General features: G+C 34.7%; 1 protein-coding gene across 3 annotated transcripts; it reads left to right on the top strand.

Annotated features, from left to right (window-relative positions):
• The first annotated feature begins 30,062 nt into the window (after window positions 1-30,062).
• Window positions 30,063-62,839, top strand: LOC131628728 (uncharacterized). Of its 3 annotated transcripts, XM_058899555.1 has the most exons (14): window positions 30,063-30,399; window positions 30,475-30,549; window positions 45,843-45,895; window positions 47,870-50,713; window positions 50,986-51,237; window positions 51,325-52,053; window positions 52,346-53,155; window positions 53,386-53,620; window positions 53,702-54,108; window positions 58,588-59,412; window positions 59,551-59,802; window positions 59,890-60,618; window positions 60,899-61,708; window positions 62,041-62,839. In XM_058899555.1, exons 4-14 carry the CDS (start codon window positions 47,891-47,893, stop codon window positions 62,083-62,085), a joined length of 7,917 nt encoding a protein of 2,638 aa, XP_058755538.1. In that variant the 5' UTR covers window positions 30,063-30,399; window positions 30,475-30,549; window positions 45,843-45,895; window positions 47,870-47,890; the 3' UTR covers window positions 62,086-62,839. The 3 variants fall into 3 exon arrangements, with proteins under 3 accessions (XP_058755538.1, XP_058755536.1, XP_058755537.1); XM_058899553.1 differs by having other exon boundaries at window positions 53,386-54,108; XM_058899554.1 differs by lacking the exons at window positions 30,063-30,399; window positions 30,475-30,549 and adding an exon at window positions 44,491-44,766 and having other exon boundaries at window positions 53,386-54,108.
• The last annotated feature ends 9,250 nt before the right edge of the window (window positions 62,840-72,089 follow it).

Here is a 72,089-nt window from a genome sequence, read left to right as displayed (position 1 = left end):
AGACTTTTTCTAGAGTCTACTGATCAACACGATCACTCTAGGCTTAGTTCACTCCTAAGACTTTCTGCTCAGCCAACTGCTAAGACTTCCTCTAGAGTATTCTGATCAACCTGATCACTCTAGTTACAAACTGCTCAGCCAACTGCCAAGACTTCCTAGAGTATACTGATCAACCGATCACTCTAGTTCCTTACAACTTAATGTAATCAATTCAAGAGTTTACAAATGCTTCTTAAAAGCGATAATCACAACTGTGATATTTCTCTTACAGTTTAAGCTTAATCTCACTAAGATATTACAACAGCAATGTAGTGAGCTTTGATGAAGATGAAGATTCTGAGTTTTGATTTGAACAGCGTTTCAGCAAGTTTGATATAAGTTGATTTTGTGCAGAATCGTTAACCTTGCTTCTCATCAGAACTTCATATTTATAGGCGTTGAGAAGATGACCGTTGAATGCATTTAATGCTTTGCGTGTTCCGTACAGCTTTGCATTTAATGTTATACGCTTTTGTCAACTACCTCGAGCCTTGTTCACGCTGTGTCTACTGACGTAGCCTTTAGTAGCTTTAACGTTCCTTTTGTCAGTCAGCGTAGTCTGCCACGTGTACTTCCTTCTGATCTGATGTTTGTGAATACGACGTTTGAATATCATCAGAGTCAAACAGCTTGGTGCACAGCATCTTCTGATCTTCTGACCTTGAAGTGCTTCTGAGCGTGATACCATCTTCTGATTTTCAGTGCTTCTGATCTCATGTTCTTCTGATGCTTCCATAGACCCATGTTCTGATTCTGCTTCGACCATCTTCTGATGTCTTGCCAGACCATGTTCTGATGTTGCATGCTGAACCATTTGAGACACATCTTCTGAGCGCTGAATTATGCGTACTCTTTATATATTTCCTGAAAGGGAAATTGCATTGGATTAGAGTACCATATTATCTTAAGCAAAATTCATATTATTGTTATCATCAAAACTAAGATAATTGATAAGAACAAATCTTGTTCTAACACTTACAACTTAATGTAAACAAATTCTAAGAGTATTACAATGCTTCTGAAAAGCTATAATCACAACAGTGATATTTCTCTTAAAGTTTAAGCTTAATCTCACTAATATATTTCAACAGCAATGTAGTGAGCTTGATGATGATGAAGTTGAGAGCTTTTGATTAGAACAGAGTTTGAGCAAGTTTGTACTTGAGTTCGTCAGAATTCGTAACCTTGCTTCTCATCAGAACTTCATATATATAGGCACTTGAGAAGATGGCCGTTGGGAGCATTTAATGCTTTGCGTAATCCGTACAGCATTGCATTTAATGTTTCACTCTTTTGTCAACTACCTCGAGCCTTGTTTACGCTGTGTCTACTGACGTTGCCTTTAATAGCTTCTAACGTTCCTTTTGTTAGTCAGCGTAGCCTGCCATCTAGTACTTGCTTCTGATTTGATGTTTGTGTAAACAGCGTTTGAATATCATCAGAGTCAAACAGCTTGGTGCAGAGCATCTTCTTGTCTTCTGACCTTGAAGTTCTTCTGAGCGTGATACCATGAGAACTTCAGTGATTCTGCTTCTAATCTCAAGTTCTTCTGATGCTTCCATAGACCCATGTTCTGATTCTGCTTGACAATCGTCTGATGTCTTGCCAGACCATGTTCTGATGTTGCATGCTGAACCTTCTGAGTCAAAGCTTCTGAGCGCTGATTTGTGCATACTCTTTATATATTTCCTGAAAGGGAAATTGCATAGTATTAGAGTACCATATTATCTCATACAAAATTCATATCCTTGTTATCATCAAAACTAAGAATATTGATCAGAACAAATCTTGTTCTAACAGATATCACCCTCATAGCCAATGTCAATCCTCTTGTTTCCAGAAACTCCATATATCATAGAAGCAAGGTGACTTCTGCCAATACTTCTAGATAGAAACTTTCTGAAGCTCGAGTCATATTCTTTCAGAATATGATTGAGACTAGGAATGGATTTTTCTGATTCAGAAGAAGATCCACTATCTTTGGATAATTTTGAAACTTTTTTCTTCAGTTCAAAATTTTCCAACTCCAGCTTCTCAGTTTCAAATTCAAATTGCTTTTTCAGCTTTTTGTATTTGATACTGAGATGAGCCTTGATTTCCAGAAGTTCAGTGGAACTGGAAAATAACTCTTCTCTAGATAGTTCAGAAAATACCTCTTCAGAATCTGATCCATCATCCATTGTGGCCATCAGTGCAAAGTTAGCTTGCTCGCCTTCAGAGTCTGATTCTGATTCTGATTCAGAATCATCCCATGTTTCCATAAGACCTTTCTTCTTATGAAACTTCTTCTTGGGATTCTCCTTTTGAAGTTTTGGACATTCATTCTTGAAGTGTCCAGGCTCATTGCACTCATAACAGATGACCTTCTTCTTATCTAATCTTCTGCCACCAGAAGATTCTCCTCTTTCAGGCTTCTTTGAACTTCTGAAGTTCTTGAACCTTCTTTGCTTGTTTTTCCAGAGTTGATTAACCCTTCTGGAGATCATGGACAGTTCATCTTCTTCTTCTGATTCTGATTCTTCAGAATCTTCTTCTTCAGCCTGAAAATCGTTAGTGCATTTTTAATTAGATTTTAATGCAATAGACTTACCTTTCTTCTGCGGTTCATTTGCATCCAGCTCTATCTCATGGCTTCTCAAGGCACTGATTAGCTCTTCCAAAGAAACCTCATTCAGATTCTTTGCAATCTTGAATGCAGTCACCATTGGACCCCATCTTCTGGGCAAGCTTCTGAGGATCTTCTTTACATGATCAGCCTTGGTGTAGCCTTTGTCCAGAACTCTTAATCCACCAGTTAGCATTTGAAATCTTGAGAACATTTTCTCAATGTTTTCATCATCCTCCATCGTGAGGGCTTCATATTTCTGGATTAGAGCAAGATCTTTGGTCTCCTTGACTTGAGCATTTCCTTCATGGGTCATCTTCAATGACTCATATATATCATAGGCAGTTTCCCTATTAGATATCTTCTCATACTCAGCATGAGAGATAGCATTCAGCAAAACAGTCATACATTTATGATGATTTTTGAATAACTTCTTTTGATCATCATTCATCTCTTGTCTTGTAAGCCTTACGCCAGTAGCTTTCACTGGATGTTTGTAACCATCCATCAGAAGATCCCATAAGTTACCATCTAGACCAAGAAAGTAACTTTCAAGTTTATCTTTCTAGTATTCAAAGTTTTCACAATCAAATACTGATGGTCTAGTATAACCATTGTTACCATTTCCATTATGTTGCTTAGCAGAGCCAGATGTAGATGTAGGTGTTGGATCTTCACCAGCCATCTTGTACTGAAGCGTTTTTCTCTTCCTGAATCTTTTCTAAACACGGTTAAGTGCTTGCACCTTAGAACCGGCGCTCTGATGCCAATTGAAGGATAGAAAAACACTTAGAAAGGGGGGTTTGAATAAGTGTAGCTTTAAAACTTGTAAGATAAAAACTATTTGCACAATGATTTTTATCCTAGTTCGTTGTTAACTAAACTACTCCAGTCCACCCCCTTAGAGTGATTTACCTCACTTGAGGATTTAATCCACTAATCACACAAGATTACAATGGTTTTCCACTTAGAAAACTGCTAAGTCTTCTAGAGTATACTGATCACAACCTGATCACTCTAGGAACAATCTGCTTAGATACCCTAAGACTTTCTAGAGTTTACTGATCAACAACCTGATCACTCTAGTCCTTACAACTTAATATAAACAAATTCTTTTAAGAGTTACAATGCTTCTTATAAAGCTATTATCACAACTGTGATTTTTTCTTAAGTTTAAGCTTAATCTCACTAATATATTACAACAGCAATGTAGTGAGTTTGACGATGATGAAGTTTGAGAGCTTTTGAATTTGACAGCGTATGTGCAAGTTGGTTCAAAGATCGTCACTTAGCTTCTCATCAGAACTTCATATTTATAGGCGCTTGAGAAGATGACCGTTGGGAGCATTTAATGCTTTGCGTAATCCGTACAGCATTGCATTTAATGTTTCACTCTTTTGTCAACTACCTCAAGCCTTGCTTTCGTTGTGTCTACTGACGTTGCCTTTAATAGCTTCTAACGTTCCTTTTGTCAGTCACCGTAGCCTGCCATCTTGTACTTGCTTCTGATCTGATGTTTGTGTAAACAACGTTTGAATATCATCAGAGTCAAACTGCTTGGTGCAGAGCATCTTCTTATCTTATGACATTGAAGTGCTTCTCAGCGTGATACCATGAGAACTTCAGTGCTTCTGCTTCTGATCTCAAGTTCTTTTGATGCTTCCATAGACCCATGTTCTGATTCTGCTCGACCATCTTCTGATGCCTTGCCACACCATGTTCTGATGTTGCATGCTGAACCTTCTGAGTCAGTTCTTCTTGCGTTGATTTTGTGCATACTCTTTATATAATTCCTGAAATGGAAATTGCATAGTATTAGAGTACCACATTATCTCATACAAAATTTATATGCTTGTTATCATCAAAACTAAGAATATTGATCAGAACAAATCTTGTTCTAGCAATACCATCTACGATAATCTTACTCCAACTACGATAGCAAGTAGGTATGGCTAACTGCGATGACTTACCGGAGCTATAGTAAGTGGGCCACACCATCTGCGATAAACTTGCTAAAACTACGATAGTAAGGAGGTATAGCTATCTGCGACGACTTACTAGAACTATAGTAAGTGGTTCATACCATCTACGATAATCTTACTCCAACTACGATAGCAAGTAGGTATGGCTAACTGCGACGACTTACCGGAGCTATAGTAAGTGGGCCACACCATCTGCGATAAACTTGCTGAAACTACGATAGTAAGCAGGTATGGCTAATTGCGACGACTTATTAGAACTATAGTAAGTGGGTCATACCATCTACGATAAGCTTACTCCAACTACAATAGCAAGTAGGTATGGCTAACTGCGACGACTTACTAGAGCTAGTAAATGGGCCACACATAAACTTGTTTCCCAACTCCTATTCCCAATTTTGATGACAAGGAAGTGGTCCTCACCACAAAACTTGTTTCCCAACTGCTATTCCAAAATTGATGACAAGGAAGTGGTCTTTACCACAAAACTTGTTTCCCAACTGCTATTCCAATTTTGATGATAAGAGCGTGGCCGCACCACAAACTTGTTTCCCAACTACGACTTATTACGTTAGTCCCCGAGCAGTAATAGGTTATGTCTTATCACATTAGTCCCCTGGCGGTGATATGAAGCTACGTCTCTTTGGTACGTTAGTCCCCTGGCAGTAACCAAGATCTATTTATATCATGTTAGTCCCCTGGCAATGATACACAACTACGACTTATTACGTTAGTCCCCGAGCAGTAATAAGTTATGTCTTACCACGTTAGTCCCTTGGCAGTGATCTCCTTCAAGTCTTCTCGCTGATTAATATCACATTAGTCCCTTGGCAGTGATCTCCTTCAAATCATCTCGCTGATTACTATCATGTTAGTCCCCTGACAGTGATATAAAGCTATGTCTCTTTGCAAATAGGGATTTATTTTCCCTAATCACAAGGTTTCTCAAACAATTCTTCAATTGGGTTTATCACGTTAGTCCCTTGGCAATGATCTCCTTCAAATCATCTTGCTAATTAATATCACGTTAGTCCCCTGGCAATGATATAAAGCTATGTCTCTTTGTAAATAGGGATTTATTTTCCCAAATCACAAGGTTTCTCAAACAGTTCTTCAATTGGGTTTATCACGTTAGTCCCTTGGCAGTGATCCCCTTCAAAAAATCTTGCTGATTAATATCACGTTAGTCCCCTAGCAGTGATATAAAGCTACGTCTCTTTACAAAGAGGGATTTATTTTCCCTGATCACAAGGTTTCTCAAACAGTTCTTCAATTGGGTTTATCACATTAGTCCCTCGGCAGTGATCTTCTTCAAAACTTCACCAACAAACAAGGTTCTATTTTTCTTTTCCAAAGATACTAACTTCAACTAACATAACTAACAATCATGCATCATTCAATCAACATACCTCATTCATACATAATACATATACATACATCGCTCTCATTTATTTTGAGAAGCTCACTGCATCATACATTACATGCATCATAACATTGCATAAAATTCAGGTTGCCTTTTTAGGCTATGCTACAATCAAAGCATCTGGTTCCTTCCAGAAAGTATTTGCTTCATATGCAAAAAAATGGCATTTACCTTGGGTGGCATCTTTCAGGGCATTTCAGTGTTCAATCATCTTCTACCTTTAAACCACGATAGGCAGACGTGCCTATCTGATTCTTCAGGTTTAAGAAGATTGAACAGAGGCAGATGTCATACCCCAAAATTTTCCCTCCTCTATGCATTTTCAATGGCTCGAGGTTCAAAGGCTTATTCAAGTCACTCTCTCCTAATCAAAGATCTCCAAAACTAGGGTTTTCATTTTATCAAAGGATTGTGAATATTCAAGGCCTCAAATGGATCTCAAGGTCTCTCATATGCCTCAAGGAACCTCCATGTCAAAAGTCAAGCTTATACTCCAAGGGCTATGGTAGCTTCAACTAAGATGAAACCAAAAGGGTGATTTAGAGGAATCTTTTAGTCTTCCAAAAAGTCCTATAACACTTCCATATCATAAAAACTGAAGGAGTTATGGTAGTTGCAAGTTGGGCAAAATTAAGAAAATGCATGAAGTACAAAAGTGAATAAACTTGATCTTTCAAACCAATGGGCCAAATTTTTGGATCTAAAACACATCTATGGATAATGGCAAGACTTAAAATCTATTATCTTATTTTTATGACATTTATTTTATTTATTTGAATTTTATTCATTTGCATATTAAATAAGTTAAATAAAACATAAAATAAATAGATTAAATCAAAAGATCGGTTTTTTAATTAGTTTCAATAATCAAATATATCAAATATGTAATCCAAATTCGTTCATGAGATGATGGGAGAAATTTGATACTAATTTAGCAAGTTTTCAATCAAAATTCAATGAAAAATATATCAATCTCAATCATTAAAAATACATGATCTCTCTCCAAATATTATTGACCTAATTAGATGTCCTATATATACATAAGAAGACTGAAGCCCAAGAGGGGGGGAAAGGGGACAAGGATTAGGGTTCCAAGTTTCCAAAATTTCTAAGAAAGGGGAGGGGTTCGTTTTCGCGGTTCTAGTCTCCTCCAGGTCCGAACAACCATCCTAATCCCTCCTACAGGTAACATAGGGTAAGAATGACGTATTGATCGTGTCCCATGCTGCCCAAAACGTGAGTCTCACGTTCATCACATTATTCATGTTCATTTTTTCGTTTTTGATTATGTAACGTGTTTTAATGCAAAGTAAGGTTACTAACGAGTTACTGGTGATGTTTAGAAAAGGTTTGAACCCTTGGACAGGGACGTTAACGCATGGATCGCATATTGCCATGGCTAGGGCTCGAGGGAGAATGCAATCGGGTCTCCCTTTATAGGGAGATTCAAGCGAAGACACTACCATAATTGAACTCATAGCTCATCAATTAACCGATATGGGCTGCTTTATTTGTTTGATAATTCGTTTTGCAGCGTTTTTCAGGTTGGTAGCGTTAGCTACGAAAAATTGCAGCCAGATTCGTCGCAAAAATAGCATCTGATTCGTAGCAAAGGAAATATGGAAGATGATGAATAGTATTGTAGAATTATTGACTCACGCGTGGCACTGTCTCGCACTCCAATTTGCTGGTCAAACAACCGAACCCTCTCTTTCTTCATGATTGGCCATTCCAAGAACGATTGGGCCCCACGCACTGGCTGGTTTGACTTTCCCAATGATTAAACGCGTTATTTTATTTATTTTATTTGTTTGGTTAATATGACAGCATAACGAGATAGCTTAATTGGTGGGGAAAGCATATTGTGTCTAACAGGTCCTGGGTTCGATTCCAGGGTCTCCCAAATTATTTTTCTTCTTTGTTATCTATAGATCTGATGTAGCATGCCCAAACACACACGCGGTTCACCTCATCCATAGACCATTGGATTCAACATAGGATCAGATCCAACACCCAGGGACTGGAGGCTCATCATGGACATCCAGAAACGCAACAACGCGTGATCCTGCCCAGGTTTTATACATTTTTGTTATTTATTTTATTATGTGAATATTTAGATTAAATATTAGGTAATTAGGTTAGTTAATTTATTCTATTAGAATTAGGGTAATAAAATTAGGATTAGGCTTAGGATCATTTTCCCGATTTTTTGACTTAATTATTTAATTTATTTTAATTACCAAAATCGCCAAAACCCTATAAAAGTTATCAGTACATTAGGGTTTGCTCAATTCCACTAGCCACTTGGCCAAAGTTTTAGGATTTAATTTGTTGTTTGTTCCGACTAAACCTATTGGTCTCAATGATTAACAATCGATTAATTTAATTAATCAAATCCAACAATTCAAACATTTATTGTGCTAAATGGTTTTAACCAAAGCTATTGGTTACGATAATTAGCATTTCCCCTTTATAAAAATTCGTTATTATTTTTTATCAAAGCCATTGATTATGAGGGGTAACGATAAAAAATAAATAATTAATTATTAAAACACATTCATTTGCTATTCGTGATAATCGAATCTATCGATTATAGTGGTTAGCAATCCTCCCTTCAATCCTTTAGCCATGGTAATCAATCCTATTGATTATCACAACTAATGGTAACAAATTAAAATCAGGGTTGTACGCCAAACACTAAAACGTTCAAAACACACTAAACCACGATACTACGGATTTTCATCCCTTCAATACTGCGATTTTCAAATCTACGAAAAGGTAATTCAAAATACCTTCGGACTTCTCATTTCAAAACTACGATAGGCCATTCAAAAAGCCTTCAAACAACCTCATACTAATTCAAAGGCGTACAACCATGTGCCCGAACTACGTAGACTCTGATCCTCCATAAGGAGGTACGTAGACACTTGGCAACAAGGCGAGTCCCCTCCCCCTTAAATCTCATTTTGTCCCGATTATGTTCCTTAATCATAAACCTTTAATTTTGATGATTTTTTCCATTTACCCTATTAACTTTCTCTCACACTTCTTTATATTAACCTTATAATGCAAACCATAGGAAAGGGTTGAGGGTGCCTAACACCTTCCCTCGACCTGAATATAGTATCTTACTCTGATCTCTCAACTGCGCGAGGTTTCCTATTCGCCTTGGTAAAATAGGTGGCGATTCTAATCTTTAATTTTTAGGGCAGGTTGCTACAGATGGAAGCTGCAGTATTCACTAGTTCTATGTCCATATTGGTGAATGGTAGTCCCACAAAAGATTTTCAAGTTACAAGAGGACTAAGACTGGGCGATCCTCTGTCCTCTTTCTTATTCACAATCTCTTGTGGGTATGTATAAAAGTTTCAAATTAAATAGTGAGGTGGAATATAGTCTTCTTCATTTTATGGACAATACAATTTTGTTTGGAGAAGACTCTTGGTCTAACTTGCGGGCGATGAAGGCTTTACTCAGGGGTTTCGAAAAGGTGTCCGACCTAAGAATTAATTTGAGCAAAAGTAAAATTAATGGTATTAGTTGTTCTCCTTATTTCTTGGAAGTTGCTTCATTATTTCTAGGATGCAAGGTTGATAAATTTCCTTTTAAATTCCTGGGTTTTTTTGTGGGGGAAAATCATAGGATTGTTAGCTTTTAGAAACCAATGATTAATTCTTTAAAATCAAAATTTTCTGTTTGGAAGGGTAGATTTTTATCCATGGGAGGTAGAGTCATTTTTCTTAATATTATTTTGTCAAATATGCCTAGCTATCAATTGTCTTTCTATAAAGTTTCGTCTAAAGTAGTTAAGGAGATTAGAGCAATCCAAAGGAAGTTTTTGTGGCAAGGCGTGGAGGAGAAGCAAGGTATGGCGTGGGTTAGGTGGGATATGATTTGTAAATAAAGAAAACAGGATGGGTTAGGAGTCAAAGATATAGGTAATTTCAATCAAGCTTTGTAATCTAAATGGATATGGAGATTTTTGTTAGAGGAGGATGCTATTTGGTATGGGGTGATGAAGGTGAGATATGGTGATTTGAGGACAACTTTATGGAATAGAGATGTTGGTAAATCTAGCTCTAAAGAGTCATTATGATGGAGGGACTTAATGTTCTTTGGTGCTAAATTTCAAGGAATCGTGGATAAATTGTCAATAAAGTTAGGAAATGGTAAAATAGTTATGTTTTGGAAATCTCGCTGGCCGGGCATGAACAACTTGGCTGATATCTTTCCAAGTTTATACAAGGAAGTATTTGTCATACCCCAAAATTTGCCCTCCTCATTTCATCTTCAATGACTCAAGGCTCAGGGTTCTAGACAAAGCTCCTCCTAATCCAAGATCTCCAAAACTAGGGTTTTCATTTTATCAAAGGAGTTTGAATCTCTAAGGCCTCAAATGGACCTCAAGGTATCTCATATGTCTCAGAGCATCTCCAGGCAAATTTTCAAGCTTTGGATCACAAGATTGTTCAGTCAATGGTTCAAATGATCAATAATCAGCTATGTTGACCTCAAAGTCAACTATAGTCAAAATATAGTCAAACTTCAATACTTTTGGTAAATATCAAGTATTTGAGGTTATATCCATCATTTGATCAAAGGTTGATCATGATTCATTAATAAAAACTCAGAAATAAACAAAGTCAAAAGTTAAAATTAGGGTTTTTTAACTAAGAAAGTCAACTCAACTTTGACTGGCCGTAACTTTCACATGGAGTATCAAAATTTTCCCAACCAAAGCCTATTCTGAAGGAAATTGGATTCTCTACAACTTTGTCTCTCACATGCCAAGGCCAGAAATGCTTCATTCAAGAGATATGGCCCAATACATTACAGGTCCTCCAAAAAGGTCATAAAAAGGTCATTTTTTTCAAAAGCCCATAACATGAGCATGGAAACTTCAATTGAGATGAAACCAAAAGTAGGTTTTATAGGACTCTTTAAGATTTCTAAAAAGTCCTAGAATGCATTCATATGATTAAAATTGAGGGAGATACGATGTGCACAAGTTGGTCGAATTCCAAGAAATGCATGAAACCCTAATGGGAAATTTTCACAATTTTGAATGGGTGGGCCTAAATTTTGAACTTTAAACATGATTATGAGCTCATATAGGACCTATAAATTTATTCACATATTTTTTGGACTATTATTTAATTTATTTGTATTTTTATTCATTTAAAAAGCAAATTAATTAAGCAAAAATCCAAAAATTGTGAAACAAATTAAAAGGGTTCAATTTAAATCATCCAAGGGCCCAAAGATGAATTCACAAAGGTCCAAATTCGTGGCTCATGGTTAGGGAGAGAGATTATCCAAAAATAGAAAGAAAATAATATAATTTTCAATCAAATTGTATCTCTCCCATAACATAGTATCCAAGCCCATCTCTTGCCCTAATTTCAAGTCATATATATTCTTAACAAAGTCAAAAGGAAAGGGGGACAAAATTTTGGGCACAAAAACCCTAGCCTAAGCTTCCAAAAATCAGAATTCTATGGCACGAGGATTTGTGAACTTCCAACAAGTTTCAGACCCAAACATCAATCCAAATTGTCTCCTGAGCGCCTATATAGTAAATCCAGGTAGTTAACAGCAATTGATTACGTGTGGGATCACCAGGTTCATCTTCTTTGTCTCATACTTTGAATTTCGTGTTTTATGTATTCTTTCATTTTTAACATGATTTGTTGGTATGTATGAGTTCGTGTTGATCAATGGAGAAGTTCTGAACATTTATAGCAAAGCTTTGGCGCATGAATCATAGGACACCATGGTTAGGGCATAGCCATGTTTAAGCTTCGGGTTCCAAGATGAAGGACGTTTTAGAGGAAACAAACCCCACCAATGGATTCAAAGGATAATATTTAGTAGATCTAGGCACTCATGTTATTCGTATAATACCGTTTTGTAGGTTTTTGAGTTCTTGCAGGATTCAAAGGAAAAGTCGCAGGTGAAAACGTAAATAATTCCCCAAGTAAATCTGCAGGTATCTGCGGAGAAGACAATGAACAATGCAGGGAATTTGGACTCGCACGCGTGGCACCGTTGGATTAGGCAGTCAGCGCGTTTTCCATTGCCATCACGCGTGTGATCATGCTACTGGCTGGTCATCAGAAAGCAGGTCAATGGTGCCTAACACCTTCCCTTGACCTGAATATAATATCTTACCCCGAATCTCTTAACTACATAGGGTTTCCTATTCCCTTGGTAGAATAGGTGGCGACTCTAAAAACCTTTATTTTTTAGGACAGGTTGCTACAGTATTCTATAAAGATGACTTTGTTGATAACATGGGGTATTGGTGTGGATATGTTTGGTGTTGGACTATCATTTGTGCGGAAGAGGTTTTAGGACTGTATGCGTCCATGGAATTTGAAGAACAGAAAGTTCTACTATATGCCTATTCATACGACTGATAATTCTGCATATGTGATCATTTGATCGTCAATAAATTTAAGATTTTTACGGTTAAGTCATGCTATGAAATGTTGATGTAGGACCAAGGTGTTATAGTTTTGGAGGATGGGAGGAAACAGAGGCTGAGTTCGATCTGAGGGGCCCTTGTTCCTTCGAAATTGAAGATATTTGGTTGGAGGCTGCTGCAGGACTAATTGTCGACAAGGAAACAATTACTTCGTAGAGGAATCATTGAGTCGAATCAAGATGCTTCGTGTGTCTTTTCTCATTTATAGGTGGAAGACCTATCACACTTGTTTCTGCACTGTACAAAGCTTAATAGACTATGGCGAAGAATCTATACTTGGTTGGATTTAGATTTTCTAATAGTTGAATATTGTTGCAGCCACCTTCCTTTATGTGTAAATTTACTGTCGAGGAAGATGCCAAGTAAGAGAGTAAGAGCTATATGGTTGACTATATGTTATTGTATCTGGAAGCTTAGAAATTATGTGATTTTTAATAATGCAGATTTTGATAGTGAGGAACTTTTTTACTTGATTCTATGGCACACTTTGTGGTAGCTTGCATTAGTAGCTAAGGATAGAATTACATGTAACTTTTAGGAGTGGTTTAAGAATCCTTTTTTGTGCATTTGAGTTTTGTTGGCTAGTTTTACTTCTTTCCTGTTTTCTCTTGTAAGGGTTTGAGTACCCCTAGTACTCAATTTCTAATACAATAGTTCCTTATATATATATATATATATATATATATATATATATATATATATATATATATATATATATATATATATATATCAAGTGAGAGCATTTTATAAAATTAGAGATGAGAGAAACAAATATCAACGATTGAATTCATTAAGAGAGAGCATTTTATAATGAGAGATGAGAGGAACAAATATCAACGATTAAATTCATCAAGAGAGAGAATGTTAATACATTAATGTGACTATTAATTACTCTCGCTTCATGAATCCAATAGTTGATATTTGTACCTCTTATCTCTCATTATAAAATTTTCTCTCATGTTGAATCAATATTTTTAGTTTTCACTCAGACCCCACCACATATTTTATCTCTCTGCAAACACAATATTTTTACTTAACTTGTTTCTTTACTTAACCTGTTTCTTTGGTTCCATGCCTCTCTTTTCCTATCACTCCTCCTTGTTAGATTTCACCCTCTTGCTTCTTTAATATTCTTCCCTTTTTCCTCTGGGATTATAACAGAATCCAGAAAAATGTTCGATAAAATTGCGATATAACATAGAAGATAATGTCCCATCCATTGTATAATTTGACGCAGTCTCACTAAGTGGGTTCCACAACCAGAACATCATAAAGTTTTGCTAGCAAACCATAATTTCTCCAATTGCAATCACGGTAAAAAATAACACTTTAATATGGCAAACACTTAGCTCTAGATATAAGAATTTGTTAGAGAAATAACACTTTAATATTCCAATCATAAAGTGATGCTCTCGTAGTTACTATGGTTGAGCAGCTTCACTAGCTCATGACCATAAGTATTTGTTGGAGTTAATCAAGTTAGTTTCACCAATATCTCTGTTGTGATGAAGATGACAGAGGATGGATGTTTTGATGGTTTTGTTTGGATCCCCTTCTGCTATTTGTCCCATGTTTCCATTCAGCTCCAATCTCAACCATTCATTCATTATATTTTAATTTCTTTTTTTGTTTTTACCTTTTTTTTATAACCAATCAACCATTAGATTGAAAAAGGAGAGATGACATTTTCAAAATCGCAGGAGAGAATCCATTTTCATATTAAAAGTGTTTATAAAACTCATTTATATATTACCAATTGTCAATAGGGTATTGGACTGATAGTGAAATAAAATGGGCTTATGCCCATAAACTTCTTTTCAATATTTTAATTATCCTAATCATCCTTGTCAACTAATTAAAAATAATTTTTTATTCTAGCTATCTATATCACGTATGCAAAATTGAATTTTGTAATAGGGGAACTAAACTGTTAAAAACATTTAAATAGAAGACTAAAAGTGCATTTAAACCTATAATTTTATTAGAGTAATGCAACGAGAAGTCTAAAATTTTTCTTTTACTCCCTCCATCTATAATTTTTTTTAGATCGACCTGTTTAAAATTTTTAAGATATATTTATTTCTTTTTTATATAAATATATCTCTTATTAATACTAATAAAATTAAAAGTTAAACTAAACATATTTATAAATAAATGTCTGTATTTCTCTTCGATATGTCTCTAGGGCTTTGTGGTCTCTAACTTGTCGGAGATAACGACGTCGAAGCAAAGGTCATCTTCATAACTGTTTTTAAGGGTGTGTAAGAAAGGCTACCGCACATAGTTCAAAATTTAATATGTTTCAACATGATCAACCCATCATGTCATTGAAATCATTCGCTCAAGCTCTAAACAATTCCTTTGATTTTTCTGAATTCATCTTTGCCTCAACCATGTTTAAAGGGTGATTTGATCTCTTCTCCATCAAATTGTGAACAAGAATATCCTAAAATAGTGGAAGAGTGGAAAATTAACTTACATGAGATGTTAATTTTAAAAAAATGTAAGAAGAAGCCTACCACCAAAGAGTTCCAAAAGACTCTAAAGTCATTTTGAAAGTCAATTTCTCAATAGAAGTTAATTTGAATAGAAAATAAATTCCTTAAATATTTTTTCTTGTTGGTGTTAGAAGTAATTCAAATTCAGTTACATTTTAGATTTGCATTTCAATTTAATTTGAGTTTCATTTAAGCTTTGTAGTATAAATACTAAACTTAAGATTGAGTGTGTAAGAAGAATAATTCATTTTTGTAATCGATTTTTATTTTGATAAAGTTTGTTAGAAAAATTAGTTACACTCTCTCTCTCTCTCTCTCTCTCTCTCTCTCTCTCTCTCTCTCTCTCTCTTCTTTTCCATCTTCAACCTTGGGCACCAACAATTGGTATCTAGAGCTCATATTAGATTTACAAGGAATCACTAATGTACGTGAGGCATATGTGATTGATTTCATTTCATGAATTCTCATTGAATTTACTAACAAAATTGAAGCAAAATCACATTTCTTGATTATGCAGGATTGGGAAACACGAATGTTGGTGAGGATCTGAGTGAATTTGCACAAGAACAAAGATGAACAATGAAAACGTTAGCTTGAACACAAAGCATCCAGTATTTGATGGAATGAACTGCAACCGGTGCATGATTAAGATGTGGGTATTGTTCGGAGCTCAAGATGTTCGTGATCTCGTCAATGACAGTGTAGTGAATGCAATGGAAGCGCAATAAATATGCAAAGAGAACCGAGGAAGAAGGATCTGAAGGCGTCGTTCTATATCCATTAGTGTGTGGATACAATTGTGTTTGAGAATATCACTTATTCAACGACGATGAAGGCTGTGTGGGACACACTGATATAGTGTTATGGCGGTGACGTATCATTGAAGAAGGTGAAGCTTCAAAGTCTACATAAGCAGTATGAGAATCTCAACATGAAGAACAATGAGAAAGTATCATATTACATCGCCAGAGTGATTGTAGTCACCAATGAGATGAAGGCTTATGGAGAAATGCTTTCTGAATAGTTATTATTGAAAACGTAGTCAGATCCCTTACACCTCAGTTTGATTACATTTTTGTAACAATTGAACATTCTAAGAACCTGAGCACCATCAGAATTGAAATGTTATAGAGTAGTTAAAGGCACAAGATTTGCGTTTGACTGGGAGAAACTTCCAAAGAGAGGTAAAGCAGGCTCTGAAGGCGTCCTTTGATAAGAAGAATCGAAGTAGTCTTGGTCAGAAGCCAACAAGAGACATGGTGGTTCTCAAAACTGAGAAGCCTCCAACTCTGATGAGAAGAAAGATCAAAAGGGAAAGGAGAAGCTTGACAAGAGAAAGGTTCAGTGTTACAACTGTAATAGGTTTGGTCATTTTGCGAATAACTGTTGATCAAACATGGAAAGGAAGTCGGAAGAAGCAAACATAGTCAGAGGAGATTTAGATGATGAACATGTGATACTGATGACTTCTGAATCTGATGGTAGATATTTGGTAGACTAGTGGTATATCGACACTGGCTGCTCAAATCTCCCAACTAATTCAAATGCTTTTATAAATTCCTTGAACACTTGATCCAACGTCAAGTTGTTCCTTTGCAAAAGCTTTTCACAATAAATTAGAAGGAAAAAGAGAGTAATTATGCGTATGCCTCTTTCTTTCCCAAGTACTTGGACATTGTCGTATGGCTCACTATTAGAGTACTTATCTTCTAAATCAAAACACATTAATTATAACGAGTATAGTTCATTTTTTCGCAGATTAAAAAGGGAGTGGTTGGGCGTAGGCCTCTTCCTTCTTCGAGTATTGGGATATTATCGTAGGCTCACTTCTCGAATACTTGTCTTTCGCTAATGATTCATGACTCTACTCACCTCACATTTTTTCAATAAAATTTGGGTGAGAGATGGATTAATTAGGCGTGAGCCTCTTTCTTCCTCGAATATTTGGACATTGACATATGACTCACTATTCGAATATTTTTCATCTACATAATAACAACACAACTCATCAAATTCTTTTTTCGCCCTAGCGCGACTCTGAAAACCATTTTAGAAACGAGTAAGCTTAATCCATTTCGACGCGAACTAAATTAACGCTTCAATCTACAAGAGTGAGCAATAAGTAATGTTTAACTATTCAATGTGATTCAAGCATCACTCATTAAAATCAACAAACAAATTTGTGGTTCTACCATGAGGTATGAAGCCTTGATTTTCCCACTGCGCCTAGAAATATGTAGGCACATGACTTTGAAATTTTTGCGAGCACAATAATAAAAAACCTAAAAAATATTTTCCCTTTCTTTCTCCTCGCATAATAATTAGAAGATCACAAACTAACATTCACGCTAACACTCATTCGCAAAACTAACTAAATGAATCTTGTTGAGTACAATGGATGTGAGGGTGCTTATGCATTCCCATTGCATAACCGACTCCTGAACCCACTCTTGGTTGTCGCAATTATGTTTATTTTCTTCAGTGGGTTTTATCGATATTTTCCCTTTCCTTTTGGAACAAATAAAGTTTGCTGGCGACTCTGTTGTATTTGGAGCGTTCCTTACGCTCAAATGTTTTTTGCGCTGCGAGAGAAACGTAACGACAATTACCTTTGCCAAGAAGTACTTATTAAGGATGTCTTTATCAATGCTTCTACCTAAATTTATCAAAAGGCTAATGCCGCCTTTCTCCTGGCTGCCCCTTTCTTATCAACAAAGTTATATTTTTTGCTCCGTATGGGCGAGTTGCCAAATCGTTGAAGGAAATTGGATCTCTACCATAGTATGCATTTAAAGCTGATTGGTGGAGATTTAATTGCTCAATCGTGTTAGGGCAGAATTTTTTTATGTGAAATCCGCCCTTTTGAGGGATCTTGCGTAAGTTCCTTCCGCAATGGTGATAAAAAAAAAACTAAAGGCAATTTTGAGCTCGACGCTCCATTTACATTTTCGCGATCTAGACATCTTAACGTCACTCAACCCTTCTTTTGTGGTCTAGTATCAATCACTATTTGAAAAAGATGCTCCAATGGCGGATCAACACTGGATTTTGCAGCGTTGCGGATCTTACTGACGTGGATTAATTGAGGCCGAACGGGACTAGAAGATTTAACGAAGTTCTTTGGTGCGACGTATGGAGTGATTGTATTCATATCTCGGTGATTCCAATAGATATATGATTTTGGATTAATGATGATCTATATGTGGAATTCCGCAGGAATTAGGAGTCAATTCTCACAAACGGCATCACTGTTCCATTCTGGAACCAGCATTAGTGCTAATCGATGACAAATGACCCTGGATAGGTGGTGATAATCTTCGATGCGGTGGTGCAGGGTGGACTGACAAGGTTAACACTCCAATGCCCAAGTTGGTTTAGAGTCCAAGATAGGTATAATAAAAAATATAGACATGCAAAGTATATCTTAAATCTCACATGTGTTGACTTTATACATTGAATTATTCTGATTGGACTTGCATCTGGTTGGGCCTTCGGCCAACCAGGAACATATATCGATAAATAGTCTATAAATAGTTTGAGGACCTTCCCTTAAAGTGTTGATCCATGTAGACAAATAATCCAAAATATGGTATTATTTCAAGGATTATCTTCTTATATTAGTAATAGAGGCATATTTTTGTCACAAGTTCTCTCTATTTAGTGACAAAGTTTGAGTTTCAATTATAAGTCTTCACTTTTTTATAATTTAATTGTCGAAATTTCACTCGTTAAAAATAAATAAGTGAAATGTCACATGTTCGAACTAACACTTTTACAGTCGAATATTCATGAGCAATTAACAATTGGATTGTTTTAATGAGTTCACATTTCGTCCATCATGTTTATCTCAATATTTTTATATGTTTACTAATTCGCTTACTAATTATTTGTGAGGCCCGGTTTTATTAAAAATTTATGTTCGTCACTAAAATCACGTGGCTTACAATATAAACTTAATGAAAATTTTTCATTGCACCCTTATACATTATTCCAGGTCATGTGCGAAATGTCTAAGATGTCTTTTGTTTTCGGAGATACATCTTCGGACGCATAAATACCATGTTTTTCATAATAAAATTCGGAGATACATATTCGTAGTTTGTTTAAAGGTGTGTTCGGAGATGTATCTTCGAACATAACTTGGTTCTATAAATCAGAAACATGACAACATTAATGAAAATAAAAATAAAAACCAACACCAACATCAACATGGCATTAAATAAAAACATTCATTAGATAGATAGTCAGGAAAATAAATTCAACTATTTCATCGGGTCATTGCAACATAATGATTATATCCTCGACTAATTTTTGAATCTTCGCATCCACTTCATTCAGACCCTTTGATTCATAATGGAGAAAAATACTCCATATAACCTTTAAATCCTCATCCATCTTTAGTTCAAGGTTGGTGAAATGGACCTTCCCTTCGCTGTCAAACGAGGGTGATCGATACTCGAGCTTGACAACTTTGTGACTTTTTGGAAAGCGTAATAGAGTATTCAGTTTGGATATCAGATCTGTGAGGGATGTTTCCTCAATGACCCTAAACGGAAGTGGTGGTCTCTCGTCATTGAAATACACAAATGCATGAGGGGGATATGAGCTCATTCTCTAGTTTTAGTATGTTGTGCAGCAAATAAAGGTTGAGACACACCCTATTTATATAAATATTGGGTCACTTTGGACCTAATATTAAATTTGATATTTGGTCTTGATGAACATTTATTGTCTATACTTGCACATGATTTCATGAAGATCAAATATAACAAAAAAGTATCTTTGAAAATGTATTTCTAAATTTATTTTTGGGTATATTTGGAAATGCATCTACGAACTAAATCTTATCAAAATAATTTATTTAATACATTTAAAAATATATCTTCAAATTCATCCAAAAACTTTTTTGAATTTTCAGATGTGCACTCCATAGTGTAAAGGTGCAAGATCTTTTTAAAATAGTTGTTATTAAATCATAATTATAATAACATGATACGTGACACCTGGGAGAAATATTTTTGACAAATAGTTATTTTTTAATTCGTACTATTTGTTGACTTATATCTAGATAAAATATAGTTATACACATATCTTGAGTATACTATTATTATGATGGTAACTTTGGGGTGTGTTTGCTATTTTTTGAACTCTTTAATGAAAAGGGTTGGCATAATTTTTTGTTAGAGTTTGATTCGATGGCGGTGGTTCACGCGTTCAAGACGACTATTTTAGTACCTTGACAAATTCGCAATAGATAGTTTAATTGTGTTAATATAATTTCGAAGATGTCGTTTATAGTCTTTCATATATTTAGAGAAGAGAATAACTGTGCAGATTCCCTTGCTAACTTATGTCTTATTATTAAATACTTGATTAGTTTTAACTCTATTCCCTTTTTTTGAGGCAGATTTTATGAAGTCTATTTTGAGGCAGATTTTATGAAGAATAGACTATGATTGCTTTTCTTCCGATTCTTTTATTGTTGAGAGGATTTTGGCCTAATCCCCATCTCTTTTTATAACTTTTCTTATATATATATATATATATATATTGTAAGTATCAGATATGCCTAAGAGGGGAGGTGAATTAGGTTTTCAAAAATTAATCGGTTTTATGAGAATATCTTTACTAACTTTTTGGTTAAGTGTTTGAAGGATTTTGATGGTTTTTATCTTTTTCTTGGTAATGGTGATGAAAGCGGTAAAAGCAGAAAGATAAAGAACACAACGATATATACTGGTTCCCCTCACAATCCGAGAGTACTCCAATCCCCTTTTAAACACGAAAGAGATCTCACTATAGTTAGAATTATTGTACAAGCCTATGCTTTACTATCTAACTTATAGGGTGATCAAAGATTCTTAACACCTTTAAGATCAAACAACACTAATGTGAATGAAGAGCAATCCTCTTCAAACACAACACTTACTTCCAACAATCCTGGATAGTAAGGAAACAATACAATCTTATTTTCAACAATCCTGAAAAATAAGATATAATTTCTAAGTATGATTTGAGTAGAAGCTTGTAGAGCAATATCAATCTTGGATTGATCTTCTTCTTCAAATAAACAATTCTCAAAATGAATATAAGTGATCACAATGTATGCATGAAAACTTTGAATGAATTTTTAATGAAAATGTGTATAGAAAGTTTCACTTGAAAATAAGTATTTGATGAACACTTGGAAATATTGAAATTTATGAGTATGAATTGTTAATGAAGAAGGTGTTTAATGATTATGAAAGATGTAGAATATATAATATGTTAAACACCTCTTTGTATGGTTATTTTTCCATAAAACAATGCAATGATTAGGTGGTAAGAAAACAAATTCGTTTGAATGAAATCTTGCAATGGAAAAACACACTGGTTCAGTAGGAACCGGTTCCTGCCTGAGACAACCCGGTTCCTGCTGAACATTACAGCAGAAATATTTGAAAGTTGAACTGAGGAACCGGTTCCCACCTAGGGACAACCCGGTTCCTAGTAGTAAAACATAGAGGTGATGAAACTGAGAATGTTGGGAACCGGTTCCCCCATAGGGACAACCCGGTTCCTAAAACCTTTATTTTGAATTTTACATATGAAAAAGGTTTTAAATGAATTCTTTAAAATATGAGACTTGTAGATGATTATGATATGCATGGAAATATATTTGTTAACAATTATATGTCAAAGTGAGTATTGTTTATACCTTTGACGTTTTAGTTCGATTCTTGAATCTTCACAATTTCTTCAAGACTTTGAAATGATGTATTTTTGCTTAATACTTGAAATTCTTTTTGCACATCCTTTATGAAAGCTTGATGTCCATATTGTCTTCATCAAAACCAATTATGCTTGAGAAGCTTGCAATTACATTCTCCCCCTTTTTGATGATGACAACCAAGTCTTGAAATGTTTTTGAAAAAGTTGTTTTGTGCTTTGAAAATATGTTGAATAATGCAAGGCTCCCCCTATGTTAGTGACTCCCCCTAAATCCATGATTTCTTTGATTTATGGTGATGAGTTCATTTGATAGCTTTATAACTATGGCCTGCATTTCTCTTTTAAAACAAAACAACAACAAAACACATGCATATTTCTTCTCCCCCTTTGTTATTATCAAAAAGGATGGGGAAAAAGAAAGAATATATATGAAATATAAACATAATCACAATTTGAAATAACATAAACATAACACACATAAATGTTAGAAATGTGTACCTTTGATTTATGATAATGAAGAACACATTTAAACATCACCTTCATCTAAAATTCCAAGCTCTCGTCGAATTTTGTAAAACGATTCTTTTGGGAGAGGCTTGGTGAAGATATCTGCAAGTTAATTATGAGTATCTACAAAAGTGACTTCAACATCTCCTTTAAGCACATGATCGCGAAGAAAATGATGTCGAATGTCTATGTGTTTGGTTCTTGAATGCATGATCGGATTCTTTGTAATATTTATAGCACTTGTATTCTCGCATCGAAGAGGAATGCATCCGAGATCAAGTCCGTAGTCACGAAGTTATTGCTTAAGCCAAAGAATTTGTGCACAACAACTACCTGCTGCTATGTATTCTGCTTCGGTCGTACTAAGGGCAACACATGCTTGCTTTTTACAAGCCCATGATACTAATGCATTTCCAAGAATGTGACAAGTACCACTTGTGCTTTTACGATCAGTTTTACATCCTTCATAATCCGCGTCAGAATAACCAATTAAATTGCACATACTACATTTTGGATACCATAAGCCAACATTGGTTGTTCCTTTGAGATACTTCATGATCCTTTTAACCGCCATAAGATGTGATTCCTTTGGATTTGCTTGAAAGCGAGCACAAAGACAAACACTAAACGTTATGTCAGGACGGCTTGCTGTCAAATACAATAAAGAACCAATCATACCTCGATACTTGGTAATATCAATTGGAGTACCGGATTCATCTTGATCAACGTATGTACCGGAGCCCATTGGAGTATTCATTGCTTTACAATTATCCATATCAAACTTCTTCATTAATTCTTTACAATATTTGGATTGATTGATAAAGATTTCATCTTTGAGTTGCTTAATTTGTAGTCCAAGAAAGTAGTTCATCTTTCCCATCATAGACATCTCGAATTCTCCTTGCATCATCAATGAAAATTCCTCACACATTTCTTTGTTAGTCGATCCAAAAATGATATCATCAACATAGACTTGAACCAATAAAGTGTTACTCTTGATTTTCTTAATGAACAAATTTTTATCAACCTTACCCTTTTCGAAACCCTTTTCACACAAAAAATTGCTAAGTCTATCATACCATGCTCTTGGTGCTTGCTTTAAGCCATAAAGAGCCTTTCTCAACTTAAAGACATGTGTAGGATTCTTGAAGTCTTCAAATCCCGGGGGTTGTTTGACATAGACTTCTTCATGGATGTAGCCATTCAAGAATGCGCTCTTGACGTCCATTTGATAAAGCTGAAAATTTAAAGAACATGCATAAGCAAGTAAAAGACGAATAGCTTCTAACCTTGCAACCGGGGCAAATGTTTCTTCAAAGTTGATTTCTTCTTCTTGATTGTAACCTTGGGCCACCAATCTTACTTTGTTTTGAACAATTATACCATTCTCATCAAGTTTGTTCTTAAACACCCATCGAGTACCTATGATGTGTTTATTACTTGGTCTAGGAACAAGTTCCCAAACTTGATTTCTCTCAAATTGATTTAATTCTTCTTGCATTGCATTTATCCATTGATCGTCTCCTAAGGCTTCATCAACTTTGGAAGGTTCAATTTGAGAAACAAAAGCCATGTGTAAGCAAGCATCTTTGAGATTTAATCTTGTTGCAACTCCTTGGCTAATATCACCAATAACTTTATCAATAGGATGATCTCTATGAGTTCTCAATTCTTTTGGTAGATCATTGGTGTTTGATTCTTGTTGTACACTTTCTTGTTGAACACTTTCTTGTTGAACACTTTCTTGTTGAACTTCCGGTGCCTTTACAATTGTATCATTTGAAAGTTCTTCCAGGGGTAGATCTAAAGGATCATCATCATCACAAACAACTATTTCCTCTTTGGAGGTGTTAGTCTCATCAAAAGATACATGCATGGATTCGTCAATAGTTAAAGTTCTTTTATTATAGATTCTATATACTTTACTAGAGAGAGAGTAACCAAGAAATATACCTTCGTCGGATTTCTCATCAAACTTACCAAGATTGTCTTTGTCATTGTTGAGAACAAAGCACTTGCATCCAAAAATGTGAAAGTGAGCAATGTTTGGCTTTCTTCCTTTGAAGAGTTCATATGGAGTCTTCTTTAGGATAGGTCTAATGATTACTCGATTTCCAACATAACATGCCGTACTAACCGCATCCGCCCAAAAGTATTTAAGAAGATTTGCATCACTAAGCATTGTTATTGCAAGTTCCACTAGAAACCTATTTTTCCTTTCAACTACTCCATTTTTTGTGGAGTTCTTGGTGCTGAAAAATTATGAGAGATACCATGTTCTTCAAAAAATTCTTCAAATGATGCATTTTGAAACTCTCCACCATGATCACTTCTTATGGTTGCAATCTTTAATGATTTTTCATTTTGGATTTGTTTTGCATACTTCTTAAAGGCTTTAAAAGCATCACTTTTCTGCACAAGAAATAAAGTCCAAGAATATCTAGAATAATCATCAACAATAACTAAAGCGTATACATTACCTCCGAAGCTTCTTGTCCTTGATGGACCAAATAGATCCATATGCAACAAATGAAGTGGTCTTGTTGTAGTCACCACATTCTTTGGTTTGAAAGATGATTTGGTTTGCTTTCCCTTTTGACATGCATCACATAATTTATCTTTGACAAACTTTATCTTAGGTAAGTCAATAACAAGATCATGTTTGGTTAACTTATTTAAATGGTCCATTTGAATATGGGCTGCTCTTTTATGCCATAACCATGATTCATTATTGTTTACCAAAAGACATTTTACTTTCAAAGATAAATCATTTAAAGAAATCATAAAAATGTTATTAATTCTCGTACCTTTGAGTTTTACCTCATTGGTGACTTCATCGATGATCAAGCATTCCTCCTTAGTGAATTTGATCTTGAAGCCTTTGTCACAAAATTGGCTAATGCTTAGAACATTATGCTTTAGTCCTTCAACATAAAGAACATCTTCAATGGATGTGAAAGGTGGTGCACCAACTTTGCCTTTGCCAAGAATTCTTCCCTTATTGTTGTCTCCATAAGTGACAAAACCCTTGGCCTTTAACCTTAGATCTGAAAATTGGTTTAGGTCTCCCGTCATATGCTTTGAACAACCACTATCTAGATACCATAGGTTTGAAGTGGTTTTCAAGCATGCCTGCAAAACAAATTAAGTTTTGTTAGGTACCCAAGTGGCTTTGGGTCCTTCATAGATAGTTCATTTCTTCACCCATACATAATGTCCACTAGGAACAGTAAAGTTCCTTACATAACAAGCATTGGGTGTGTGACCAATAATACCACAATAAAAACAAGTAGGTTCAAAGTTACTTCTATATCTAGAAGGATGAGATTTCTTTTTAACAACATTCTTCTTTTTAGGATAATGTTGCATTACTTTAGGCTTGATCACTTTCTCTTGAATTGGTTGATTACTAGCCTTGACAAAGATAGTCTTGTTGGATCTTGGTTTATCAAATTTAGAAAAACCAAGTCCACTCTTATAATTGGAGTATCTTTGTGTGCTAAGAACATTTTCCAATCCAATTTTCCCTTTTTCATATCTTTCTAAAACACGTTTTAATTGGACAATTTGGAAGGAAAGTGATTCACAATTCTTGCATGCAACATTATCTTCCTGAACACTAATCATTTTTCCTTTGTCATCTTTATATTCTTCTTCAATTATCTTAACCTTCTCTTCTAAAGATGATATTATTTTCTTTTGAGATGAGATAGTTTTATAGAGAATTTTGCATTCTTTTAATAATTCATCTATTGCACCTCGTGCACCATTATCAAAAAGAGAATCATCATAATTAACCTCGCCTTCTTCATTGTCGGAGTGGTGTGATGCCATTAGTGCTAGGTTTGCACTTTCGTCACTATCGGAATCCGATGAGGAATTTACTTCATTATCTTCCCATGCTATGTAGGCCTTTTTATTTTTAAACTCCCTTTTGCCTTTGAATCCATTTTTCTTTGAAAGCTTTGGGCATTCCGACTTTATGTGTCCTTGTTTCCCACATTCATAGCATGTAACTTCTTGTGATGAAGTGGATGCTTCTTTATCCTTATGCTTTGAAAATTTCTTTCTCTTGACATAGTTAGCATTATCAATTATTTTTATTACCAAAAAATTTGCCTAACCTTTTTACAAGAAGCAAGAAGTTTTCATCTTCATCCGATGCATCTTTATTTTGGCTTTATTTAGAATCTACCTTTAATGCAATGCCTTTGGATTTCTTCTCAAAGTTCTCATGCTTTTCCAATCTTCCAAGTTCTGTCTCATATTCTTGAAGCTTTCCAAACTACGTTGCGGAAGTCAATTTTGACAGATTTTTCTTTTCGGATATCGCCGTCACTTTTGGTTGCCACTCCCTGGTCAAAGATCTGAGCACTTTAAGATTAAGTTCTTCGGTAATAAGGGTCTTACCAAGTGCCTTCAAGTGATTTGTCAAATGTACGAATCATTTTTGCAAATCAAGAATAGTTTCTCCGGGCTTCATTCTAAACAGTTCGTACTCTTGGCTTAAGGTATTCAATCTTGATCTTTTAACTTCAGTGGTACCTTCATGAGTTTCTACAAGAGTATCCCATATTTCCTTTGATGTTGTACATGCCGATACTCGGAAAAATTCATCCATACTAAGAGCACCTTGAAGAAGGTTGATCGCCTTTTTATCAGCAAGAACCCTCTTTCTATCATTATCATCCCATGACGCTTTAGGTTTTTCCGATGCAACACTATTAACGACCGTTATAGGGACATGAGGACCTTGTTGGACAGCCTCCCAAACTTCTTCTCCTTGTGCTTCTAGATGAGCCTTCACTCGGATTTTCCAAAAATCAAAATATTCACCACAAAACAATGGAGGCTTGTTGTTAGAACCACCATCTTTGAAAACCGGATTTGCGGAAGCCATTCTGGATCTTTAGGAACAAGTTACCTATAACTTGCTCTGATACCAAATGTAAGTATCAGATATGCCTAAGAGGGGAGGTGAATTAGGTTTTCAAAAATTAATCGGTTTTATGAGAATATCTTTACTAACTTTTTGGTTAAGTGTTTGAAGGCTTTTGATGGTTTTTATCCTTTTCTTGGTAATGGTGATGAAAGCGGTAAAAGTGGAAAGAAAAAGAACACAACGATATATACTGGTTCCCCTCACAATCCGAGAGTACTCCAGTCCCCTTTCAAACACGAAAGAGATTTCACTATAGTGAGAATTATTGTACAAGCCTATGCTTTACTATCTAACCTATAGGGTGATCAAAGGTTCTTAACACCTTTAAGATCAAACAACACTAATGTGAATGAAGAACAATCCTCTTCAAACACAACACTTACTTCCAACAATCCTGGATAGTAAGGAAACAATACAATCTTATTTTCAACAATCATGAAAAATAAGATATAATTTCTAAGTATGATTTGAGTAGAAGTTTGTAGAGCAATATCAATCTTGGATTGATCTTCTTCTTCAAATAAACAGTTCTCAAAATGAATATAAGTGTTCACAATGTATGCATGAAACTTTGAATGAATTTTTAATGAAAATGTGTATAGAAAGTTTCACTTGAAAATAAGTATTTGATGAACACTTGGAAATATTGAAATTTATGAGTATGAATTGTTAATGAAGAAGGTGTTTAATGATTATGAAAGATGTAGTATATATAATGTGTTAAACACCTCTTTGAATGATTATTTTTCCATGAAACAATGCAATGATTAGGTGGTAAGAAAACAAATTCGTTTGAATGAAATCATGCAATGGAAAAACACATTGGTTCAGTAGGAACCGGTTCCTGCCTGGGACAACCCGGTTCCTGCTGAACGTTACAGCAGAAATATTTGAAATTTGAACTGAGGAACCGGTTCCCACCTAGGGACAACCCGGTTCCAAGTAGTAAAACACAGAGGTGATGAAACTGAGAATGCTGGGAACCGGTTCCCCCATAGGGACAACCCGGTTCCTAAAACCTTTATTTTGAATTTTACATATGAAAAAGGTTTTAAATGAATTCTTTAAAATATGAAACTTGTAGATGATTATGATATGCATGGAAATATATTTGGGAACAATTATATGTCAAAGTGAGTATTGTTTATACCTTTAACGTTTTAGTTCGATTCTTGAATCTTCACAATTTCTTCAAGACTTTGAAATGATGTATTTTTGCTTAATACTTGAAATTCTTTTTGCACATCCTTTATGAAAGATTGATGTCCATATTGTCTTCATCAAAACCAATTTTATATATATATATATATATATATATATATATATATATATGGGAGCATATCAAGTGAGAGCATTTTTTAAAGAGAGAAAAGAGGAAGAAATATCTATCATTGGATTCATCAAGAGAGAGAATGTTAATACGTTAATGAGGCTATTAATTTATCTCTCTTAATGAATCCAATGGTTAATATTTCTTCCTCTCATCTCTCATTAAAAAATGCTCTCACTTGATATGCTCATATATATATATATATATATATATATATATATATATATATATATATATATATATATATAGGACGACTCAAGTGAGAATACTTGGTTAATATGAGAAATGAGAATAATGAATCACGACGATTAAATTTTGATTTTGTTGATTTTAATGGACCGAATTGGTTTCTATTTCTATGTTGATTTAAAATAAATACAAAGATCATAGAAAGATAAACTAATCCATTAAAATCAACAAAATCAAAATTTAATGGTCACGATTCATTGTTCTCATTTCTCATAATAATCAAGTGTTCTCATTTGATTCGTCCTCATATATATATATATATATATATATATATATATATATATATATATATATATATATATATATATATATATATATATATATGGGTTAATACTATTTTTCACCCCTGTAATATAGGCGAAATTCGCTTTACCCCCCTGGTATAATTTTTTTTTTCGTTTCCCCCCTATAATATTTTTTTGTTTGGATTATCCCCTAAGCGTGTATTTTAAACACCAAATCTAGGGGAGAAAATCAAACAAAAAAATATTACAGGGGGTAAACTTTACACTTAGGGGGCAAAAGACCTAGTATTTTTATATTTCAAGGGGGTGTTCGAAAAAAAAAATTTACAGGGGAAAAGCGAATTTCGCCTATATTACAGAGGGTTTTGTATATTTAACCCTATATATATATATATATATATATATATATATATATATATATATATATATATATATATATATATATATATATATATATATATATATAACCAAACGGTGATGAGAATGAGATAGCAACATTAATCAAAGAAAAAAAAATGAGATAGCAACCCCTATTAATGACTCTTTAAAAATAATAAAAAATCTGTACTATAATTAATAATTGGTACGGAATCCATAAATCTTACGTTGGACTTTGTAAATATTAGCTAAATGTTAAATATGAGATAACGACACAACCAATAATACTCCTCTGATAAATTATAAATATTTCTTGTTGATTACTTCATGTCGTATGTATTTATTATTTTCTTGTATTTACACAATAAATAAAAAATAATTTTATAAAAATGTAAAAATAATTAATTTTCTTAATTTATTATGTAAAAATAATTAGTTTTCTTAATTTATTATGTAAAAATAATTAATTTATTATCTAAAAACTAATTATTTGAAAATTCAAAATTATGAATAATTAGATAAAATAGATAGCTATGTCACATTTATTCATTATCTATTTAACTATATAATAGATAATTAACTTTATATTTAAAATATGTTGAAATTATTGTTGAGAAATGTTTCTCAATTATTATCTATAAATGTACATCTCTTGTATCACGTACTCAAGCCTTTTCAACATTCTTCATTATTTCTTGCTTTTGGATTGAAAGAGCTTTTCTAGATTGCTTCTCCTTTGATTTCAGTTTGAGTCTTTCATTCACTCTGTTTTTTTCTTTTACTTCCTTCTCCATTTTAAAGTTTTTATTTTATTTTATTTTTTAGCTTATATAACCCCCAAAAAAAAAAAAAAAAAAAAACTTTGCCAATTGTTTGTCTTTTAAGTTAAGTTTTTTCGTTTTCATTTTTGAGTCTTCCTTCATCTTCATATTCTCCTTTAGATTTCATCAGCTCTTCAACTCATTTCAATAAAAAAAAAGAAAAAAAACAAAAAACAAAATTATTGGTAAGTGTTTCTCTAATAGTTTGCCTCTTGAAATTCCTTCTTTAATTTTCTAATTACTACTTTATTGTGTTTTAGGTCATAAAAACTGAAAAAAGAAATTGATTCACTCATTCACATCGTCGGAATTTTGGGAAACCAAGAACTAGAGAGGTACGTATTTGTTGTCAATTTTTTTTTATATATTTTTAATTTCATTTGAAGTTAGTTTAAGATCTCTTTTTAATTATTTTTATATAATAATAATAATATTAAGAATTAAATATATAAAATCTTCCTACAATAGAGACGGAATTCGTTTTTTCAAATTTCGCCTATATTAAAAAGGTAAAAATTGGTTTTTGATTTATTGATTTATACTAATAAATAATTTAGATCACCCAACAAACCATTGACAAGAAATTTTTATCATATTTAATTTCTACATATTTATGTTTACTAAAAGTTCACAACTCCTAATTTCAATAATATATACCATTCATAATTATAACTTAATTTAAATTTGTATTTCAATCACAACATATATTCTTTAAACCATTATCTCTTTGTGCAAGATTTAGATTACTTGTTTATTTTATATTTGAATTTGAAAATAAGATTTGAGTGATGTAATATATTCAAGGTTTTTTATAAGCTTTTAGAAAAGATTTTTTTTAGAACCTCTACTTTTAGATTTTGTAGGAGAAGGGGAAAGAGATTTTTTTTTTTAAAAAAAAAAATTAAATGAAAAGCATAGAAGAATTTAGATGAGAATTTTAATTTTTGAATAGAAAATTCTTTAAATTTGAAAAACTAAAAATTTATATTAGAAAACGAGTTTAACTAAAAAACTTTTGAGGAAGTGTGCTTGTGTGTGGCCTAGTGATAAAATCTTGAATTTTGAGGGTGTGTTTCCTTCAAAGTCTCAGGTTCGGTTGTTCAAATATAATATTTATTCTAGTCAAATGGTGGGACGATCATGTATTGATTTAACAATTTTCTAGTGAATTTATTACAGTTTTATATTGATTTTTCTATAACTTTTTATATCAATTCATATAATTTTGGGAATTATTTAATTTAAAAAGAGATTAATTACTATATATTCTTAGTGTGAAAATTTTTACACTCTCAATTCATTACCATCATTTATTTGTATTGTTTTATAGGTGATTAAAATATATTTTTTTTAATATTTAACATTTATGATTAATTGCTGGTATAAAATTATTTTACACTTTAAATATATTTTAATTAAATTCTTTTTAAAAAACCAATGTATTAAAAGACTATCCTGATATAAAAAAGTGTTAAGAATATAAAAAAAATTAGTGCACAACTTTTGAAAAATAACCACTCAAAGAAGTACATCCATTACCATAATTTGTGAAAGATCGTCCAATAGATTTAAAAATAGAGCGATGAATTCATTCCATGACCACAATGTTATTCATAATCCAAAGAGATTATAGAGGATCATTCATAGAGGGATTCAGAAGAATACCATTGCTAAACTTGTATTTGTTCTTGGAAATCTACGCAACATGCATCGATCTCGTCCAAATGTGGTAATTCTTGTGATTCAAAAGTGGAGTAACTAGTATAAAGTGAACCTTCGTGCAAATGCAAGTAGAAAGGGTTTGCGGGATTCGTCGAGTAAATAAAATTGAATTGCCTGCAGTCAACAATTTGTTGTTGTCACGCAGTCCCAACAATGACCATTGGATTTCAATCAAGCAGTCCAAATTTAATACAGAGTTAATTTTGTAACTAATGTAAAATTTTGAATTAAAAATATATACCATCTGATTTTAATCTAACGATAGTAAAGCAATAACAGCGTGAATCCATGATTGAAAAAAGAAAAAAAAAAAAAGAGAAGAGAAGAGAGCAACAAAATTTCAAAGAAAATCATAAAGAAGATGCAAAAGTTTGCGAAGAATGACAAATAATTGCAGAGAACTGGGTGGTAGAAACTAAACTTGAGAGAGTAAGTGGACAACCAATCATAATTGGTTGAAAAAAGTTCAATCTTAGAATCAAGTCCAATATATGAATCATAGAAGTGTAAGATATGTATAAATATTTCTAAATCTCCTTAGATACTTTTAAATATTTTCCAAATTTTAAAAACACAATCATAAAATTTCTACCTGTTTGTGCACAATGAATAAAGATGGTGACAAAGAGAATAATAGAATAACGGCGCAAAAGAGATGAGAGAATAAATGTTGTATTCTACTATTAATAATAGCTATTACAAGGCTATTTATAACAAAAGAAAAATCTTGCCACATAAGCCCTAAAACAGTAAACTTAGTGAACAAGTCTAAAGGTACACATAGTACAAAGCTAACAGATACTAAAATACCCTTTAATAAACAGCTAAGCTAATGGGACCCAGATAACATCTTCTGGTCAATACTATCTTCTGAGTAACCATCATAAGATCAGCCTATCTTCTGAATATTGAATTACTCTTCAATACCATCCCTTAATTCATATTCTTCAATCAAAGCTGACAACGCCAATTCCATCCCTCAAGAGCAGAAATTGATCCGTCTTGATCGCCTTCGTCAGAACATCTGCCATCTGCTTCTGAGTGCTACAGTGCACAACTTCTAATGTTCCATTCTGGACTTGGCTTCTCAAGAAATGATACTTAGTCTCAATATGCTTGCTTCTTCCGTGTAACACCAGATTCTTGGCAAGATTGATTGCAGACTTGTTATCAATCATCAGCTTCAGAGGCTTCTTCATCTTAATCTTCAGATCTTCTAATAAGTTCAGAAGCCACACAGCTTGACATGCAGCTACAGCGCCTGCGATGTACTCATACTTCAACTGATGCAGAATGATACCATCTTCTGTGTACATAATCTCCATCCCTAGAAAATATGACATTTTCCCAAGGTCTGTAATCTCAAACTCATTCATCAGCACCTTTTTGAACTTCATCAGATCTTCTGGACAACTCCCCGTAAGCAATATGTCATCAACATAAAGACACAACAAAATCATATTGCTTCCAGAATGTTGCACATAAACTCCATATTCCATCTCACACTTCAGAAACCCTTGCTTCTTGAAAAATGAATCAATTTTCAAATTCCAAGCTCTGGCCGCTTGCTTCAATCCATACAGAGCTTTGTGTAATTTGTACACCATCCCTTCCTTATTCTTTTTCACAAAGCTAGGGGGTTGTGAAACGTATACCTCCTCTTGTAATGGACCGTTCAGAAATGCAGACTTTACATCCAGATGCATCAAGGACCAACCTCTGTTCGCAGCTAACGCAATCACCAGTCTGATTGTTTCATGTCTAGCTACAAGAGCAAACACCTCAAAGTAATCTAGTCCAGGTTTCTAAAGAAAACCTCTAGCCACTAGCCTTGCTTTGTGTTTACCAACTGATCCATCTGGCTTCAGCTTTACTTTGAAAACCCATCTGACGCTGATGGCTTTTTTCTTCTTTGAAAGTTCTGTCAGCTTCCAAGTTTTGTTTCTTTCTATAGCCTCAAGTTCTTCTTTCATGGCATTCAGCCAGACATTCTTCTTGAGCGCTTCTTCTATACTCACTGGTTTAGAATCTACTATCATGGCACAATGAATGACCTCTCCTTCGGAGTCAACTTCTGTGTCTTGCAACATGTCAAAATCTGCAAACCTTCTTGGTATAGTTCTGACTCTTTGTGGTCGCTGAGCTACTTCAGAGTCAGCTACTCCAGAGTCACCACCTCCATGATCATCTCCAGAAGCTTGTCCTCCAGACCCTATGTCTTCAGAGTTTTCCCTTCCAGAATCATGACTACCACCAGACTCTGGATCATCATCAGAATCTGGATCAGAATCAGATTCTCCATCTGACTCATCTTCAAAAGATGCTTCATCTTCTGACTCTAACTTTTCTTCAAAAGTTATCTCTACATCAGAAGTTGGTTGAGACTTTCTCCAATCCCAAACTTCTGATTCCTTCACAATGACGTCTCTGCTGACTTCAACTTTGTTAGTCTCTGGACAATAGTGCTTGTATGCACCTGTACTGTGGTACCCCACCAATAACATCACTTTGCTCCTATCATCCAGCTTTTTCCTTCTAGCTTCTGGAACGTGTTTGTAGCACACAGAACCAAAAACCTTCAGATGACTAACACTCTGCTTCTCCTTAGTCCACTTCTCTAAAGGAACAATTTCCTTCAGCCTCTTTGTTGGACACCTGTTGAGCACATATGCTGCAGTAGCAACAGCTTCTCCCCACAGATTATGAGGAAGCTTCTTCTCTTTTAGCATAATTCTCGTCATATCAAGCAAAGTACGGTTTCTACGTTCAGCAAGACCATTGTGTTGAGGAGTATAAGGAGCAGTAACCTCATGCTCAATTCCATTATCATCACAGAACTTCTGGAATTCTCTAGAGTTATATTCACCTCCACCATCCGTTCTGAGAATCTTTATCTTCTGACCACTCTGCTTCTCAGCCTTCACCTTGAACTTCTGGAATTCTGTGAACACCTCAGTCTTAAACTTGATAAGTGTTACCCACGTCATTCTTGTGAACTCATCCACAAAAGAAACAAAATACCTATTTCCTCCAAGTGAAGGTTCTGGAAATGGTCCACACACATCAGAGTGCACTACTCCCAGAGCATGCTTTGCTCTTGGAGCAACTTCTGATACAAATGGCAATCTGGGTTGTTTGCCTTTCATGCATACCTCACATGACTTCTCAGGCTTTACAATCTTAGGAATGCCACGTACGAGCTTCTTAGAACTTAGATGCCCCAGACCTCTATAGTTCAAGTGCCCCCAACCTCTTGTGCCATAGCTTACTATCACCTTCTGAGCCTTCAGCACTCAGACACTCTGTTTCAGCTGTTTCTACATTCACCTTGAATGTTCTGTTGATTCCCTGTTCAGATTGCATAATCAACTTCTGATTGGAATCATACAACTTCAAGAGGTTGTTCTTCATAACAACTGAGAAACCTTTCTCAATGAGCTGGCCCACACTCATCAGATTGCTTCTGATTCCAGGAACATACCAAACATCCTTGATCAGAACAGTCTTTCCATTCTTTACTTTGACTTTGACATTTCCCATACCTTCTGCATAAAGATACTTATCATCAGCACATCTGATCTTTGTCCTCCTTTCAGAGTCAAAGTCTATCAGCCATTGTTTGTTTCCAGTCAAGTGATTTGAACACCCAGTGTCCATATACCACCATTCTGACGAACATCTTTTGTCCGACTCTAAAGCCATCAATAGCACAGGTTCATCATCTGATCCTCCTCTGGCTATATTTGCTTCTTCTGATCTCCTTCCTTTATTTGCCAAACAGTCTCTAGCAAAATGGCCAAACTGTTTGCAACAGTAACATTGAACTTTCTTCTTATCCTTTCCCTTCTGATATCTCTTCTCATCAGAAGTTGAGGCTTCCTTCTGGAATCTATCACCACGTCTATGCTTCTGGTCCTTCTTGACAAAAGAAGCCTTCAGAGCTTGCTCAACTTCTCTCTCAGAAGTTCTCTCAGTCAGACGCAACTCTTGTGCTTCTAAACTGCTTTGCAACTCTTCTATTCTCATGGTTTCCAGATCTTTAGAATGTTCAATGGATACAACAATATAATCAAATTGAGGAGTAAGTGACCTCAATATCTTCTCTATGATTACTTGTTCAAAAAGAGTTTCTCCACAAGCCTTCATCTCATTAGTAATCACAATCACTCTAGAGATATACTCAGAGACTTTCTCATTGTTCTTCATGTTGAGATTCTCATATTTCTTTCTCAGGGATTGAAGCTTCACCTTCTTCACTGATACGTCACCACCGTAACACCTGACCAGTATATCCCACGCCTCCTTTGACGTCATAGAATCAGCAATCTTCTCAAACACATTCACATCCACACACTGATGGATGAAGAACAACGCCTTTTGGTCTCTCTTCTTCATCTCTCTCTGCGCTTTCTTTGTTCTTCCGTTGCATCCGCTGCAACCAGAATATATCCTCCAGTGACAAGATCTAGAACATCTTGAGCACCAAATAATACACGCATTTGAATCATCCATCTATTCCAGTTTTTACCATCAAGAACTGGAAGTTTGGTATTCAAGTTGCTTCCACTCATCTTTAAACTTGTGCAGACAAAAACATATTTCTCTCACACTCACACAGTGTTTCCCAACCCACAAACAATCAAGAAAAAAAATGTGATTCAACACAACTTTGTTTCCCAGAAACAAAATCAATCACACAGTCACACAAACTCACGTTCACTCGTGTTTCCCTGTGTTTGGAACCAGAGCTCTAGATACCAATTGTTGGTGCACAATGAATAAAGATGGTGACAAAGAGAATAATAGAATAACGGCGCAAAAGAGATGAGAGAATAAATGTTGTATTCTACTATTAATAATAGCTATTACAAGGCTATTTATAACAAAAGAAAAATCTTGCCACATAAGCCCTAAAACAGTAAACTTAGTGAACAAGTCTAAAGGTACACATAGTACAAAGCTAGCAGATACTAAAATACCCTTTAATAAACAGCTAAGCTAATGGGACCCAGATAACATCTTCTGGTCAATACTATCTTCTGAGTAACCATCAGAAGATCAGCCTATCTTCTGAATATTGAATTACTCTTCAATACTACCCTCACTAAAGTTCTTTAGGATTGTCATATCCTTCCCCTGTCTTTCAAATTACATACCAGAGGTTTTTTCGTGAAAGAATGATAAAGAAATGTATTTATAACTAATCTAACATATTTATAATTGACATAACCGTCTTTAAGGGCGTGCAAGACTGATTACCACACATGGTCCAAAATTGCCACTATTTAATCATGGATAAATAAGACATCATAAAATATTTGTGACGATTTAACTTTGAAAAAACAAGGTTTTTAAAAACTTAAGACGACTCCAAAACACGATCTATTAACAAACTGATCGATGAACTAAAATGACAAAACCATGTACACGTAAATGACTCGAACTATGCAAAGTGATTGACAAACCTGACATGTCTCCGTCAAGACCCGACCCGCCGCTACATGGTCGGGTCGTTTTCCACCACCACCATCGACTACCAAATCGCTGTCGACTTCTGGTCAAACGCTAGAACACCAACAGAGCGGCTCTCAGTTTCGCCATCAGCTTTCACCCATCAGATTGCCTCCCACGACTCCAACATAATTCGTCTATTTTCCTGCTGCCTTTTGACTTTCTAATTTTTTATAGTCTCAAAATATATTTTCTTTCTCTTTATCACATGAGGTTTTAAGACACACTTCTAGAATTTTACACTTTGACTTTAAACCGTAGTGATGCTAACTTACTCAACAATCATTTTGCTGCTCGCTCCGATTTGAATCATCATTCAACAATTTTGATCATGTTCAAGCCATATAGCCTTGAACTTGCTACTTATGTCCACTTTACTTCAACCACATTTTCTTTCTTAGGTAATCTAACAAGTCTAAAAGTATGATTCTTCAACCATATCTGACTCCATTGGCTTTCAAGTTCCTCCCTTAAGGTTTCTCTTTCTGAGTTTTGCAACCTTTCAACCACATTCAAAGCATAACTACCAATGCCAACATGATCGTATATTTGAAATGACATAATATCCATCCTTGCCTTATCATGAGTCAAATGACGACCGTTCTCTCACTACTATTAGTATCTGTAGCAGGAATCTCAACCACATTCTAAGTCTTCTCTGCTATAGTTTCTAGTATCTTCATCTCTAGGTCTTTTCTCTTCCCCTCTTTTGGGACTCACTAAAAGTAATACATTTGGGAATGGTAAAATTTGATCATCTATATTCCATTTCCCATAACTTATAACACTTCCTACCTCTTGGATAGACATTGAAGACACAATTCACAATCTTACCATCAAGCTGAAATAACTTAATTTGATCAATATACAAAACTTTGTCGAGCTTCAAAATAAAGTAGTCTTGAGATATCCTACTACAAACCTCATTAAGTGTCTGAACATTTATTCCCATGAATGGATATTTGTCGATTAGGCAAGATGCTTTAGCACCAACCTTACCCCAAGAAACCATTATAAACTCAATGATCAAATGCATTTTTATGCTTTGTCTCGTGCAAAACTTATTAACATGTTTTAAACAACCTTTAGGTATCTACTATGCATCGACCTCAAATCTCATAACTTTTTCTTGTCATAAAAGTATTCGCTAGTTGATAATGAATGAAAAACAACATTAGAACTTTCTAAAATATATAACTCAAATATTTTAGACCCTTTAGCCATGATCATTTCACCATACAAATTTTTTAACATTCCATGTTCAATTCTAGTGCAATAATTAATATATATATATATATATATATATATATATATATATATATATATATATATATATATATATATATATTACTTTATTATTATTTTGTATCTATTATCTTTATTAGTAGTATCAATTAGGATATTATTGTATCAAATCTTTCTGTAATTAGTGGGATTGCTTAGGAAGCTGAGACCTATACAAATGTGTATATTTCTCCTCATTAAAATATAAGAAATACAGTTTCAACATAGTATCTAGAGCATGGTTTTAAACCCTACTTTTTTCAATTTTTCTCTTTTCCGGCGGTTCTTGTTGCACCTGACTCGGTTTTCCCTTCTAATTTCAGTGGGACCACTTTCAATTCGTGGGTCCCACCTTTAAAGCATGTTTTGGACCGTTATTTTCCTTAAAAGTATTGGTGCATTGTTATTTCTTTGATTGCGTGTTGTTTCTGCAATCCAGAGTTAATTATTTATTGGTGTTAAAATCATGACTGAAGTTGTTAAGGAGAATCCTCCTAAAAAGGGTCTTATTTCGTTTGCGTTTCAAGGAACAATTGTTATTACCACGAAGAAATTAATGGTAATAAGAATTATTTTAATTGGTATGCTTCCGTTGAGTTATGGTTTTTAGGATAACGTCTGTCAGACCATCTTACTAAAAAAGTTTCAGAGATTGATAAAGAGATCAAAGATGATTGGGAAGCCGCTGATTGTCAATTTGTATTATTGTTGTGGAATTCTATAAAACCAAATCTGATGGCACACTTTCGTGCGTATAGGTCATGTTATGAGGTTTGGAAGAAGGCTAAAAACCTTTATGTGAGCGATATTCAAAGAATGTATGCGTCAGTCCGCAACTTGGCTACTCTTCAGATGAATGATCAAGACTTATCAGAATATCTCTCCCGTGCTCAGTCTACTATTGATGGCCTCAAACTTATGTTGGTTAGTGATGATATTACGAAGATCCTGGACAAGCTTGACAATATGTTCATGGTGTTTGTTCTTTACGGCCTCTCTAAAGAATATAGTTCTGTAAAAGACTACGCATCAACAAATACTACCATTCCTACAGTAGAAGAACTAATAAATCATCTCATCAGAGTATCTATACCAAGTGATGACACTCAATCTTCTCCAAAGTCATATACTTTTGTTTCAAACTTTAGTTATGGAGGACGTGGTCGTGGTCGAGGACGTGGCATAGTAGGTAGAGGTAACTTCCATTGCACCCATTGTAAGAAAGATGGGCACACTGAAGATTAGTGCTTTGACTTACATGGCTACCCGAACAAAATTGATAATGTTGCTCAAATCACTACAAACCGTGATTCAAAGAGTGAACTCGAAACTACTTTCTTTGCCAATGAGTATAAAGTGTATTTACAATTAAAGGAAGCACAACAAGCGACCTCCTCAACTACTATTTCTCATATTGGTAATTCTATGGTTTGTCTTTCTCATGCCACTCCTATTGGATGGGTTATGGATTCAGGTGCTTCAAACCATGTGATCGATAATGACTCACTTTTCTCTGAATTATCACCACCTAAATACCCACATTATATTACTGTTGCGGATGGATCAAAAGTTGAGGCAACTGGTGTTGGACGAGTATCATCTATCCCCTCACTCTCTTTGAGTTATGTCTTATTGATTCCTAATTGTCCTTTCAATTGGATTTCTATAAGAAAATTAACCAGTTCTTTAAATTGTGTCATAACATTTAATTCTGATTCCTTTTTGATACAGGACCGGAGTATGGGACAAACGATTGGAGTCGGAAATGAATCTAGTGGTCTTTATTATCTTCAACCATCCACTTCCGCTATATGTGCTACTACTAAATCTCCAGCTACTATACATCGTCGCTTAGGTCATCCGAGCTTATCAAAATTGAAGAAAATGGTGTATAGTCTTTGATCCGCTGTCGCGCGCGGATCAAAAACGAGTATTTTGAAAACGTAATATAGCGACAATGACTCGAGTCGTATCACAAGGATTCTTGTTTTGTTATTAACTAATATAAGTAAAATTGGGGGTTATGGTTTTAGATCGATTTATGAACAATAGAGCAAATAAGAGATTAAAATAAGTGATTATAAAATAAGCTAAAACGACAATTTGCTGATTCGGTTCCTATCTATCATTGATTATTGTAATTCCAACCTCCTAAGCGGATTATCTATTCCTATTCGATCATAATATCCATTGACAAGCGCAATTGATAGTATAAGTTATGTGTTCCTATTATCCGAATTAAGCAAACGGGATTAAGTTTCATGAATTAAGCAAACATGAATTAAACGGACACGATAACGAATTAAGCAAACGATAACGTGACTATAGTTAGGATCATACAACCAATCGAATTAAATCAATATAGTCTATGCAAATCGAATTAAGCAAACAAAATACATAGATTAATATTGAAAGGAATAGAATTGAATTATAATTATAATAACCTCAAGGTCGGAACCTGAATACAACAAATTGTCTCAAAGGAATTAGTTCTCAATGGAATTCGTACAAGCTTGACTCATAATTTCTTGAATAATAAAAATGTAACAACGAGCATTAGCGGCCAGACCTAGGTAAATGGGAGAAACAATAATTCGGGTCATAACCCAACTGGGTCAAACAAACATAACCCAGGCCCAAAACTAACGATCCGAAACTAAATAAAACTAATGTTCCAGCTTCAAACGAAATTATGGAAAATATGCGTCCCGAATCTGACTTTGACTCCAACACGAAAGTTGTAGCTCTTTCTCTTAGCTTTCCGGCGATTATTAGAACGCCTCAATCGGATTCTCGGAGCTCCGCTTATGATCATTTTAGTGCAGACTGCTAATGCTGAAAATTAAGTGCGAAAATCAAATAAAGGCAAAAATAAACTAAATTATAAAAACACATTAAAATAGAAAAATAATCAAGGTAAAGTAAGGAAATGCCTAAGTAAAAATATAGGAGAATGTGCATAAATATGCACCGATCAAATTCCCCCACACTTGAACTTTTGCACTCCGAGCAAAATGAAAAACAAAACAAAGAAAGCACAAATACATCAACAGTTACTCGTCCTAGGCTACAAATCTTCTTCGGGTAAGTTTGCATCGACAAGTACTAATCTTGCATATTAAGGACATCGTAAGAACACTAACCATAGTTATGCAGACATAAGCCTCCTAAATACACAAACCAATTCAAATCATGTTATTATACCATAGCCTAACTTACTCATCCTTTTTGCTCTTTTTTCATTCAAGCGCAATCACGTTAAGCCCGTTATCTCCACACACTTATAGCAGGACAACCGGTTAGTAACTCTGATCCTTTTGCACGGGGTTCCGGTGCTTGCGTGGCATAACCCTTTACTTACTCAGATGTAGTTGCGGGGGATCGGACCGTAATCCTCCCTACCAAGTTCAGCACCAGAAACCGCTGAACCAACTAACAAAGAGTTTTGAAAACTTTTTTTTTTGAAGATTACACAACCGTTGGGTTATGTGACCGGGTGAAGATCACCAAACTTAGAAGGTGTATTACCTTTTTCTTTTCTCTTTTTTTCTTTTCTTTTCTTTGTCTCTTTGACGTTGTCCATTCTGATGTGTGGGGTCCTAGTCGGATTCCTTCTATACCAGGGTATAGGTATTATGTTACTTTTATTGATGATTTTTCAAGATGTATTTGGATGTTTTTAATGAAAGATCGTTCGGAGTTCAATATTTTTAAGAATTTTTGTTCTAAAATCTTGACATAGTTTGGCAAAACAATTCTCATTTTATGTACTAGCAATGCAAAAGAATATTTTTCTGATCGTTTCAACTCTTTCATGCACTCCAAAGGCATCGTTCTTCAATCGAGTTATCCCCATACGCCTCAATAAAATGGTGTTGCTGAAAGAAAACATAGACACATTGTTGACACTACTCGTACACTTTTGCTAAATGCCAATGTACCTCTAAAGTTTTGGGGTGATGTTGTTCTTACTGCCAGGTTTTTAAATAATCAGATGCCATCCTCTGTGTTAAATGACCAGGTTCCTCATTTCCTAGTGCACCTTGTAGATCCCTTATATGTTGTTATACCTCATGTCTTTGGATGTACTTGCTTTGTTCATGATTTGTCCCAAGGTAATGATAAAATGTCTGCTCATGCTATCAAATGTGTTTTCTTGGGCTACTCCCGCGTTCAAAAGGGATATCGATGTTACTCTCCTTCTACACATCGTTTCTACACGTCTGCAGATGTCACATTCTTTGAGGACGTACCATACTTTACCAACCGAGGTGTCCTTGAAACTAATTTAGATCAAGTTTTTCCTATTCCAAATTTTGAATCAGGTGAGTCCAGTCCTTCAGTGTTTAGTCCACCCGTTGTGATAGATGAGTCTCCACCACCATTGAACTGATACAACATTACCTATGAAAAAAGTTTGGGACCATATGATTCAGCTCCTATTCCAAGCGCCTCTACCCCTGCTCCGGCTCTGTATCCTAACTTGCCCACTGCCATTCGAAAAGGTAATCGTTCAACCCGTAACCCTTACCCTATTTATAATTGTGTGTCTTATCATCGGTTATCTCCTACGTATCGTGCTTTTGTTATTGCACTTTCATGTGTTTCTATTCCTAAAACTATTCAGGAAGATTTATTCCATTTAGGGCGGAGACATGCAATACATGATGAAATGTCAGCTTTAGAATCTAATCATACTTGGGAGCTTGTTCCTCTCCCACCTGGAAAATTTGTTGTTGGTCGTATGTTAAGGTAGGTCTTGATGGGCAGATAGATCGATTGAAAGCTCGCTTAGTGGCAAAAGGATACACTCAAGTCTCTGGTCAAGATTATAGTGACACCTTCTCTCCTGTGGCAAAGATGGCATTTGTTCGCCTCTTTCTAGCTATGGTTGCCATGAAACAATGGCCTTTATCTCAATTTGATATCAAGAATGCATTCTTGCATGGTGACTTGGAAAAAGAGATTTACATGGAGCTACCTCCTGGGTTTGTTGCTCACGGGGAGTATAATCTGGTATGTAAATTACACAAGTCTTTGTATGGCTTGAAACAATCACCTCGGGCATGGTTTGGAAGATTTAGTAAAGTGTTGCAACAATTTGGGATGAACTGGCGTGAATCGGATCACTTTGTTTTCACCATATTCTCCTCCAATAAATATATTTATCTAGTGGTTTATGTGGATGACATTGTAATTACAAGTGACGATTTTGAGGGTATCAAGGCTTTAAAACAACACTTATTTCACAATTTTCAAACTAAGGATTTTGGTCCTCTTCGTTACTTTCTAAGAATTGAGGTAGCTCAATCAAAGTCGGGTATTGTTATCTCTCAAAGGAAGTATGCTCTTGATATTTTGGAAGATACATGTCTTATAGATGGCAGACCAGTTGTCACTCCTATGGATCCTAATGTTAAGCTTATTCCAAATCATGGGGAGCTATACACTGATCTAGGAAGATATCAGAGACTTGTAGGAAAGTTGAATTATCTTACCTTGACTAGACCTGATATATCTTTCCCAGTCAGTGTAGTAAGCCAGTTCTTGAATTCTCCTTGTGACAACCATTGGGATGCAGTTATACGAATCCTTAGGTATATCAAAGGATCGCTTGGAAAAGGGCTTGTTTTTGTGATAGAGGCAACACTGATATCATTGGATATTCAGATGTCGATTGGGCAGAAGATGCAAGTGATTGACGCTCTACATCGGGTTATTGTATTTTTATTGGTGGAGATTTGATCTCATGAAAAAACAAAAAGCAAACAGTCGTTGCTCGATCAAGTACAAAAGCTGAGTATCAAGTCATGGCCCATGCCACGTGTGAGCTTTTGTGGTTAAAGCATTTACAATAGGAACTTCATTTTTGTGAACTCGACATGATGGAACTTGTATGTGACAACCAATCAACTTTGCACCTCTTCTCCAATCCAGTTTTTCATGATAGGACAAAACATATAGAAGTCGTCTGTCACTTTCTTAGAGAGAAGATTTCAACCGGAAACAGCAGAACCTCCTTTGTTAATTCCAAGGTATCAAATTGCTGACCTCTTTACAAAATCTCTTCGAAGACCTCGAATTACATACATATGTGACAAGATGGATGCTTATGATGTATACACACCTCCTTGAGGGGGAGTGTTGAAATATTATTTTATTATTATTATTATTATTGTTATTATTATTATTATTATTATTATTATTATTATTAGTAGTAGTAGTAGTAGTATCAATTAGGATATTATTTAAGATATTATTGTATTAAATCTTTCTGTAATTAGTGAAATTAATTAGGAGACTCAGACCTAATTATATATGTATTTTTCTCCTCATTAAAGTATAAGAAATACAGTTTCAATAATATATATATATATATATATATATATATATATATATATATATATATATATATATATATATATATATATATATATATATATATATATATATATATATATATATAACATACTATTATAGAATTCATTTTAAAATGTGAGTCGCATGTGTCTACTATTTATTCATTAAAAATTAATTGTACGAACTCTCTAATGTGTCTACTATTTTTTTTTCTTTCTTCTTCTTCTCACAAGTCATTTTTGTATGATTATTTAATACAATTGGATTTATATAATTATTTTTATTATATAATTAAGTAATTTATTTCAAATTTACATCAATATTTAAATATATTTTATATTATATTAAATAAATTTTCTATTTCACGAATCACTGTATAATTATTATAATTTAAAAAATAAAATTTTTATTTTTAAATATTTAGTATTCTTTTTTCTTTCATTCCACATGTTTTTTTTCTATTTTAATATAATATTTTAATATAATTAAGTTTATATAATCTTTTCATTTTAAAATTAATAGTTAATTATAAATACATATATAAATTTAATTTATATCGTACGAAATAAATTTACCCGTCACGCCGGGTAGGCTTGTAGGTAGATAGTATTTTAAAAAAAGTGATCGTTAATCTATAGTTGCAAAATTCAAACTCGCGAGTGTTTGTTTTTCTTTTGAATTAAAAATATTTATTGTTTTTGTATTGAATTATTGTTTTTGTATTGAATTTATCTCCATTTCAATTATGCAGTTATTGCAGTGTTGTTTCTTCTTTTGGAAGAGCTTCTTCCCGCAGCAAGCAAGGTATGCGCTCCTCTCCATTTTCTTTCCTCTTTGCAACCACTTGCATTTTTCTGAATCACACAATCTTCACCAGCCCTAGTTGCTACTCAAATCTATTCTCTGCAACCTTACCAACTAACATAACTCACAATTTTTGAAATTAGAATCAAAATCAGGCAAAACCAATAGAAGGAATTAATGTCAAATCCGCATTACTAATGTACTAGTATGAAAATGGCATGACGTTTATTCTTTCTTTACTCTTTCCCAACATATAAGCTATTTTAATTTTAGGAGTATAGTTTTCTTCTCATTAATGAGATTTTGAGATCTTAATTCTAATAGTTGCACTGTTGATTGATGATAAACTCTTCTAATTCATTATGTCAGTTATTGTTCTTGTAATCTCTTCTATTTTGTATCTGTTCCTAGTGATTTTTGTAAATCGAACAGACCCGTACACTTCAACCGATTGAACCATGAACTGGGATTTACAACTGTTTGTTGTTTTAGACGGTTTGATTGCGATTTTGTCTTAATTTTAGCGGTAAAAGACGGTTGAACTTCGACCTAGAGGTCTCGCTGGTTCGGTTGGTTTTTAAACATTGTTTGTTCCCTTAAGCCTTGTTTTGAGAGTTTGGAGGGAAAGGGGAGAGGGCTTTGAAAAAAAGGAAGGATAGAGCGAAAAAAATTGAATATTTTTAGTTGGGAGGATTTTGAAGGGTTTGTTTTTATTCATAATACAAAATCTCCCTAATTTGAGGGAAACTCAAAATTTGAATTGGAGGAGGGTTTTGGAAAGTTTACATTAACTCTTCAAATATATTTTATGTTATAATATTTTAAAAATATTGTAATGATAAGCATTCATTTATCATTCTATATTGAAGCATTCATTTATCATTCTAATGATAAAAGATTTAGAAGCTGGTAGCATCTATTTCCAACTTGTTTATATACATACTTAAACAGCATCACATGTTTTGGCTCAATTTCTGGTAATAAGTTTTAATCGATTGGAATTCGTATGTAAACCAAAACAAAGTCATCATGATCATGCTACAGATCTAAGAGACATGAATACAGTATACATCATAGAGCCGTTAATATTTGAATCTAGTTATTGCTACTTTAATTTTCTTACCTTGCTTCTGAATTTGTGCATTGAAAACTCGAAAGTGGCGAGGAGAATAGCACATGCTATATTAGAAGACAAGCTAACCAAAAAAGTAGGAATATTATAGGGACTTAGATGGATTTTTTAGCCTTCAAAAACATAAAACCTTATAATTCAGAGATTAAACCCTTGTGTGTCTTGTTAAACAAATATAAAAAGTGTTAGGACTACATCTGCTTCCTGATTCTCAACAGGCCAGGCAAGGAGAAAGCAATTTGTATATCTTAGCTTGAATGTATATCACTTTACTCTAAATATTTCAAATTCTAGAATATAGCATATTTCAGTGTAATACATATCAAATTTTGTTTTTTCAATGTATCATATCATCTCATTCCATCACCACTTAATTACTTTAACCCTTTTAATAACTATCCAATGCCTCTAAGAACACCAACTCGAGACTAGTAGCAGATACTTTAGTTTTACAAAATTTGTTTGCCGAACTAGGATTTAACAAATTTGAGCCAACTTTAGTCACTTCCTGTGAATACTCTAGTAAGCTATAAACCACTTCTAAATACTTTTTTCATGCCATATCCCATCCAATCATTAAAGTCTATTCTGTAAGTGATTCTGTTAATAAAACAAATCTCTCCCATAAATGAATATTTTGATTTTAAATCTATTAGACTTTTAATGGTCCACTTCATTAACTTGTTATATTTGATGAAACAGCGGGAAAACTAGTTTTAACCTTTTATATTCTTCAAGTATAAATACGCGCGGCTTGTTCTTTGTGTATTATTTATTCTTAACTTTTGAACTGTCAACCTCATCTTTTCCTAATTTGAAATAGTGTTTCTCAATCCTTTCAGTATCAACATAAGGAATAAAGAATGGACACTGATATCAATTGCATGTGTTTTGTACATGCTATCATTCCCATTATTGGAAAAGTCGTACCATATGCCTTTGGTCCTATTCAACGGGAAGCGGGTTATTTGATATTCTACGAAGGTAATTTCACAGATCTCATTGGTCGTGTTAAGAATCTTGAAGCTGCAAGAGAAGCTATAAACCATAGGGTGGAAGCTGCAACGAGAAGTGGAAAAATAATTGAAGTTGGTGTTTTAAACTGGCTGGAGGAAGTAATTGAGGTTACTGAAAGGACAAATAAGCATCTGGAAGATCCCTGCCGTCGAGATGTTGGGTGTTCGGGCTGGGTTTTCCCTAATTTGATTACACGATACCGGCTTGGCAGAAAAACCGCTGAAATAGCAACTGATGTTGCTGGAGTTTTCGGAAGAGGTGATTTTAATCAAGTTGGTCACCTTCCTGCTCTAAATGAAAGTGCCTCTTCTTCTGCTGCAGGAGGCGCTGAAAAGCTTATGACAAGGGAGTCATTTAAGGAGAGTATCATGAAGGCTCTAAGGGACCCTAAAGCACACAACATCGGGGTCTATGGTTTGGGCGGGGTGGGCAAGACTACCCTGGTGAATGAAGTCTTTGAAATAGCCAAGCAACAAAAATTGTTCGATGCAGTGGTTATCGCCCGTGTATCCAAAACTCCAGACATTAAAGAAATTCAAGGGGTGATTGCAGATATGTTGGGTCTGCGATTTGAAGAAGAAACTACTGCGGCTAGAGCATACCGCCTAAGGAAAAGAATTGAAGCTGAGAAAACTGTTCTTGTTATTCTAGATGATATTTGGCTGACATTTGACTTGGAAAAAATGGGAATTCCGTCTAGTAAGGAACACAATGGTTGCAAATTGTTGATGACTTCTAAAAGTCAAGATGTGCTGCGGAAATTGGACGTCCAAAAGGATTTCACTTTTAGACTTGAACATCTAAATGAAGTAGAAACATGGAGCTTGTTTCAATCTATGGCTGGAGATGTTGTTAATGATATCGGTTTGAAAGGTGTAGCAACTCAAATTGCCCAAAACTGTGCAGGTTTGCCTCTTCTCATAGTGACGGTGGCCAGAGGATTGAAAAGTAAGGATATTCATGTTTGGAAAGATGCTTTAATGCAATTACAAAATGTTGGTCATGAAGATATGGATGACATAGTTTATTCTGCCTTAGACTTGAGTTACAGATGGTTGGCGAGTGATGAAATTAAGACACTCTTCTTGCTTTCTGCTGTATTAGGATATAATAATGTAGACTACTTGCTGAAAGTTGCAATGGGTTTGGACATATTCAAGAATGTAATGACAGTGGATGATGCAAGAAACAGACTTCATAGTATAATTGAATCATTGAAAGCATCTTGCCTATTGCTTGAAGGTAGTAGCACAAGTCGGCAAGTCCAAATGCATGACCTTGTTCGTGATGTAGCTATCTCCATAGCACGTAGGGATAAACATGTTTATTATATGTTGGGAATGAATGCTGAGTTGAAGAATCTTCCCAAGGATTTTCAAAACACATGCTCACAGATCATCTTATTAAAATGTCTTATCCATGAGCTTCCACAAAATTTAGATTGTCCTAATGTTAACATTTTTATTTTGGACAGTGCAAATCGTTCTTTAGAAATCCCAGATACTATTTTTGATGGGATGGGAAGCCTTACAGTGTTAGATTTAACACATTTGAACCTGTCTTCGTTACCCACTTCATTTCGTTCCCTAACAGGTCTCCAGACATTGTGTTTGGACCAATGTGTTTTGGAAAATATGGATATAATAGAAGATTTGAAAAGTTTAAAAATTCTTAGCCTTTGGAAATCTTCGATGATCAAGTTGCCAAGCAAAATAAGGGAGATGGCTCAACTAAGAATGCTTGATTTGAGCCATTCTGGAATAGAAGTCATCCCACCCAACATCATTTCAAGCTTGACTAAATTAGAGGAGTTGTATATGGGCAATACCTCCATTAAATGGGAAGATGAGAATTCAGCCGAGCAAAAAGAAAATGCTAGCCTTGCTGAGCTTCGACAATTGGACAACTTGACAACTCTAGAATTACAAATTCACGAGTTTTGCATTTTGCCAGTGGGCTTAACTCCGATGTTTGAAAAGCTGCAAAGATATAAAATAGCCATTGGAGATGTATGGGAATGGTCTGACATTAAGGACGGAACCTTGAAAACACTGATGCTCAAACTTGGTACCAACATACATTTAGAGCACGGGATAAAAGCATTAATTAAAGGGGTTGAAAAATTGTACTTGGATGAAGTAGAGGGTATTGAAAATGTGTTGTATCAAATGAATGGAGAAGGATTTCCATTGTTGAAGCACCTCCACATCCAAAACAATAATCAAATGAAGCACATAGTTGAATCTATGGAGAGCAACCAAGTCAATGTTTCTTTTCCCAACTTGGAAACACTACTAATTGATAATCTTCAAAAGTTGGAGCAGATATGTTATGGCCCGCTTGCTGCTAATTCTTTTGGTAAGCTCAGCGTTATCAAAGTAAAAAATTGTGTCCAATTAAAATATCTTCTATCCTTATCAATGGTTAAAGGACTTGTTTATCTTTCTGAGATCGAAGTTTGTGGATGCAACTTGATGAAAAACATATTGATCGGAGACCACAATTTAAGTGAGGGTGAAAAAATAGAGTTTCCTTTCTTGTGTTCTTTAACGTTACAACATTTGAAAAGACTTGATAACTTTCTCTCTTGTGAGCTGACATCTTCAAAAGCTGAGCAAAAGTATCAAGGGTCCCAGTCTTGTGTTTCTACACCATTTTTTAATGTTGAGGTATGTTATTTCATTCTTAAATTTAGTTAAGTACAAATGATTGAGTTTGAAATGTTTGACAGGTCTAAGTCGTAATCACTAATCTATACATTAATTAGTGTTGGAAAAAAATTACAAGTGTGAGTAATGTGAACCTTATGATATAAAATTAAAATGCCAAGAAAAAAAGTATAGATTTTGCAATGGGTGACGAATCTCCAAAGTCCATATGTTGATTATAACTATCACTCAAACCCTTCAATTATAGTTTTGGTTAATTTGTTTCTATGTAGGTTGCTTTCCCTAATTTGGAAACCCTTAAATTGAGCTCACTCAGTTTGAATAAAATTTGGGACAATCAACATTCTATGGACAAATTGACAGTCTTGGTTGTGGAGAACTGTGATGGGCTAAAGTCCTTATTCTCTTCTACAATGGTTGGTAGTTTTGAAAACCTCAAAAGACTTGAAATTAGTAAATGTAATTTGATGAATGAGATAATAGCTACAGAAAAGAGAAACGATGTCACTATTGCATTGAAAGAGGTATGGTAATCTTACTATTGTTTGTATTAAAATTTTAAACATGTGTACCAATTTATTAACGATTTCACTTATAATTGTGAATTGTAGGTTTCATTTCCCAAATTGGAGTCAATCATACTGAAGGACATGGAAAACTTAAAGACAGTATGGCATTACCAATTTCAAACATCGAAGGTTTTGCAAGTCCAAAATTGTGAGAAAATTGTGACTGTTTTTCCTTCCTCAATGCAGAAGACTTATAATAATCTAGAGCAGTTATTGGTAGAGAATTGTGCTTTAGTGGAGGAGATATTTGAATTGACTTCTATTGAAAATAGCAGCACTGAAGTTATAATACCAATGAAAGTAATTATTTTAGGTGGATTGCCGAAGCTGAAAAATATATGGAGTATGGATCCTCAAGGAATTCTTAGTTTTCATAGTCTACAAAGTTTTTGTCTATATCAATGTGAAAGCATGGAGTATCTATTTCCACTTTCTGTAGCCACTAGCTGCCTAGATCTCAAAGAACTTGTGATAAGATATTGTGGGAATATGAAGGAAATTGTTTCAGAAAAGAGACAATCTACGTGCACAAGTCCAATATTTGAGTTTAATCAACTAACAATTATACAGCTTGGGAATTTATATTCACTCAAAGCTTTCTATGCCGGAAACCATACTCTAAGATGTCCATCTTTGAGAACAATAGATGTTACAAAATGTAAAAAATTGAATTTGTACAATTCTGGAACTTTGCCTACAAGCAGTCTCAAAAGGTGCAAAGATGAGAATCTCCCAGATTCATTCCAACAACCACTTTTCATTATTGAAGAGGTATGTATCATATAAATTAACATATTACAATTTTGCATGAAAATTACGTGCGTGCTCTTATCCTGAAAAACCAAACGTTATCAATTGGAAATTAAGTTAGAAACAATATAAGGCAAAGCTTGCAATCTATGTAAAAGAGTTTAAGATTGGAAATTAAAAAAGTCAATGCATCGGTCACTTTTATCAACAAAAGTGTATAGTGTAAAACATATTTTTTGTCTGATCTCTTAAATATTTTCTAGTTAATATTAAATATTAAATTCTTCTAAATTGTTCTCTATATATATTTCAGGTGGTTCCAAATTTGAAGAAGATGAAAATAAACCAAAGGGATGCTAAGATGTTATCGCAAGCTCAAAATTTAGGTTCCCTCTTCCACAATTTGACATTTCTTGGTTTGTCTGATTATCTGAATGAAGAAGCTACATTTCCTTACTTGTTTCTCGAAAATGCACCTGCTCTTGAAGATCTAGTTGTTGGATGGAGTTCCTTCAAGACGATATTTGATGATGAAATACTAGTGAGTATGAAACTTTACCCCCGGCTCAAAATGTTGAATCTGTATCAATTATCTAAAATTCAACATCTATGTGAAGAACATTCTCAAATTCACCCTATTCTTGAGGGTCTTGAAGAGTTGGTTATTTGTTACTGTCCTAGTTTGACAAATGTGCTACCTTCCTCTGTCACCTTTAGTCACCTGACATATTTGGAGATAGTAAAATGCAATAATTTGGTTAACGTAATTACATCCACTACTGCGCAAAGTTTGGTAAAGCTCACAGTAATGAAGGTAAGAGATTGCGATTCACTAGAAGAAATAATTACGGGAAGGGAAAATGTTGATATTGCATTTGTTAGTCTTCAAATACTAATAATGAAATGTTTGCCAAGCCTCAACAAGTTTTGTTCTAGCAAGTGTTTTTTGAAGTTTCCATTGTTGGAGAAAGTAATTGTGAGCCTATGTCCTCGCCTGGATATTTTCTCTGAGGGAAACACAAGTACACCATATCTTCGAAAAGTGATAATTGAAGAAAATGATGGAGAATGGATTTGGAAGGGGAACTTAAATGATACAATAAAGGAAATGTTTGACGATAAGGTATGTTTTGGTTTACCAGGTGATTTCTTAGGTAACAATATATACATTATAACTTCCATTGTCTTTTCTGCCTTGGAAGAAATATATTTCAATTTTAGGTTAAAAATTATGAAACTTTGAAGAATATTCAACGACTGTTTCTAGGACTAAATCATCATATCATTGATGTAAGCCTATTTCATTCTTGATGATTTTGATTTGTATCTTGATGCATTAATTTGATTTTGCAGGTTGCATTTTCTAAGATTAAATATTTAGCCTTATCTGATTACCCTGAGCTAAAGGAGTATTGGTATGGCCGACCTCATCAGAATATGTTTCACAATTTGAAATCTCTAGTGGTTCAAAGATGTGATTTTTTATCACATGTACTTCTCCCATCAAATGTACTACAAGTGCTACATGGATTGGAAAACCTAGAAGTAAAAGATTGTGATTCATTAGAAGCATTGTTTGATGTGAAAGGTTTGAAGTCTAAACAGAGTACTCTATTGAAAAATCTAACTTTGTCTAGCTTACCAAATTTGAAGCATATATGGAACGCAGATCCATATGAAATTATCAGTTTTGGAAACTTATGCAGAGTAAATATTTCAAAGTGTCAAAGCTTGTTATATATCCTCCCATTGTCACTCTGCCAAGATCTTGGACATCTTGAAGTGCTTATGATAGAGTATTGCGAAGTCAAGCAAATTGTTGCATTGGAAGAGACATCAGCACAAAATATTATCACTTTTGATCAATTGACAAAGTTGCAGCTATATCATTTGAAAAATCTCATAAGTTTCTATCCAGGAAAGCTTACATTGGAATGCCCTTCATTAAAGATTTTGGACGTCTCTCATTGCGAAGCATTAAACATGTTTTCGGTCAATCTTTTTGATATCCAACAGCATGAGAATGATATTCATGATGATATACGGATTGGCCAAGGCCTATTTTCTATCGAAAAGGTAACACCCACAATCCTTATTTTGGTATTTTTTAATTAATTATTTGTCTTTTATAATGATTAGAAAATAAAAGGTGAATATTATTATGATTTATTACTCAGTTTAAGTAGAAAGAGTACAATTTAATCACCTCTTTAAATTAACGAGAATTAATTAGTAAAAGTATAAAAAAAATATAAGTCATAAACAATAAAAGATAGTATTGTTAATCCAATACACCTTCAAGTTGGTGTATAGATATATATCATGTTCAACTTGTCTATTAAATTATCAAAGGTGAGTCTTGTCAAACTTTTGGTTAGAATATCTTAAGTATGCTCAACTTGTCTATTAAATTATCAAAGGCGAGTCTTGTCAAACTTTTGGTTAGAATATCTTAAGTTTGGTGACTAGAAGTCACAATGAGTGGACATATGATTTCAACATCTAAATTCTTCTTTATAAAATGATGATCAATCTCAATATATTTAGTTCAACCATTTTGTACTTTTTCATGAACTATGTTAATTGTTGCCTTACTGTCAAAGTATATTTTCAACGGGAGCTCAGTTTTCATTTTGAATTCTTCCAAGACTCTGTGGATCCATAGACCTTCACAAATAACTTTAACCATAGCTCTAAATTCTGCCTCTAAACTACTTCTTGCTATCACTCTTTGTTTCTTCTTACTCTTCCACGTCACAAGATTACTCCACACATAGGTACAATATCCAACCACTACAACACGCAAGACTTTTAAAAGCGCTTTTTTTGCCAGCACTTTATTACTAAAAGCGCTTTATTACTAAAAGCGCTTTCGTACCCTCCCCCTATAAGAGCGCTTTCACAAGCGCTTTCATAACCCTACCTATAAGAGCGCTTTTAATAAGAGCTTTCTTAACATAACTTATAAGAGCGCTTTTAAAAAACGCTTTCATTACCCCCACCTATAAGAACGCTTTTCTAGCGTGATTTTTAATTTTGTTTTTAGCCAAACCTACCACAGCGCTTTTGGGCAAAAGCGCTTTCGTAGGGGTGTTGTTAAAAGCCAAATTTGGCGTAGTGAAGATAGATCTTCTATGTGCAACTGAACATGCCCAATCAACATCAATCGACCATGCTTCTCTTGGCCATCTATTACAAAACTAATGGTTCAAACCCTTTCATTTTAGTTTGATCCATTCATCATAGGAACATTGACTTTGAGGGAGGTTGAATAACCCTTGCGGTCATTGAAACCTATGTTAAAGTTGTTTTCAGTGTCGTCATCATTATCGTCACCACCGCCATTAGCAACCCTGTTACTGCGATCATCGCCATTGTTATCAACTGGATTGCGGCCGCTGCTTTTGTTGCCATTGCATGGAATACTTCCTCTATTACCACGACCATTGTCGTTATTGTTGTTACTGCCTATGAAGTGTCTGTTGCCGTTACCACGACTTCCTCCACTTCTGGTGCCAATCGCCGGGAATTTCTCTTCTTCCTTGCTTGTGGTCAAGATGGTGAGGGCTTTGTCGCCATTGGTTTGGGGAGGCCTTGTGTGAATAGGTTTTTTTTTTTTTTTTTTTCTAAACTCTAAATTAAGAATCCTAGAAAATACCATACTAGAAAATAATAGGTGAATGCTATTATGATTTATTTCTCTTCTTTAGATGGTTTAAATAGATAAAGTACACCTAATCACCTCTTTGAATTGAGAAAAAATAATTAGTGTAGAAAAAAATATTTGAATATATTTCAAAGTTGTAATTAACAATAGAAAAATAAATTAGCTTAAATAGAGATAATTCAATCTAATGAGCTTGCATAATCAACATCAGTGTAAACCTCCTAGTTAGACTACCACCTTATTTAAACAAGAGTCATCTCCTGAAGTGGCTTTGAGATATTGTAGAATATTGTCAACAACCTTAAGTGTTTCACCCTCGGGTCATGCATGAATTGACTCACCACACTGCTTGCATATGCCAAATCCGACATAGTGTGTGCCAAGTAAATCAACTTTCCCACTATCCTCTGATACCAACCCTTGTCAATTTTGCCACTTTCCTCCTCATAGTTCATCTTATGATTTTGTTCAATAGAAACACTAGTAGATTTGCATTCAAGTTTTCTTGTTTCTTGCAAAAGATTAAGCACATATATATTTTTTTCGTTAGATAAAAATGCCTTTATTTAAGTGGGCTACCTTAATTTCCAAGAAATACTTGAGTTCTCCAAGGTCCTTCGTTTCAAATTTTGCTGATACTTTCTTTTAAGTAGTTGTGTCTCAGTGAAATCATCTATAATAATAATATCGGTGTTACTTATGTACATGGACAAAAGCTACTCAATCAAATACTCGAGATTTGAGACCATACAACTTAGAAACTGTAGAAAAAAGTGAGATCATGAATTGAACATGACTAACATTACCTATAATACGATAAATTAGATAAGTGGTGGTCAAAACTGCTTCACCCCAATATAATTTTGGAAGAGACATTTGAAAGAGAAGAGTTCGAGCGACCTCAAGTAAATGACGATTTTTTCTTTCTGCCAAACCATTTTATTTTGGGGTGTCGACACATGCAAATTCATGAATGATGCCTTGTTTACCGGTAAAGCTGTAAAAATTATGATTGACAAATTCTTTACAATTGTTAGAACATATTCTTTTAATACCTTTCCCAATTTGTGTTTCTATCATAATGTAAATTGAATAAACAATTGTGGTACTTTTGATTTACTATTCATCAAGAAAATCCGAATTACTCGAGAACAATCGTCACTAAAAAACAAATCACCTCACGCCCAAAATGTTAGAAACAAGGGTTGGTCCCCAATCAATAGAACGGGTAAGATCAAATGGTTCAACACTTTAGTAAGACTCAAAGGAAAAATAGTTTCATTGTGTTCAGAAAACTGACAAATATAACATTTAAAAGGATCAAGAGATTGTTTTTAAAGATAGGGATGAAAATATACACTTCATTATTGAAAAATAAGATTGACCAAGACGCTTGTGCTGAAGCCATATTTAGGAGGTAGAGATAATATAACTCTCCATGTTCCTTAACAACTCTGATCGCTTTTCCTATCGCAAGATCTTAAAATGTACAATGAGAATAAAAAAATATTATTGCACAAATATCATTCTCTGCAAGCTTACGAATAGAAATAAGATTGTTTGATAGAGATAAGGGAGCGTGAAATACATGTTTTAATTTAAAAGATTGAAGTTCAATGTCTCCACAACCACCAACGTGAGTATGAGAACCATCTACAATAATAATTTACGGAATGTCGAAAGGAGAAATACTCTTCAAAAACGGTTGAGAATCAAATGTCATGTGATGAATGACACATGATCAAAGATCCAATCATTCTTTTAGTTAGTATCGGCAAAATTAAAGGCATATAAATAATAGATAATATTTGCAAAAGTGTCTTCTCAAGAGAATAAGAAGAAATAAAATTTGAGCAAATAGTAATAAAGACACTCAAGTTCCGTTTCAATTTTTTTTTCTATTTTAACGAAAAAAATGGTGGAACAGTTCCGAATTTGAACATTGTCACTAAAATGAACGGTACCGACACGTGAACAGTGTTCACAGTTGAACAACAATAGTAATGCGCGAACAGTGGCCGTAGATGAATTGTATCGAAGAATTTCAAACAGCCCGCAGCTAAAATGAAAACAAAATAAACCGCAATAACGACGACTAGGGTTTAAGCGGAGCCCTCAAAATCGGAAACTCTTGATACTGTGTAGAAAAAATATTTTAAGATATCTCAAAATTAAAATTTACAATAGGAGAATAAATTAGCTTAAATAAAGATAAATATAAACCTAATATGCTTATTTAACGAGTTCCATATTAATAAAATAAAATAATTATAAATGTGACTATTTATTGTTTATACAACAATACGAATGCTAGAAACTCCAAGTAAAATTAAGAAAATAAAATTTAAAGTAAATAGTAAAAATAATATTGTTAATCCATCGATAATCTTCTAAACAATGTCTTAAAAACTAATAGAACATAGAAGGTAAAATCGTAGTAAAATAGGATCTTATTTGTTTTATCTCAGTTAAACTATAATTAACCTTACGCCGGACTTCCAAAAATTTAAGATGGCCTTGCATAGAGCCATTGAACTGATGAGACTTTTGAGTCATTGTTTAAACCTTTCAATCATGGACAAAATCACAATTGAGCAGCAAAAATAACCAAACTGTAGTAAAAGAGATTTATTGTTCAACTAGTTGATAATCTTTAATTTTCCATAAACTCTATAAATAGACCATTTGCATTAATTTTTTTTATAACCTTTTCTCATTCAATTCAATTTTTTTCCTTGTTTATTATCTCAAATATCAATGTTGTCTCTATCTTGTGAATATCATTTGGAATCATGACACCCTTTGGTTTTTAACAGTTTTTATAACACTGCTTCTAAATTAAACTCAAAACAAGTATTCATTTTACTTTTGAATGCTTAACTTTTCAGTTGAGCCTCAGCTTGGAGAAATTGGCAATAAACGGCTCAAAGGATGCCTTGAGACTATTGAATTGTTATAGTCAGAAAAACATCTTCTCTGAAAAACTGAAACTTCTTAGTCTGCATTGCTTTGATGAAACTCCGATTTCTTTGCTGAATAACTTCCATGCAATATTTCCCAATCTTGCAACACTTAGAGTGCATAATAGTGCTTTTGAAAGATTGTTTCCCACTACTAATGATCATCTCCGTAAGGGGATTACACTAAAAATAAAATTTTTGGGGCTTTATAATTTGGAAAAACTGGAGTATATTTGGCAGGAAAACTTCTCTTTGGAATATTCTCTAATACCGGACCTTGAAACTTTAGTCGCAATAGATTGTCCTAGTTTGATTAGGTTGGTACCGTCATCAACATCTTTCACAAATTTAACCGCTTTGATAGTGAACAATTGCAAAGAGCTGGTGTACTTGATATCACCTTCAACTGCTACAAGTCTTATGCAACTCAAGATACTACAAATAGAGAATTGTGAAAAGTTATTGGATGTGATAATGATTGACGAAGGAGAAGTAGATGAAAACATCATATTTGAGAACTTGGAACAATTGAAACTTACTTCTTTGTCAAGTCTTAGAAGCTTCTGCTATGGGAAACACAAATTTGTCTTCCCATCTTTCATTAGTTTCATTGTTGAGGGATGCCCTCAAATGGAGATTTTCTCACCAGAAGTCACGATAGCTCCATACTTGACATCAGTTGAAGTGGAAAATAAAACTATGTACTGGAAAGGTGATCTTAATACAACTATTGAATGGTTGTTTATGGAGAAGGTATGAAATTTATTACAAAATGCCAAGAAAAAATGTTTAGATTTTGCAATGGGTAACGAATCTCTAAAATCCATATGTTATTTATAACTATCACTCAAACCCTTCAATTATAGTTTTGGTTAATTTGTTTCTATGTAGGTTGCTTTCCCTAATTTGGAAACCCTTAAATTGAGCTCACTCAATTTGAATAAAATTTGGGACAATCAACATTCTATGGACAAATTGACAGTCTTGGTTGTGGAGAACTGTGATGGGCTAAAGTCCTTATTCTCTTCTACAATGGTTGGTAGTTTTGAAAACCTCAAAAGACTTGAAATTAGTAAATGTAATTTGATGAATGAGATAATAGCTACAGAAAAGAGAAACGATGTCACTATTGCATTGAAAGAGGTATGGTAATCTTACTATTGTTTGTATTAAAATTTTAAACATGTGTACCAATTTATTAACGATTTCACATATAATTGTAAATTGTAGGTTTCATTTCCCAAATTGGAGTCAATCATACTGAAGGACATGGAAAACTTAAAGACAGTATGGCATTACCAATTTCAAACATCGAAGGTGTTGCAAGTCCAAAATTGTGAGAAAATTGTGACTGTTTTTCCTTCCTCTATGCAGAAGACTTATAATAATCTAGAGAGGTTATTGGTAGAGAATTGTGCTTTAGTGGAGGAGATATTTGAATTGACTTCTATTGAAAATAGCAGCACAGAAGTTACAACACTAATGAAAGTAATTACTTTAGATGGATTGCCGAAGCTGAAAAATATATGGAGTATGGATCCTCAAGGAATTCTTAGTTTTCATAATCTACAAGATTTTTGTCTAAATAAGTGTGGAAGCATGGAGTATCTATTTCCACTTTCTATAGCCACTAGCTGCCCACATCTCGAAAAACTTCATATAAGAAAATGTTGGAAGATGAAGGAAATTGTTTCTGAGGAGAGACAATCTACGTACTCAAATCCGATATTTGAGTTTAATCAACTCACTAGTATACAGCTTTGGAACTTACCATCACTCAAGGGTTTCTATGCAGGAAACCATACTCTAGCATGTCCATCTTTGAGAACAATAATTGTTTTAAGCTGTGAAAAATTGAATTTGTACAAAACTGGAACTTTACCTACAAGCAGCCTCAAAAGGTGTAAAGATGAGAAGCTCCCAGATTCATTCCTACAACCACTTTTCATTATTGAGGAGGTATGTATCATATAAATTAACATATAACAATTTTGCATGAAAATTATGTGTATGTAGGACTTTGTTACAGATTGGAAATTAAGTTCAAATTATATAAAGCAAAGCTTGCTGCAAGCTATGTAAAAGAGTTTAAGATTAGAAATTAAAAGAGTCAATGCATCGGTCACTTTTCACAACAAAAGTGTATGGTGTAAAACTTTATTTTGTCTGGTCTCTAAAATATTTTTTTGTTAATATTATATATTTAATTCTTTTAAATTGTTCTCTATATATATTTTAGGTGGTTCCAGATTTGAAGAACATGAGAATAAGCCAAAGGGATGCTAAGATGTTATTGCAAGCTCAAAGTTTAGGTTTCCTCTTCCCCAATTTGACATTTCTTGGTTTGTCTGACTATATGGATGAAGAGGCTACATTTCCTTACTGGTTTCTCCAAAATGCACCTGCTCTTGAAAGTCTAGTTGTTGAATGGAGTTCTTTCAAGAAGATATTTGAAGATGAAATACCAGTGAGTATGGAACTTCACACCCGGCTCAAAGAGTTGAGACTATATCATTTATCTAAACTTCAACATATATGTGATGAACGTTCTCAAATTCATCAAGTTCTTGAAGGTCTTGAACAGTTGGTTATGTTTGTTTGTCCTAGTTTGACAAATGTGCTGCCTTCCTTTGTCACCTTTAGTCACCTGACATATTTGGAGATAATAAAATGCAATAGACTGGTAAACGTAATTACATCTGCTACTGCACAAAGTTTGGTAAAGCTCACCGTTTTGAAGGTAAGAGATTGTGATTCACTGGAAGAAATAATAACGGGAAAAGAAAATGTTGATATTGCATTTGCTAGTCTTGAAATATTGATACTGAAATGTTTGCCAAGCCTCAACAAATTTTGTTCTAGCAAGTGTTGTTTGAAGTTTCCATTGTTGGAGAAAGTAATTGTGTGCCAATGTCCTCGCATGAAGATTTTCTCAGAGGGAAACACAAGTACACCATATCTTCGAAAAGTGATAATTGAAGAAAATGATGGAGAATGGATTTGGAAGGGGAACTTAAATGATACAATAAAGGAAATGTTTGACGATAAGGTATGTATTGATTTATATAATATAAAACGTTCCATTGTCTTTCACAAGCTCCTTGCTTTCTATCCATTTATTCACATGATGCATGCATTATATCATGGTATGGCTCTTGAAAATGCTTAATGATGACTCAAACATGCAAATTTCAACTTTGATTAATGTGTAACGATTTATTTCAAATTACATATTACATCCATTTTTCATCTATGATGGAAATGTTGGACAATATTTCAATTGGATTCTTATAAATAATGGTTTATTTTTATGTTAAAAATTTTACGGTCTACTTTAGAATGTATAATTCACACTAAGATTTGTGGTATTTTAATTTGCAGAGTGCAGCTTTGGTTGAATGGCTAATTCAATTTGAAAATTTGTGACCAAAGAAATGTAAATGGTAGAATTTCAAGCTTGCAAGTGTTCATGTTCATCAACTGGAAACATATTTTCATTTCGCACAAATATCTACCTCTCATTTGTCATCTGTATAGAACTCTGAGTCGAAGACCGCATCATGGATCATGCTAATACTGTTTTGTGCATGGTTTCCTTGCTCTATTATCTCAAGAAACTGCGTTTGTTTATCTGCATTGTTGTGTAAAACATGAAATGTTGGTTATTTTTTAACATCTATTTAATGTCTAATTAAAATAGATAGCAATTATTGTGCAGTTCATATTGTTGTTGTTGTTGTTGGCTTTTTTATTACATTTGTAACAAACTGTGGTGTATCTGTTTGATAAAATACCTGTACAAATTTTAAGATTAAGAGTAAAGAGCATTATGAACTTTAATTAAGGAGTAAATAGTGTGTATGTATATCATATTTTTTGTATATAATATTGTGGCTACACATAAGTGGAAGATAGTTACTGCAGACCCTCTTTAAATATTTCTCGCTTATTTGATCTGATTTCCAGCTTCGCCACCCTCCCACCTATCTCTTCCATCTTCACCCCATCCAGAAGGAGTTTCACCCAGAAGCTCCGCCCAACCTATACAAGGTGCTGCTCGCTTTCTCTCAGCCACCAGTGGCTTATGTAGTGGCATTCCTACGTGCTCCTCTTTGCCCCCAAGTTTTGACTTCTTAAGTCCTTGAAAACTTCATCCAAGTTTGTTTGGATCAAATTATGAAGGAAGAACACTAGTTTTACTAAGGGATATTCTTACTCCAAAAGTATCCAAATTTTAGTTATTGATTTTCATTAATCTAACAATTTTAATTAACACACACATATATGCACTTTTGGTTCCTATAGATTAGAGAGTTTTTTATTTTTGTTCCTGTAAGTTTTTTTTTGTATAAATTCCTATATCTTACTTTTTGCTTGCGGTTTAGTCCCTAAAGTCAAAATCCGTAGGAAAATTTGCGAATTTTGATTTTAGGGACTAAAACGAACGCAAAAGTGAAATATAGGGACTCAAACAAAAAAAAACTTACAAGGACGAAAATAAAAAACTCACTAATTTACAGGGACCAATTGGGTTGGATTGATTTCTCTTTCTATGATCCTCAATATTTGTAATTAATATTCATCAAAACTTAACTCTACTTGTAGTTTAAGAAACTAAATATTTGACTCGTTGTCTTTTAAAAATAATGAAAATCGACTAAAAATAAATTTATAGATGATATGTATTATCTAATAATTAATATTTAAATGAGAATTTCTAAGTACACCCCATGGATCTCTCACACACCTGTGAATTGGCAAAAATTCCCTCCAACTTCCGTAGATGCATCTCTGGAAGCATCCAGTTTTTTTTTGTTAAACGTTGTTTTGTTCCGTAGATGCACATAGGGAAAATTCCCTAGATGCATTTGTGAAAGAATTTGACGTTAAACTGGCGCCACACCTTTCCCCTCCCTCATTCTTCACTTTTCATCTTCAACTCATACTCTCTAAACCCCAAAAATCAAACTTCCTCAATAGTGCATTTCTTTCTTCCGAGTTCGGGCGACATTGTCAACATCAACTATCAACACATTCCATCAAGTTCAAAACTCTATTTAATCTATGAGTTTTCGACTTTTCGTTTTTCGAGTTATTTTAGAGTATTTGTATAATCGAGTTAGAATTCGATATTTAGTTGTAGAAATGATTGAATAGTTATAGAAATATAGTTTAGAGACAATGTAGGTGCTGTTTGATGTGTAAAACGAATAATCAAGTTACAAAAAAGAAGCTTTTGAGTGATTGAACAGTGGCCTTACGCCATTGTTGAGTTTATGAGTTTCAGAATCTTCTGTAGATGCATCTACGGAAGAGATGAACGTTAGGGCATTCCGTAGACACATCTACAGAAGAGATGAACGTTAGGGTATTCCGTAGATGCATCTACGAAAGCACCATAGATTTTTGAAACTAAGGTACTTCTGTTGATGCATCTATGGAAGAGTATTTTTTTTCCTTTCTTGTTAATTTATAAATACATAGAATCTAACTCGATGTTATTTGTATCACAATGCAGACATTATGGCCCACTGCCCATATATGGATATACATGGGATGTGTAACACCCTTCTAAAACCCCCGCGGAGAATACAATAATAATCAGAGTAAATCATACAACAAGGATGTTACAATTAATATAATAAAGAAACCCTAAGTCGTTTGTCATGCTTTATTAGGAATAATCCAAAATATCAAAACATATGTTAAGTACAGCGGAAACTCATTTAACAATGTTATAAAACATCTCCAATAAAATCAACGGTACATAAACCAATAATGGCAAAACAGTGTATCACAAGTAACTCTAAGACTATCGATCCCAGTGTTACAATTAGAGCATGACTCGGCTCGAACTACGGACTAGCCTACGAGCTATCCTCACCCAATCAAGAATGCTGCTACTCCTTAATCTAAAATCATCAAAGTAAGGGTGAGTTTCATTCGAATTAACAAGCATTATGAAGTCATAAGCAATAAAATATCATAGAAATTATCATCTACTCAACCATACATGCATTCGGAATTATTACAACAAGCAAGCATCAATTCATACGTGTCATCTATCACATTACACAATCATTCAGTTATATCAGACTATGATGCAATGAATGGATTGTCACTATGCATGTGGTACCATACATGGGCTAAACCCATCCAACTGATCTTTTTCATCACCAAGATACAGTCCAGCCAGCACAAATTCCTCACAATAGGAATTATGCCCACCATTTTGATCCACTGTCATCACCGGGATCCATCACCAAAATGTATGCAAACGAATGCAACATATAACATGCTTACAACATCACCCATCCGATGTAATACATCGTCTCATTATCTATCACCAATTCATTGTAAATACAAGATCACAGGCACAAAGATGTTTTTGATTCATGGCAAACTCAATAAGCATACAAGCCACAAGGCACAAGCAGAAGAAACTCAAGGAAAAGCAAGCATTGGTCATTTGGATCAGAGCAGGTCGACCTACTATGCATATAGGTCGACCCAACACAAGCCAAATAAGAAAAATGCAGAAAAGCAACAGTTAGGTCGACCTACTCCCAACACAGGTCGACCTAAAATGAAGAAAATTACATATCATTCTGCTCGGTCGACCTACACAACAACTAGGTCGACCTAATCTGAGGAAATGTCTCCAAAACGCATCTGAAGTGGATTCTGGTCGACCTACTTCCAAATCAGGTCAACCTAACTGGGAGCAAAATCATTTCCAGTTAATGCACCTCTGCTAGGTCGACCTAAGCTCTACAAGAGGTCGACCTAACTGATCAAAAATGCCAAAATTTCTGTTATTCTTGGCTCCAACTGATAGGCACTCATATATATTATCAAGTGTTCATCCATTACATTGAACACCAACGACTGAAAGATACACAAAGTCTTCTCATCTTCGTTCTTCGTCATCTCCAACACAATTACACATAATCATTCTTGCGTTGAGGGTTAGTGACGAGTTCGATAACGTCCATGGAACGGAATTGAAGATTCCTAGTGGGTGAAGATTTGTGGGGTTTTTGGTGAATAAAATCTGCGGGTTTTGTCCTCCACGACAGGTGGTTCTTGGGGGTTTTTATCAAGAGGTTTTCATTGAGGATTCGGCTGAGTGTAACGATCGAGGAACAAGGGTTCAAGGAATCAAGACACTGCAGAAAGGAATCAAAGTGAAACTCTTGGATAACCTTGATCTTGCTCAAGATTAAGGGGGAAGAAGATTCAAAGGATCGACATAAGTGGTTTATCGTTTATCGCTTTGTTATCTTCTTTGTATAAACTGCTTTCAACATTAATGAAAGTTTTCCCAATTTCAATTTGGAATTTGGGGCAGACGTAGTCGTAGCGAGGACGATCGACGAACTGCCTAAACAAATATCGTGTTCTTGTCGCTTTTACCTTTTCATTTACATTCTGTTCATAATTGGTATAATTGCAAAATTGATTAACGATTCAAGTGTTAAAATTGTGAATTAAAGTTCTGCATAAACATCACAATTCACCACATCTTGAATTATCATCAATTGGAACATTATCACCAAGTGTTTGTCTTTTTGCTTATTCCATTATTACTGCATTGCAAATCAAAGGTTGTCAATCTAGAAGTTAAGTGATTTTCAGTTGTAAAACGTATTGATTCGATAACATATCTCTTCATCGTTAATCTCAATTATCTTGTGGTTTTGTAACATATACGACCCTTGCAATAGCGGTCCGGAATAGACGCAAGTCGATTCAGAACCGCTTTCGCTCTAGTTTGTAATAATTCCGGAAAAACTGTGTAAGATCTATTCACCCCCTCTAGATCCTCAGGCCAGCGTCTAACAAGTGGCATCAAGAGCTTGGTTAATTCCGTGCTACGTGAAACACTTATTGGAAAGATGGCTTCCGGACCTAAAGGGGCTCATAATAGAGCTTCAGTTTTCAACGGTGAAAACTACGGCTATTGGAAGGATTGTATGTGTGTCCATATCAATGCAATTGATAGGAACATCTGGACAGCTATTGTCAATGGTCCATTTCAGATCACTATGACAAATGAAGCTGGTGCAGTTGTTCCAAAACCAGAAAATACTTGGGATGCTGAAGATGAAAAGAAATATGCATACGATTGGAAAGCGAGAAACATTCTAATCTCAGCTCTAGGAGTTGATGAATACTATCGCGTTTCCCATTGTAGATCCGCTAAAGCTATGTGGGACACATTGCAAGTTGCCCACGAGGGAACGGATGATGTCAAACTAGCTAGGATCAATACGTTAACTCAAGAGTTCGAACTCTTCCACATGAAAGATGGTGAATCCATCGAAAACATGCAGAAGAGATTCGTTCACCTGAAAAATCGGTTAAATTCTCTTGATAGACCTGTTTCCAATGCAGTTGCTACTAACAAAATTTTAAGATGTTTGAACAGGGAATGGCAACCCAAAGTTACAGCAATAAAGGAAGCAAATGATCTAAACTCTTTGGATATTACCACTCTTTTTGGTAAACTAGAGGAACATGAACAACACCTTAAATGCCTTGACATGCATGAGAAAAGGGTAAAGAAAGAAAAGAACATGGAGAAGGAGGTAGAGAAGTAGTCAATAGCTCTAAAAGCTTCAAGCTCCAAGACCTCAAGACAAGAGCTAAAGGATAGTGATACAAGTAATGACGAAGACTCCGATGATGAGGATATGGGACTGTTTGTGCGAAGATACAACAAATATCTAAAGAAAAATGGAGCAAAACATTCTAACAAAGGCTTGATCAACTATAGAAAGCAATCAACCAAGTTCAAACAAGATGACAACAACAAAGGAAAAATCAAAGGGCTATGCTTTAATTGTGGGAAAGCCGGTCACTACAAACCGGATTGTCCATACCTTGAGAAGGAAAAAGAGAAGAACCAAAGCAAAGGTAATAGCAAATCCAAAAGAGCCTACATAGCATGGGAAAGTGATTCATCTGGTGAAAGCTCATCAAGTGATGAAGAAGAATTAGCAAACTTATGCTTTATGGCTCATCAATACAAGAGAAAGAAAGCTGTAAGTCATCTTAAACCTGAACTTGTAGATAAGGTATCTCATGATCAATTGAAAGTAGCTTTTGAAAAACTACATAGAGATGCAATTGAAGCTTTCAAACTTTTGGCCTCAAATAAGAATTTTTTTTCATACCTTGAATCAAAAGTTGAGAAGACCGAAAAGGACATGGAAGCTTTAAAACAATCTATGCTAGACATTCAAAAGGATAAAGTTGATATCGATCCTACATCATGGTTTGGTTGTGAGACATGTCACATTTGGCAAAAAGAAGTGAGAAATCTAAAAGCCAAATTAGAAAAGGCTCTACAACCAAAAGTGACCTTTGCGGTTGATCCAAACAAATTCAAGAGATCTTATATTCCGCCATATAGCAAATACACCTTCGTACCTAAAGCATCAATCGGTAAAACGGTATATTCTCCTTATATTACATGTCACTATTGTTGCAAAAAGGGGCATACCATTGAAAAATGCAAGTTTAGGAGAATCTTAGTTCCTAAAGGCGTATTTCAATGGTTGCCTAAGTGTAACAATGTTTGTACTCACCATCTAGGACCCAATGAAGATTGGGGACCTTCCACTCTAAATTAATTTTTGCAGGAAAAGTGTCTTGACATCGCCGAAAGGTGGTGGTCCCTTGATAGCTGATGCTCAAGACACATAAAGGAAGACATATCACTCTTGGTATGTCATCTATGAAGACAGAAAATCGAAGAACTATACTTGGCAAAGAAATGTAGGTGACCTGGCCACCACAAATGTATAAGATACATCACACATACAAGCTAACTCGAAAAACTCAAAGGACGCATTACTTGATGAGCAATTGGAAAATTGCATTGCAAGGAAAGTTAAACCTATTCTTATCAAAAAAATGGTTGGGACCCTGTCCCACATCCGGGAGAACATCAAGTAATCAACACCAGATGAGTTTTTCGCAAAATCGAGAAACCAAGACATGAAACACTCTAACTAGTCAAATCCATCATCAAGACTAGAAATGTGGCACACTGACTAGAAGATCCCACATACTGATGACAAAGCACCTACATATTGAGAAAGCGGTAACATGCTTATTGTTCACTTCCAAAAATTTCATTGATACTATAATATGCTATCAATTAACATGCTTATAGTGACTTCATGTATGTTTATCCATATATCTCAATTAAATATATGTGTTTATCATCTCCATTCATAACATATCATGCTTTGGGCATACAAGCAAGTAAGCAAGCAAAAATACATCATATAGTAACATTTCTAAGGTATTTCAAACATTTAAGGCAATTTAGGTCGACCTACCCTGTATCTGAGTCGACCTACAGAAGAAATCTTTCAGCAGAAATAAAAAATGCTCAGTTACGTCGACCTACCCACATTTTAGGTCGACCTAAATTGATCATTTTTCACATTACTTCTGTTAGGTCGACCCAACCTCCTTTTAGGTCGACCTACTGCTGTTAAATTTCCAAATTTGGGTCTGTTGGTCGACCCGACCCATCCCCACTCATTCATAATCATCCATCTTTACTTTCCCTCTCATTCTCATATCATTGTGTACGGCCAACCCTAATTCCTCAAGTTCAAAGAGTGTCAAAGATCATCTCCTTTTCTCTACTACTCAACAACCATGCCTCCAAAATCAAGAAAGGGAAAGGAAATTGCTTCTAGTTCATCATCTCAACCGGTAAGTGCTCTTGTTCATCCTGATTGTAGGGAAAATTTTGAGAAATGGCAGATGAAAAGAAAAATCGTTAAGCAATATACCTATGATCCAAATCTTGTCAAAAACATGCATATCCCTGATGTCGCTGCTTTGATTGAACATCAAAATATTCATCCCTTAGTACAATGTGATACTCCGTACTGTGAAAATACCGTCAGGGCCTTCTATGCAGGATTTACAAAAGGGGATGGTTGCAATTTCCGTTTCAAAATGGGCTCTAGATCGCATGTTGTTGACAAATGGGCTTGGATTAGTATTTTTGGCCTCAAAATTGTAGGTGATGAACTATGTATAGAAGACGGGGACGTACCGAGAATCTATGACCATGTGGCCTACATGAAGTCTATCCTCAAAGACCCTTCCGTCTTTGACAAACCTAATGAAACAATAACAGCCGGTCACCTGAAGAGAGATCCTAGGCTTCTAAATTGGGTCATCTCAAGAATCATTCGACCAAGAGCAGGAGGCTACTCAAGAATTGAAAGAAATGAAGTCATACTCATGTATCTGCTGCAAAACAGAACGCGTATATATTGGCCTTACTTCCTAGCTGCTAAGTTTCATGAGGTCCAACAGAAAACTACAACCCTGTGTTATGGATCAATCATTCAAACAATTGTCAATCACTTCGGTATGCGGCTTGATCACTTACACTACATCAGCATACACCAATCTCAAGAGTTCTCACAAACTACCTTGACTCTTATGGGATACCATTGGAATCCGGTTAGGAAAACCTACTATCTCATTCAAAAGGGAACCGGGAAGGTCATTTACAATTATGATGATCCCACGGAGTTTGGAAACAATGCAGGAAATGAAGAAGAAGGACTTGATCAAGACAACGCAAATGATGATGATCACCACATGGAAGATGTAGCACAAGATACGGATGCAAATTGGAGATATGTTCCGCCACAACAAGAGGATATCCCCTGGGGATACACAGCTCCGCCTCTGCCGGATCAAATCAACATCATTTCCATGTTAGAGAATATGCAACTCCTACAACAACAACACTTCGACACTCAACAGCTCCAATTCCAACAAATGCAACAGCTTCAACAAGATCGCTATGAAGAACAACAACAACAATATCAATCGTTGTACAACTTAGTTCAAGACCACAAAAGCGATTTTGAGACGTTTGCCTCCAACTCCACTCTAAGACAGAATCAGTTTGAGGAAACGGCATTGCATCGTCATGCTAACATAAGCCAAAGCTTTAACACTCTCAACATGTCTGTGCTGGATCTGTTGGAACAAGTTGAAGAAGATCGACCTCATACATTTCAAAGAGGAAGAGGAAGAAGGGGCACGCGTTAGGATGCATTCTTCATCATATCATCATTTCATTGCATTTCATTTCATTATCATTATGTTAAAATTCTATATGATGTCGTATTTTTTTTGTTAATCTCTTGGACTACTATGTATGTTGTGGTGTTTCTTTAAAACATGTTTGGTTCTTATGGTCTCACTATCTACATGTTATCTATTACTATGAATGCCGGTATTTTCTTTATATTTCTCTTGCTACTCTCCTCTTCTGTTTCTTTGTTTCTCTTTTGATGTTGTCAAAGGGGGAGATAGAAGCTGAGTGTACGGGGGAGCTTTGTTATAGATGCTGAGTGTACGGGGGAGCTTTGTTATAGATGCTAAGTGTACGGGGGAGCCTTGTTGAGTCTTCATTACTTACTGCCAAAGCGCTTCTACTATCGGTTTGCCATCATCAAAAAGGGGGAGTATGTAAATACAAGATCACAGGCACAAAGATGTTTTTGATTCATGGCAAACTCAATAAGCATACAAGCCACAAGGCACAAGCAGAAGAAACTCAAGGAAAAGCAAGCATTGGTCATTTGGATCAGAGCAGGTCGACCTACTATGCATATAGGTCGACCCAACACAAGCCAAATAAGAAAAATGCAGAAAAGCAACAGTTAGGTCGACCTACTCCCAACACAGGTCGACCTAAAATGAAGAAAATTACATATCATTCTGCTCGGTCGACCTACACAACAACTAGGTCGACCTAATCTGAGGAAATGTCTCCAAAACGCATCTGAAGTGGATTCTGGTCGACCTACTTCCAAATCAGGTCGACCTAACTGGGAGCAAAATCATTTCCAGTTAATGCACCTTTGCTAGGTCGACCTAAGCTCTACAAGAGGTCGACCTAACTGATCAAAAATGCCAAAATTTCTGTTATTCTTGGCTCCAACTGATAGGCACTCATATATATTATCAAGTGTTTATCCATTACATTGAACACCAACGACCGAAAGATACACAAAGTCTTCTCATCTTCGTTCTTCGTCATCTCCAACACAATTACACATAATCATTCTTGCGTTGAGGGTTAGTGACGAGTTCGATAACGTCTATGGAACGGAATTGAAGATTCCTAGTGGGTGAAGATTTGTGGGGTTTTTGGTGAATAAAATCTGCGGGTTTTGTCCTCCACGACAGGTGGTTCTTGGGGGTTTTTATCAAGAGGTTTTCATTGAGGATTCGGCTGAGTGTAACGATTGAGGAACAAGGGGTCAAGGAATCAAGACACTGCAGAAAGGAATCAAAGTGAAACTCTTGGATAACCTTGATCTTGCTCAAGATTAAGGGGGAAGAAGATTCAAAGGATCGACATAAGTGGT

The sequence above is a fragment of the Vicia villosa genome, unplaced genomic scaffold (genome assembly GCF_029867415.1).
Source record: "Vicia villosa cultivar HV-30 ecotype Madison, WI unplaced genomic scaffold, Vvil1.0 ctg.000474F_1_1, whole genome shotgun sequence".
NCBI lineage: Eukaryota > Viridiplantae > Streptophyta > Magnoliopsida > Fabales > Fabaceae > Vicia > Vicia villosa.
Note: the sequence above shows the minus strand (reverse complement) of the source record. Positions and strands in the feature narration are given on the sequence as shown.

Excerpts from the sequence above, each read along its gene's own strand:
- LOC131628728 (XM_058899553.1), top strand. The coding sequence starts at position 47,891 with ATGGACACTGATATCAATTGCATGTGTTTTGTACATGCTATCATTCCC. Across the intron at positions 54,109-58,587 it reads GCCTATTTTCTATCGAAAAG|TTGAGCCTCAGCTTGGAGAA; the intron begins GTAACACCCACA and ends TTAACTTTTCAG. Across the intron at positions 61,709-62,040 it reads AGGAAATGTTTGACGATAAG|AGTGCAGCTTTGGTTGAATG; the intron begins GTATGTATTGAT and ends TTTAATTTGCAG.